Source organism: Lactuca serriola, chromosome 7, assembly GCF_051521515.1.
Source record: "Lactuca serriola cultivar US96UC23 chromosome 7, Lser_US96UC23_V15, whole genome shotgun sequence".
In the NCBI taxonomy this organism is placed as follows: Eukaryota; Viridiplantae; Streptophyta; class Magnoliopsida; order Asterales; family Asteraceae; genus Lactuca; species Lactuca serriola.
The window spans coordinates 89,785,808-89,857,896 of record NC_136414.1 but is presented as its reverse complement, the minus strand read 5'-3'; the positions used below and the strand labels follow the sequence as shown (position 1 = coordinate 89,857,896).

Sequence of the window (72,089 nt, the reverse complement as noted above, 5' to 3'; positions counted from 1 at the left end):
TTGTCAGGGTTTGATGTTCGAAAAGCAAATATCATGGTGATGGTGCAAGTGTCAGGCGGCGGGCCAGGCCACTAGAGTTTTCCTGATCCTGGGAATGTCACAAAGGGGGTATTATAGCGTCAAAGGGGTCGGTTTTGTTCCAAACTTGGAGTTACTGGACGGATCCAGGTATTCATGGAGAAAGATATCTTTTTGGTGTGAGAACCTCGCAGTGGTGCTTTTCGAGCGGTTGGTTTTTGTCTATATGGTTTGAGGAGCGATTTCGAGGGCAAAATCTAATTCAAGTGGGGGAGAATTCTAACACCTGGGAATTTGGGGTATATTTATTTAGCTCTTCTTCTTCTACTACTAGTTGTCAAGTTTGGCCTTAAATGAAATTGTGGCAGATGAGTACGTTGGGCGTATAAAGGAGTACGCTGCGCGTACTCATACGCTTAAGTTGGACACGGTTTACACACGGTACGCTGGCCGTACCTTAAACTACGCTGGGCGTAGTGAGCACAAACCCAAAACCCTAAATCTGACTAGTGCACTATAAAAGGAATATTAAGGCCTTTTCCCCAGCCACCATACTTCAGAGAGTGAACCCTAAGATAAGAAAACCCGTAGTAGGCTTGTGTGTGTGTTCTTAAGCTTGATGGTGCCATTTCAAGGTGAAGAAGGTGAAGAAGAGGCCTTTGGAAGAGCTTGAAGTTGGAGAGCAAGAGTAGATCCGAGTTCTACATAGGTTGGAGCTTCTTTCTAAGGTAAAAAGCTTCTAGCTTTCCTAGCCTTTCTTGTTTTATGCTTTATGGACCCATTTCTAGGGTTCTTGGTCCCAAGGTGGAGACTTAATGGGAAAATGGTCTCCATTGGCCTAGATCTTCCATATTTCAGAACTATGATAGTTGTATGTTCTTTAAAATGTGATCTTGGACGTGATTATTGAATCATGCATGAGATCTAGATCTTTTGAGGAAGGAGGAGAGGTGTTAAGGAGTGTAGGGACCTTTACAGCCATGCAAATGCTTAAAGGTTCCGACTTTATGGTATAAGGACTGTTAGGGAGCCCAGATCCAAGAGATGGGCTAAGGTCTTAACAAGTTAAGATCCAGAAAATGGATTAAGTGAAACGGAAGTTACACGCCGCGTAATTCCAGTACGCCCCGCGTTCTGGGTTGAGGTCCCCGATTAGTTCCTTGGGCGTTTGTGTACGCTGAGCGTACCAAGGAGGTACGCCCCGCGTAACCCCTCTGTGGGCTTTTGGACTACAATTGATATTTGGGCCTTAAGTGTTGGGCTTGAATCCTTGTGTAACGCCCGTAGATCCGGGCTAGTCAATTTAGAGGCAATAGGGGTCGAAAACGAATTTTTGACAAAAGATTATTTTGAATAAATAATCTTAACCAAGTTGTACAATATGTATCAAGGTTTCCGTACATATAAAGAACGCCGAAATCCGAGTTATAACGAAGAAGTTATGGCCCGTCGAAGTTTTACGGCAAAATCGGCACGGCACCGGGAATCATAAATAGTGAATTTACGATAGAGCGAGTTTTAGCCTTAACGATATAAACAAAAATCGTAGATTATGGTAAACTAAGAACATCGATAAAAAGAACTCCTAAATCTAACTTCGTATTAAGAAGTTATGATTTTTCGAAGTTTCGGATTAGCGGTGTACAGCCCGAAATTCGAATTTTAGTTCGAGCGGTTTTTGGCTTACGCGACCTAAATGAGAGTTGAAGATCTCATTAATAGGAACTCAACGGTAAAAAGACAGACGAAAACGGAGTCCGTATGAAGGAGTTACGAATTCTTCGCGGTCATTTAGCAGTCTAATCTCCTCCTACTGTTAAATTTAAGATCGGTCAAGAATTAGCCGACGGAGTCTAAATGAAAGTTGTAGATCTTGTTTTTACCTACGCGTGGAAAAAACAGAACGTCAAAAACGGAGCTCGTATGCGAGAGTTATGATTTTTCTAAGTCGGGAGGCTGTTGTGCGAAATCGGGTGACATGGCGCAATCCTGGCCGTTGCTTCCTCCCCAAGGCTAGCCACCAGATGGTGACACCTGGCCATAAAACTCGACGAGTTTGAGGTAAACTCAACGATTTTTGGTGATTTCCAGCCTATAAAAAGGGTTTCGGGGCATCCTCATTTCTCACACCTTCCAACTTCTCTTTCTCTCTCTAGAATCTCTCTCTAAGCCTCCTTAAGCCCCCTAAAGTCTAGGAAAACCCCCTAGTACCCGAAGGAAGCCCCGAGGCTCCCGGAGTCCCGAGAAAAGGGGTCTTTCGACTCGGGAACGCTGCTCCAGCGAAGTCCGGTTTTCGAGAAAACCCGCTGTAAGTGGGTTACGCCTAACCTATCTTTAGTTTAGCTTACGTTTTAATATAGTAATGTTATTAGGACCTTATAATAAGTACTTGGGCTATTATTATGGGTTATATAAGTATCGTTTAACGCTTATATAATAATAATAATAGCTAGACTATTAATTAATCGCGGTTATCGTTAGACTAAACCCTAGTGGCAATGATACTAGGTTTTGCCAAAGGAAAAGTGTGTTAAGAGTAACGAAGTGTTGTCCAAGCGCCGAGTCACCACCTACTCAGGTGAGTGCATAGTTACTTTTAGCTTACACATAGATATGAAGTATTTTATATAAATTACGTGCTATGTGTGCATATTATCTGAATACTTGCTATGTATGTTGGATGAACATTGTTATACATGTTTTCAATGATTTAAACTGTATATGTATTTTATATCTACAAAATGTGTTGGGTAAAACATGGGTAGATGTAATAGTTGCTGTGTGACGAAATAAAATAATGAGAGGCCTCATTATAGATGTTATTGATGAATCAGTCATCTAGTGGAGTATAGATGACGACCACGGACTATTCTAGACAGTCTAGTGGAACACTAGCAGGCTCGCAACCTGTAGGTGTTTATTCGAACTGTGTGTTTATTTGAACTGTGTGCTCACCAGATGTACTCCATCCCCCACATGGTTGCCTCAAGGACATTTATTGCTGAGGAATCCCCTTAGTAGTAGTGTCCGTCCCGATGATAATCCTTAGGGTAGGTCACTTATGATAGATGCTTAGGGACGTAATGTGAGGATAACGGGAACGGGTAATCGGGTTTGTTTAATTTAATGAAGTTAATAAACTTATTTATTGTGGGTTGAAAACCCTATATGCTCACCAGGCTCCCAAGCCTGACCCACTCAGTTTCTTGTATTACAGGTAGTGGCGCATGAGCATATATGTGATGTCTTGGGATGAGAGATTAATCGGATATAGGTCTGTAGATATGAAATAATGTAATAAGGCTTATATTGTACTGTTTATGCTTTTGATCTGTACGAACATGACATCCCAAGTCTTTTAATGAAATACATTTCTATGGAAATGCATTTGATAAATCTTTATCATATTTTGTTTTGGGACAAATCCGCAACACTTTTATTTAAAATGTTACTCTGATTTTTAAACAAAGCATAAACAAACCGGTCTTTTATCGCCGTGATTTTGGGGATGTCACAGTTGGTATCAGAGCATTAGTTTAAGCGAACTAGGAATATGGATTTATTTCTAGACTTAAACTTAGAATGCTAAGCGATGATTGTGAGGTGTGAGCTCTAGATTATTTTAGGAATTATGCCTAAAATGGTTTATGTGCTAAATGCTTTGTGCCTGATATGCTATTATTTGTTCGGATTTATGGTATGTTGCCGACCGGATCTGGAAACCTTATGTGTTTAGGATTCTAAACGTACGACTACGATATTAGAACTAGCATGTAAACGTTTTGGGGTGATAAGGACGATTTGAACATCAGTCCTAAATAAAGATCTAAATTCACCTTATTCGGTGTATAAATCAAGATGGCAAGGACCCGTAGCGGAAACGTGAATGCAAATGGGAATAGAAACCAACCCCCGGTGATTGAGCAAATACCGGTGATGGAAGCCGCTGCTGAGCCAGTCACAATGGCCGGAGTGCAAGCGATGATCCAAGCGATGTTGGATCGTCAAATGGAGGAAACTAGACGTTTGCTCCAGCAAAATCGAGAGGAAGCCACTATTCAAATCGAACAGCCCGAGTTGAACGAAGGGCAGACTGGGGAAGGAGACTACAGTGGAACTGTTGGTCAAGTCAACCCACCAATAGTTCAACAAATAACCAAGATGACGGGTTCGAGAGAAATGGATGCAAGTACAAGGATTTTCAGACTTGCAAGCCATCGACTTTCATAGGAAAGGAAGATCCAATCGGGGTCATGGATTGGATCTCGGAAATGGAGTTAGCTTTCATGACATGCGGTTGCAAAGGGAAGCTACAGACCACGTTTGCAGTGCGTCAGTTTCGAGGAGGCGCTGTACGTTGGTGGAACACCTTGGGGAAGACTTTGAGCCCCAACCAGCCCCTGCAACTGACATGGGCAGAATTTCTGGTGCAATTCAAACGAAAGTACTACTCAGCTCAAAACCTGCTCGAGCTAGAGAACCAGTTTCTAACCCTGAAGAAGGGGAGCATGTCAATCGATGAATACACGAACAACTTCACAAAAAAGATGGAATTTGCCTTGCGTCTTGTTCCGGATGAGCTGACGAAAATTGATAAGTACGCAAAGGGATTGCCATGGGAGTACGCGGTGCCAGTGCGTCAGGCACCTACCTTGGAGGCAGCTATCTGGGCTGCCAAGTATGTGGAGGATATGATCAAGGGAAGAGCCGCCAACAAGACCGAGGTTGGTGAAAAGAGGAAGTTTGAGGGGTCTGCAAAGCCCGATGAGTGGTGCTGTTTATGTTTCTTATGGAAACCTGGGAGGCGTGATATTTCAGTTTTTTGGGTTAGGAGTAAACCCTGCAGGTTGACATGGGTGACAATTTTCCACCAGAATATCAGGCAGCATGTCTGCCGTGAGGTAATGATTTGCCATAAGCAGGTAGTCAGTTGAAACTGAGATGGTCAAGGACCACGTTACACCCTATTTGAGTATAGTAGGGCGTATGGTAACAGTATCAGCGAGTATATCAGGGCGGTGGCTCTCTTATCTATAATATGGGAGTGGGTCCCTGTTATTGTGATGATTCATGTGTTGGAACGCAGATAGAGAAGTTGAGGTTGAGGAGCATGAAGATTTATTGTTCCAGTCTAAGAGACAGTGATATTACTAGACATATGAGATGTTCGGTATTGGGATGATATGAGACCTTGAACGACTGGAGACAGTCGTGATGAGAAGTTCCTGAAAATTTCGTCTGAGATTCAGGGTATTTGAGGTTGCATGATCTCTCTAAGGAGATTATCGGGCGTTGCATAGCACCTTCCAAGGGTCAGTGCGATGTTGCTAGTGGACATTCTCCAGGGGATAGTTTGTGCGTCAATTGGTGATGGTTCGAACCCTAAGTGGGGGAGAACCGGGTATCGTATTGAAAGAAGCAGAGATTGGTTCAAGAGCGGTTAAGAGGTGGGATTTAGAGATCGGCGGTAAATTCATGAGACCCGGGTTATTAGTGATTGAGACGAGGTGCAAAGCGAGATAATGCGTGTAATATGTTTGATAAGGATGAGTGCCTCCATGGAAAGTGACCGTTGATCGAAGATCTTGGGGTAAACGGGAATTCTTCAAGGTCATAATGGTAAATCCGTGATGGTTGGATCGTGTGGTGAGTTTAGTGATTGAGAAATTCTGGTTCAATGAAGGGGCTGTTATTCAGCTTGGAAAGGGTAGAAGTGGATTAGAAAACCAATTTCAGGTTGTGGAACAGGAAGATTAGTGGATGAGACGGGACGTTGTGAGGTTCTAGGTGGTGTATCGAGGTATCCGAATTTAATGCATTGGACTTCAGATAATTTTGAGTCTTGAGCGGAGACGGCAAGTGGTGGGCCAAGCCTCGATGATTCCAGTGGGAGCCCCTCTGGTTAATGACAGCAAGTGAGATTGTCCAAGAATATGGGTTGCAGCAGGAGAGGGTGTTTTGTTATGGCGATTGTCGCCAGATATAGTGATGTATAATTTGGGTAAGTGCATGCACCTATCTATGATTGACCCGCATAGTGTGAGTCAGTGAGAGGTTGTTGTGATGCTACGGGAAGCCGTAGTATTCACTAGTCAAAGGTTGTGGTGATGCTACGAGAAGCCGTAGTATTCACTAGTCAAAGGTTGTGGTGATGCTACGGGAAGCCGTAGTATTCACTAGTTAGAGGTTGTGGTGACGCTATGGGAAGCCATAGTATTCACTAGTCAGAGGTTGTGGTGAAGCTACGGGAAGCTATAGTATTCACTAGTTAGAGGTTGTTGAGATGCTACGGGAAGCCGTAGTACTCACTACTCAGCGAGAGGGTGTGGTGATACTGCGGGGAGCCGTAGTACTCACTGGTCAGTAGGAGGGTGTCAGGGTGCGGTAAGGAGCCATGTTATTTTTTGATCAGAGCATGATGCATGAGAGTTCGTAGGCTTGAGTAGCCTTTGTAGATTGAGTAACCCGGAGCCTGGGGGCCAGATCAGGAAAGAGACGGAGGTCTCTATATTTTCGAGAATCGTTATACTCTGATTTCAAGTTGTGGTTGTTGCAATCCGAAATAATGGGATAAGTGAGGTACGCATGGATTGCGGGAAATGAGTTCTAGTTGAGCGCTTCGTCGGGGCGAGCGGTCCCAACTCTGGGTCGGACCAAACTCTCGAGTTTAAGTTTGGCTCTGGTCGTGCGTTGGATAGGCGAGATGAGATTCTGGATTCAGAGGTGGGTTCCATTTTGAGGAGTAATGTTTTTCATTCGATGTCATAGACCGGTGTGGGTCAGTTCTAGGGTACGGGAAGTACCGCAAGTTGCATGAATAATGAGTAACAGATGGTAGAGGTCGGGGTTGAGTCGATCTCCAGTTGGGAAGGTAGCATTCGCTTAGGGTTAAGCGAATTTCGTTACTTGTGTAACACTTTGGGCCGATGTGGTTATGGTAAGGAGGAAACCATGAAGGACAGGATGACCCTGGAGGTGCAACTGTTGGGACGAGATCAGACTTGGTACTCAGTGTTAAAGAGGGACACGAGGATGCAGCTGAGGCTTACTATTTTAGATGTATGAGGACTTCTGAGCGGACATGATTTTCTTGTGTCAGAGAATAAAATGTTGAAAGTTTATTTTTCAGATGGATTCTGATAGTAGTTCAGTGATTGAGCCCTGGTGGGATGTGAACCCTTTCGTCCCTTGGGGCGTGATTCAGACTATTTTGGTACGTTTTTATGAGTGATCGGTAGCCGATTGTTGGATTTGTCTTGTGAGGATCAGAGGAGCAGTGGGTTGTCAGGGTTTGATGTTCGAAAAGCAAATATCATGGTGATGGTGCAAGTGTCAGGCGGCGGGCCAGGCCACTAGAGTTTTCCTGATCCTGGGAATGTCACAAAGGGGGTATTATAGCGTCAAAGGGGTCGGTTTTGTTCCAAACTTGGAGTTACTGGACGGATCCAGGTATTCATGGAGAAAGATATCGTTTTGGTGTAAGAACCTCGCAGTGGTGCTTTTCGAGCGATTGGTTTCTGTCTATATGGTTTGAGGAGCGATTTCGAGGGCGAAATCTAATTCAAGTGGGGGAGAATTCTAACATCCGGGAATTTGGGGTATATTTATTTAGCTCTTCTTCTTCTTCTTCTAGTTGTCAAGTTTGGCCTTAAATGCAATTGTGGCAAATGAGTATGTTGGGCGTACAAAGGAATACGTTGTGCGTACTCATACGCTTAAGTTGGACGCGGTTTACACACGATACGTTGGGCGTACCTTAAACTACGTTTGGCGTAGTGAACATAAACTCAAAACCCTAAATCTGACTTGTGCACCATAAAAGGAATATTAAGGCCTTTTCCCCAGCCACCATACTTCAGAGAGTGAACCCTAAGAGAGAAGAAAACCCATAGTAGGCTTGTGTGTGTGTTCTTAAGCTTGATGGTGGCATTTCAAGGTGAAGAAGGTGAAGAGGAGGCCTTTGGAAGAGCTTGAAGTTGGAGAGCAAGAGTAGATCCGAGTTCTACATAGGTTGGAGCTTCTTTCTAAGGTAAAAAGCTTCTGGCTTTCCAAGCCTTTCTTGTTTTATGCTTTATGGACCCATTTCTAGGGTTCTTGGTCCCAAGGTGGAGACTTAATGGGCAAATGGTCTCCATTGGCCTAGATCTTCCATATTTCAGAACTATGAGAGTTGTATGTTCATTAAAATGTGATCTTGGATGAGATTATTGAGCCATGCATGAGATCTATATCTTTTGAGGAAGGAGGAAAGGTGTTAGGGAGTGTAGGGACCTTTACAGCCATGCAAATGCTTAAAGGTTCTGACTTTATGGTATAAGGACTGTTAGGGAGCCCAGATCCAAGAGATGGGCTAAGGTCTTAATGGGTTAAGACCCAGAAAATGGATTAAGTGAAACGGAAGTTACGTGCCGCGTAATTCCAGTACGCCCCGCGTACTAGGTTGAGGTCCCCGATTAGTTCCTTAGGCGTTTGTGTACGCTGAGCGTAACAAGGAGGTACGCCCCGCGTAACCCCTTTGTGGGCTTTTGGACTAGAGTTGATATTTGGGCCTTAAGTGTTGGACTTGAATCCTTGGGCCTGTGTAGTTGAGCATATGAGCAGAGAATTAATTGTTGTCTTGGGCCTCATGTTGGGCTTGTCTTGTAAGGTGAGGTTGTGCCTTGGGGAAACCCATTTATTATTGGGCCTTGTAGGGCCCAATGGATTTAGAGCATTGATGGACTGGTAAGTGGTCTATCTTTAGACCTAATAAGTGAAAGATTGGTCCTAGTTTCTAATCGTGGCAATAATGGGATTTGACATAGAGTTAGAGGTCGGTGTTTAGTAGCAGCGTGAGTAGAGGATGATTCCTCGTGCCAGGTGAGTCTTCTCACTATACTATACCTGGAAGGGTACTTTTGTATGACCAGAAGGTCTTGTATGATAGAATATATGTGTTATATGCGGTTATGTGATATCTATGCGCTATTTATGTTATGCATGATAAGGACCGGAAGGTCAAGATGATGTTTATGTGTTATGTATGTTATGTATGCTAAGGACCGGAAGGTCAAGATGATATAGGCTGGAAGCTCAAGAGGGTACGGACCGGAAGGTCGATACGGGTAGGACCGGAAGGTCTACCGGAGTTCGGGACGGAAGTCCCCTAAGACACTTGGATCGGAAGATCCCATAGAGTATGGCCTGGAAAGGCGTATGTGTGGTGTGTGGTATTTTGGGGAACTCACTAAGCATTTATGCTTACAGTTGTTATGATATGTGTTTCAGGTACCAGTGATGATCGCGGGAAGGTGCCGGCATGATCAGTACACATACTAGGAGTTTTACATGTTATGATCTTGGGATGTAATGTTATGGGTTGTTATGTGATACAATGACATTTTTATAACTATTATGAATGAAAGGGTGTTTTTAAATGTGAAAAATTGTTTTGAAAATTTACGTCGTTACACAAGAACATGGTTATCTCCCTCCTTATGGTATGGAACGAGGTTTCTACAACCTCGATAGAGGGGGTTCAACAAACAGGGCTCTCCCCATCATGGTTCGTCGCATTGCTCACCATGGCGAACAAGCAAGGGTATCCGCCAACCAAATCATGGAGGTGGTGCTATCACCGAAGTTACCGCAGTTTGTCTTCATCGTCTGGACGAAGATCATGATCGAACACGGGATCATGTCGACGCCCTTCAAAAGTAAGTTACCGCGACTCAAGGTGAGATGAGAGATTATCGGGAATGTCAGGCCATAATGGAGAGGCGTGTTATTGAGGCTGAGCACCGAGTGAAGGAAATGTCGACCTTCATGACGACATTCCAAGGCTTACAGGATACCATGCACCACGAGTAGTTCCTATACTACTCATGTCTTGTTATAGATTAGGTGTTTTCGAGTAAGCTTCAGTGCTACTCTTTTCTATATGTAGGTTCAACCCTACGAATAAGTGATTACACTATTCAAAGGGGTCAATATGCTGTCAAAATTTTCCCTTACATTGATGTATTATAGACCTGCTTAAAGGGTCAAATTTTCCCAATACTATGTACTAAAATATATCAATGAATTTGACATGCATTTTATTTCATTGAAGTGTCACTATTAAATTCATAAATTGATTGTAATCATTTAATTAACTATGGTAGACTTCCATCATGAATTGCTTAAAAGATACACTAAATGTCAGAACATAAAACGCATAGAACTAAAACAATCTAGTCCGTTAACACCCGACTTGTAACCACTATTGTAAACTTATCATCGTTTCATATTTAAACTTTATGGCAGAAAAATGCCACCGTGCAAATCTAACAGGCGTTACAACAACACAACAACAGCGCCAACACCACCACCACTACCACCCCCACTGATAGATACTGATGTCTTTCAAGCTGCTGCAATAGTCGTTGTAACCTCTGTCATAGCACATAATAGCTCCAACGGTACCAATGGGGCTGGAATTGGTACTAATAGTTCTAACCAAGGCAACAACCATGGTCGATCAAGAGGATGCTCCTATAAGGACTTCTTGAACTGCAAACACAAAGCATTCTATGGCGACGAAGGCGTCATCGCCCTGACAAGGTGGTTCGAGAAGACTGATTCAGGGTTTGAAATATGTGCCTGTCTGGAAGAGAGTAAGTTCAAATTCACGACCTGCACATTTACCGACATAGCCCTCTCTTGGTGGAACAGTCAGGTCAAATAATTAACACTCCCCGTGGCCAACGCTCTGAGCTGGGAGGACCTAAAAATCATGATGCTAGCAGAGTATTGCCCAAGGGGCGAAGTACAAAAACTGTAGCAAGAACTCTGGAACCTCACAATGGAGGGTTCCGATATAACAACATATACCACCAGGTTCAGTGACTTGGCGGTGCTTTGTCCCGGGAAGGTCACCCTAGAAAGCAAAAAGGTGGAGCGTTACCTCTGGGGACTATCCCCCCAGATCCAAGGAAATGTGGTATCTCTAAACCCTTCTACCTTTGATAATGCCAAACGCTTGGCACGAACTCTTGTAGATCATGGAGTCTGCCACGGCTTTATGACGGCCATTCCCAAACAAGCAAAAGGGAGTGAAAACAAAAGAAGACCTTGGAACAAGAGGAAGGGAAAATCAATACATGAGCCCACCAAGAAACAACAAATAGTGGCAACCCACACTGTCACTGTACCGACCGCCCCAGCACCAACAAAGCAATATGTTGGAACCCTACCCAAATGCAACAAGTGCAACTTCCACCATGTTGGAGATTGTCGGGAAATGCATTGCACAAATTGCAACAAGAAAGGACACATTGTTCGTTTCTGTAAGGAGCCAGCCCAACAGGCCGTCCCAACCACAAATACCAGAGTGAGCCGAACATGCTACGGGTGCGGGGAAACGAGACATTTTAAGAGGGAATGCTGAAAAGCCAATAATAGGAATGTTGGGGGGTACAAGAATAGTTCTGACATTAGGGCACAAGGAAGCCCTGAACGATACCACGATGGTTACTGGTACATTCCTTCTCAATAACTCATATGCATGCATACTCTTTGATAGTGGTGCGGAGAGAAGTTTCGTGAGCCACAAGTTTAAACACACACTCAACCAAAAACAACAATCACTCAACAAAAATATTCATAGTAGAAATAGTAAATGGTAAAACTGAAAGCACTAAAGACGTGTACATAGGGTGCACTCTAACTCTAAACAATCATTCCTTTCAAATCGATTTAATGATGGTTACAATAAGGAGTTTCGACGTTATCATTGGTATGGATTGGTTAAGTCCTCATCACATGGATATCTTATGCTATGAAAAAGCCGTCCGAATCAACTTACCAAATAACGAAACCCTCGTCATCTACGGTGACAAACCTAGCACAAGTCTCAAAATCATCTCTTGCATCAAGGCTCAGACCTACCTGCACATGAAGTACCACGCATTTCTAGCACACGTTGTTGACAAGAAGAAGGAAGTAAAGGACATCAAGTCTAAATTATATTCCCTTGAAGCTCAAGACATCCGCATGATTGAAATACGACCCAAAATCCTGAAATAAGAAACATCTCGAAATTGGGTGTTACAAACATCATGATCGTTCCTAAAAATATCAAACCATTTATCTAGTAATGTGAATAAACTATTACAGAAAGGGTTAATGATTTATAAGGATAACATAGTTTAGGTTTTGTTCACATTTGGTCTCTTATGTTTTTTCCCCATATATTACCATTGAACTTGTTTGGAATGTGCTAAAACCTACACTAACCGGTCATAAAGATGTAATGTGAACAGTTCAAATAAGTTTAATGGTAGTATTTGATATAAGACATTTTAAATGTATAAGGACTTATAAATTTTTAATTTTCAAAGTAAAATACACAATTTTGATATGTCGACAAATTGTCTCGAACCAAATTGCAAATGTTAGCTGTAAATTAATTAAAGATAATATTAGATAAATCAACCCTAACAGACAAGATATTACTATCATGTTTTGATTGTTTTCAATCATTATAAAAATACGAAGTATCAAATTAAAAGATACTTTGGATACATTCCCTCACGAGAAATCCCCAAAAGAGGCAAAGACCATGACTTCAGATTTCCTAGTTATGGACTTAAAGGCCCACATTTTTTTTTCGGTTTCAATATTTGTATTTTATTTGTCGACATATTTTATAAGGAATTTTAGGGCTTCTGATAATTCTGAAACATCATCTCAACGTCTGTAGGAAGACTTAGTTGGTACCACACAGACTAAAAATGACCTGATGTTTTTTTTGGCTTCAATATTTGTATTTTATTTGTCGACATATTTTATAAGGAATTTGAGGGCTTTTGATAATTTTGAAACATCATCTCAACGTCGGTAGAAAGACATAGTACCACACAAATGAGGTGTCTTTAAAAAGTAAAAACCGGGCTAAAGAATAAATATGAACAAAACTTCTTAAATATTAGACATTAACATACAAAAAATAATAATAAAGACAAAACCGCCAAAACATACCGAACTCAAAGTTTTTATGTCAAATTTAAAGCACATATTTTTAATAACTATTAACTAATGATTTTAGATAAAAAGTAAGAACTATGAAATGCATTAGGGTTTGGTGACAAAATTGCCGAAGTGGTTTATGTGGTTTGCCGGTTTTTTCGGGTAAAGTCTAAAAAAAGTTTATTAGCAAACAAGATCCATATTTTATGGTTTTGTTGTGATTTTAGTTCTTATTTTGTTAAGTTTAATAGCTTGACTGTTAGCTGTTTGAAAATGACAGTATTACCCCTAGGTATCATATTTACAGTTGTATTTTTTTGCCAAACTATAATGATCATTTTTAAAAAAAGAAAATTTATTTTTTTGAATTATTGAACACTAATTTTTTTAATTATTTATTTTTAATTTATTTGTTATTGTATTATTATAATAAATAATATTTTTGATATATTATATTTATATACTAGTAAGTATTATTTTATTATATTATTAATTTTTTAAATTTTCTTCTTTATTTGATTAATTCTTTTTTATTGGATTATTATATATATATATATATATATATATATATATATATATATTAATTTTTTAAATTTTCTTCTTTATTTGATTAATTCTTTAACATGTAATATTCATCTATTAATAAATATTACTTTATCGAATTATTAATTTCTTTTAATTATCTCTTTAAATTTTTTTATTGCGTTAATTCTTCTTATTCGATTATTACTTTGAATTTATTATTTTTATATATAATAAATATTATTTTATTGGATTAATAATTTATAATATATAATATTAAAAAATTTTAATTTTATTGGTTCCACCACAAAATTGTTAAAATACGCAAAAGTGTTGCCTTACATCGTCAAATATCTGTGGGACAACCGCCAATCACCCTCATCGATGGTTCGATGGAAACCCCACCAACTTGTTATACCCAATGCCGCCAATAGCCACCTATGACAACCTCTTCACAAACTGTCAGATTCCTCCATATCTGCTACTAAGACGACCATATTCCGCTACAACCACCACCATTCGAACCATCAGGAGGTCTGATCCAAACACTCCTAGTCTGTTCCTCCATTCGTTGCCCTCTACCACCTTGCGTCGTCGTACCATCTCGCTGGAAATCGCCGATCATCACCTGCGGTCGGGCACTCTCGATGAAAAATACACTGGTTGTCACACCCCCAAACCAAGGATGGCGGAAACGTCCGGGGGTGGAGGACATCATGTATAGTATCACAACAAACGAGTATAATAGTGCTCAAAGTAAATACAACCATCATAAATATAATTGAAAAGGTTACACCATAGTATATGTTTACATGTTCAAAATCAATTACATTATGATGACAAAATGAACTGTTTGACGATTTAACGTCTCATCCTCAAAATGTTGTTGATTTTCTGTATCACTGATTTCCTGAGAATACAAGTAGTTTTGGAAAAGTGTCAACAATTAAGTTGATGAGTTCATAAGATTTTTATTTAAGAAAGAAATTGTTTTTCCTTTGTAAAAGAGAATGAGTGTGATTCCAGAAAATCTAATATTTTCTTTATAAGATGTGAATTGAAAGTTTCTATGTTAGGAAATAATGTACTCTAGAAGATCTATAGATTCCTTCTATAATCACCTAGTGTATATAAGTTATATAAAATTCAAGTTAAATAAACTGTCGAATGTAATGGGTCTGCCCTAGGCCCACAACCAAACAAGGAACAGGAAATTGGGTGGGCCAACCAATGCTAAGTCGATTTGTGACTGAACTCTTATATAACTCCAACTTATACACTCAGCAGTTATACCCGAAACCTACAACTCTAGTTAAGATGTAGTCTTAGCTATCCTAAGACTAGAACTGTATCCATGTTTTTCTGTACTTATGAAGACATGCACAAGTTTAGGTTGTCATAAATGTGATTTGGTGATAGAACACCGCGTAAATCTTATGTTTTGTGAATACCCTAAGTGAGTTATTATAACTGTGCTATGACCCAGTCGGCCTTGTATGCGATGTTCTTCAGGCGTCGGACGTTAATGACATTTGTCGCCCATAGACCTCGAGGTCCTACTGCAGCTAACAGCAAGGTGTGGGGTGTCAATCCCAATATAGATCTATACACAACTATCACGCTCTCCCTCTAAGACACTTTGGTTACAATTACAGGACTTTTGATGCGCTACTATAAAAGTAACGTGAAGCGAATGTCTCACAAAGTTATTCATTAACAGATTTACGTGAGGTGAACCGAAAACTATTTTGTGTAGAAATAAAACCTTTCGTAGGAAGTTTTCTCGTATAACATAAACTATCTTTGTCATAGTTTATCAAATTGTTTGTAATGTAAATGAACATAAACTATACCTATTATAGTTTATCAAAATGTTTGTATGCAATGGATATAAACTTTGTTTATTATAATTAATTACCATACTTATGGAGGTAAGAATCCATTTGTTTTCTGATGTATGTCTATTTACCAAGACAAAATGACATATAATATAACACATGTATGCGCATAATGATACACACCTTGCTCAACAAGTTACAAGGTGTAAATGAAATTGTTAACCATTTTCTAATTTTTAACCTTTTCGTTCCTGTTCTTAGAAAAATCACAGAAAAATCACTTGAAGTCGAAATCAGAATCCGTAAACTCTGGGAGTTTGGAAAATGTTTCTAGTTTGTTCCTAAATTTTATTATGATTTTTAAAGACATTTAACTTGTGTAAAAATGTCCATATTCACAGACTGGTCCGAATTTATTCTTGAAATGATAGGCTGTTTTGTAAAAATCACCATAAATTGTAGAAAAATCATATGGAGATGTGCAAGTAGCCATTTTAAAGGTATGGATATGAACTATTTGCACCTAGTATAGTTTTGAAAACTAAAATGTTTAAGTTATCTAAAACAGTCATTGAATGGAGTTCAACTTTTCTGATGAAAGTTGTTGGAAAAGTTTCGTTGTGTTCTTGGTATATTAACTTGTATCCCCCCTCCCCTTAAAACTTAAGAAAAAATGAAAAGATAGGGGTATGAACTCACCTTTTGTGATTTCAGTGGATGGATGTTGAGGAAAAGAAGTGTTCAACTCAAGAACACTTAGGAGATTGCTTGAAGATTCGAAGTTCTAACAAAAATATGATGAAGTTTGTGTATGAAACCTATGATTTGAGTAGAAAGAGGTGGAATAATCATAGGAAGGATAATATTACTTACCAAAAGTAGATGAAGAACTTGAAATTCAGCCTTGGAATCTTGAAACTTAGAGAGAGAAGTGAGAGAGAATGGAGTTTGTTCTTTGGTGGAGAATGAGAGAAATGAGAGGAGAAATAAAAGATTTTCCAGCCTTTGACTAAGAGTGTGGCTGGAAAATGGTGGGAAAAGGACAATTAAATGACTAGGTATGGTGGAAGGACAAGGACTGGTCATGGAGCGGGCATGGGTGGTTGCTTGTGTCATACACTAAAGTAAAGTCAACACTCCACCAATAATATCCCACCCACTCTTCTTGGATAAGGATTATACCCCAAAAACATGATTAATTATGAAGTATGGGGTTCTATATGTTAAAGTATGATTTTGGGTGAAAATTCCACGTTAAAATAATCAAAAACGGGCTTAAAACGCCAAATTAGTCGAAAACCGGGAAGAAAAGGCTTTACAGCGAAGTTGCTCGCATAGGGACCGAAGGTGCGAGGGTTCGGCCCTTAGAGGTTGGGACCGAAGTTCGGTTGTGAGGATAGGACCGAAGGTGGTCCGGAAGCGAAATGAACCGAAGGTGCATGAAGCGAAATAGCCCGAAGGCGAGATGACCCGAAGGCGAAATGGGGCGAAGGGTGGTTTCGGTCCGAAGGGACCTTCGGTCTTCCGAGATTCGGTTCGGTCTAAGTGGTTTCGGCCCAGCAGGTTACGGTTCCTTATGGGGGTTCGGTTCTAGAGGGAGGCTTCGGTTCTTAATAGGGGTTTCGGCCCTATATGGCTATTTTTCAAAGTATCTTCCCGTTTCGAGCGGTTTTTCACCAAGTTAAGGGTCAGGATGACTCGAATGATTATAAAAAGTTGAAACTTGATAAAGGAATCCTTGATCATAATTTCCAGTATGAATACTATGCCCAACCTGAAACTTGTGATTGGTAGTAAAACAACGATTCTCTCGCAGAAGTTCTGAGAGAGATTTGTGAGAGAATTTTGATAGAGAGAGATTTCTCATACTTAGAGAGATTTGGGAGAGATTTCACATACTTGGAGAGATTTGAGGTAGAGAGATAGAGTGAAAGAGGTTGAGAGAGACTATGTTTGTGACCTTTTTGAGTGTTTGGCTTCGTAACACAAGGTTCGTACACCCCGTTAAGCCTCGTTATGATTGTTATACGCTCCCGAGGGGTATGGAATAATATTTTATCAAGTAGATTCATCACTTACCCTGATTAGGGTTTAGAATTTCCGAACACGTGAAAACTCTAAGTGATACTTTGTATTAAGATTGCGAGTTGTACAATCAGAATCATAATGGAAACCCTAATATACAAGGGTTAGATGAGTTGACTGGTTTGACTTGTTGACTTTGGAAGACTTTGACTTGACCAAAAAAAATTAACGGTTGTCACACTGGTCAAATACCCACACAATAAACAACAAACCTCAAAAAACATACAACTTCCAACCAACTATTCGTTACCGATACCGCCATCGATGGCGACAATGTTATATCGAGGGTTTTCAAACCACCATAGTCAATGTAGGTGGTGACAAGGTTGTAGAACTTGTTATTCGGTACCCGTTTAGCCAACTACCTAGTATCAGTATTCGAGGGTACTCGGATTTTGTAATTCATGTAGAAATATTTTTAGAGAAATTATATATGTCAAAATCAAAAGTTAAATCATAAGTTTATTGAAAGGGAAATGATTTGTACACAACATTTTTTCTCCGTACAGAACAAATTGTGCTTTAAAGTGTTGTATTGTACAACTCTATAATGCATAAATTGTTGTGTGTAGCAAAAAATTGTTGTGTACGAATCACTTCCTTTATTGAAATATATAGCAAAATTAAATACATGTGAATTCACAAAAACTAAAAGAAATACGATAATCTCTCTACATGAATAATTACTAAAAATTTATGATATATATATATATATATATATATATATATATATCATAAATTTTCAGTAATTATTCATGACGAGAAATTATCGTATTTATTTTAGTTTTTGTGAATTCACATGTATATATATATATATATATATATATATATATATATATATATATATATATATATACACATATAGTAACAGGGGTTGGAGAAGGTCCGACTATGGTGGTGGTGCCTTAGTGATGGTGGTAGTGTTGTCCAAAATATGTTATCTCCAAATATTTAAAATAAAGACAAAACTTCAAAAATGGTCCCTGTGGTTTCCGAAAATATCAAGTTTAGTCCCTAAGTTCAAAAAACCTCACAGATGGTCCCTGTGGTTTCAAAACTTTTAACAAATGGTCCTTCCGCCTAACTCCGTCAGCTTTCTACCGTTAAGTGAGGGGCATTTTCGTCATTTCAATACACAGGGACCATTTATGAGGTTTTCTCTATTTAAATATATATATATATATATATATATATATATATATATATATATAATTATTTAATTAAAGGGCCCCTCTCTCTCTCTCGTTTAAGTAGTTAAAACATGGAATGGCTATATCTTGCAGCTTTTTAGTCAAAATACATTTCGTAAGTTAAAGCAGGGGGAAGCGGCTACAATTGCAGCAATATCGGTATCTAAAAGACCTAATGAATTCAAAGTCTGGAAACTAGGCAAAAGGGTCGTTTCAGGATCGAATAATAGGAGTTTGGGGCGCGTATAAATCACCCTTGAAACTTGCGATTTGGTGAACCCGTAGTTGTCGAGAAAGGCCATAACAGAGTATGCTGTGTTTGGGGATTTCGAAAGATCTAGATGTTTGGAGACTAGAATTGCAGATTCGGGAGAAATCTCACATGAACTGATGAGGTAAGTGACTGTAAATGAATGTTGATTTAAGGAACCTGATGTTTTTGTTGTAAATGGGGACGACTTGGACAAGGAAGAGGATAAGAAGCCATAGCAGCGCAGTTCGTGGTTGATATGAGGCCTGGCATGGACTAAAAATTTTCTACGTACGAAATTAAACACCATTGCAACTCAGGATTAAGAATTTCAAAATAGCACCTTATATGATTGATCATTGGTGTACCAGGATGCGATGATATACGAACCTTGAGCACTAAACCATATTATTTCTTCCAGAGAGAGCTCCTGAGGCTATGCTGAGAGAGAGAGAGAGAGGGTGGGGCCCTTTAATTAAATAATAATTATTTTTTTTCTTTTTTTTTTAATAGAGAAAACCTCATAAATGGTCCATGTGTATTGAAATGACGAAAATGCCCCTCACTTAACGGTAGAAAGCTGACGGAGTTAGGCGGAAGGACCATTTGTTAAAAGTTTTGAAACCACAGGGACCATCTGTGAGGTTTTTTGAACTTAGGGACTAAACTTGATATTTTCGGAAACCACAGGGATCATTTTTGAAGTTTTGTCTAAAATAAATTAGTAGAAGTAGGGTGTGCGAGATTTTTTGGTATTTTTATTTAAAATAATAAAGAAAAAATTAAAAGAAAATAAAAATAGTTAAAAAATAATACTTATGATAAATAAAAATAATAAATTTAACGTAATGATCCAATAAAAAATTAATATTCAAAGTAATATTTATTAATATATAAATATAATATATTAAGAATGATTTAAAATATAATAATATAATAAAAAATAATATAATAAAAAAGCAATTAAAAAATTTAATTAAAAGAATTAATGTACAGTAATTCAATAAAATATTTTTTTTTTCGGAAATGGTCCTTCTGGTTTGGTAAAAAGATAAAACTACAGAAATGATTATTGGGGATAAAACTGTCATTTTCAAAAAAATTAACAGTCAAACTACTAAACTTTAAGAGATAGGGACCAAAACTACAACAAAACCATCAAATAGAATTCTCTTTTGCTAATAAACTTTTTTTTGAATCTATCTAAAAAAGATTTACAAACTATAGAGAACATTTTTGAAATTTTGTCGTATTTTGGTTCTTAAATTACCATCTATTCTTACATGTTATAATAGGTTTTCTAACATGTTTGGGAATTAATTATTGCTTTATAAAAATATAATATAGTGATATTCAGAAATTAATAATAACTTTTTGTTAGCTCTTTAACTAATCGTCTTTCTATGAATAAATTGTGGTATATAGTCTTTGATTCCTCCATGCAGCCGTTTGCCTCCACCACGTGCCCACTTACATGAAAACCAAAACGATATTGTCTTTGATCGACAATAAATTGGTTTTGTACGTACTTCATAACACAGCCAACACAAATAACTATATCAAATTAATAAGTTTTATGTTTTTAATATATTTTTTATTTTCAAATGTACTTTCTCTATCAATCATTCAAACACCCTTGTTCCCTTCATCTGTGCCGAATTATTTCTGAACTAGGTGTGAGACCCATGTATTACATAGGTTTATTTAAAAAAAATTAAATATAAAATTTTAACAATTTGAAACCTTTAAATTTATAAGAAAAATAAGAAATTTTTTGAATTATTAAAATTAATGAGACTTTAATGCATTAGATACATTACATATATAAACCATTTCTAATAAATACCTTACATATATATTACCTTATATATTAAATGTGGATTTTAATTTAATAAAATCAAAAATACAATAAAATGACAAGTGGAAAATAGAAAATTTTAAAATTTCTAGAAAATGTCATGTGTCCAAATGAATGAGAAAAAGACATGTGGCAAAGTCATTTTCATTTATTAGAGTAGATGAGTCTATTTGTATATATTCTTTATTGCTACTAGTTGTATCTTTCTAATATGATAGTTTATCATTTGTTGCCTACATTTTTTGGTTTTTTTTTATATATATTTATTATTATTATTATTATTATTATTAGACAAATGGTCTATATGGTTTGTAGTAGTCTATTGGTTTGACCTCATTAGCGAGTGTACATATCACAAAGGTAGGTGTTGATCTACCTTTATTTTAACAAGAGGTATATGTAAAATAAAAATTGTGACTTACATTTATTATCTTTTAGTATATTACCTTCATGTTTTGGCAAAAATAAATGGATAAACGAAGATTTTTAAAGTTCGTATTGCCCAAATAAATAATCAATTCAAGGTATAGAGGTGCACAAATGTTAATTTTAACCGAAAAAGATTTTAAAAAAAAAATGAATAAATAAATAAAGAGGTCCAGTTTTTAACCAGTTTTTTGAGATCGGTTTCAGTTTTTAAAAGTATTAATAATAATATAGTTGTGAAAATATATCAATATATAAGACCTCGTCAAGTATTGTATGAATTTTCTTTTTCTACTTATATGACCCGACCTGACCCAAACCCACAACTAATATATCATTTAAATAGTAAACCACGTGGTTTTAGGTTCTAAACTCGTCAATATTTGACCTCCAATTATTATTATTATTATTATTATTATTATTATTATTATTACATGAATGGTCCATGTGGTTTGTGGTAGTCTAATTAATGACTATGTTGCATTATTTTAATTATAGAGCCACCTTATGCCCTTTATTAGTGCATTGTCAGAGAACCGACCAATCCATCATCTAGAACATATATTGTTGCCTATGTCTCTCATGTTACCAAACATTGTTAAATAGTGGTGAAAATTACAACTACAGACATCAAACATAATAATCATATAGGAAAAAAAGATTTACCTCTTGAAGACTCAGAGAGGGATATAAGTCTATATAATTATCTAAATCGTCTGAAGCATCCAACAACCGCCACTCTAGATCAATTTTGTGTTAGATTAGTTGTCTAAGCCAATAACTAAATTTGTATATAATTGAATTATTAACAAAGTCTTTTTTGGTTCTGATTTACGAATTTATTATATGATTAATAAATAACAATAAATAATTTATTAATATATTATAAGAATAATATATTAATTAGAAATAGTATTATTTAATTAAGAACTAATCAGAAATTCATTAGAATTAATTTTGTGATTAATTAGATTAATTAATAATTCAATGACATAAGCTGTAATTGTTCAATAGTTGACCAGAAGGCATTCCAGAACCTTCCTAGTGATGAAAGGCACCATCACGCCTCAACAAAACCTCATCATTGATATTACACCCTTCATCTATGAACCCTACATGTTGTACGTCGTCAAATGTCTCAGGTACTCACCTCTTGTTGATGCTCTTACAAAGGTAGAAGTCATTCCCATGACCTGCCTCTCTCACATTTATTCAACCACTTACTATGACAAGGTTGCTGAGAGTATTCACCTTGATATTCACAATGAGAAGACCTTTATCTCCACGAATCGCTTTTGTGCCCTAATTGGTCTTGCTCATGAACCCACTTTGGTAAACCCCGACTCGATTACTACTAGTCAACTGTTCTGCATGTTCTACCAAATGGGGTACACAGAAACCCTAACCACTGTCACCAAATTTAAGAAGTCTTGCCTTCCCCCACAATGGAACGGCCTCTTTACTCTTCTTTTCAAGGGTCTCTCTGAGCGTAGCACTGGTTCAGATGGAGCAAGCAAGTCATTTATGATTGTGCTTTATGGGTTGTATACTGGGGTTACTCTGGACTATGGGGCAGTCATATGGCAACAACTGGTTCAGAGTTTATATTCTTCATCTCGACATTCTGAGATTTCATGTGGTAGGTACTGGTCTATTATCACAAAGTGGGTGATGGATCGTCTTCACGTTCCAATCATGACAGACTCCCTTCTTTCACCTATCGCAACCTTTCACACAACGAAGATCATCGTCATAGATCCTTCCAAGTATTCCTTCACTGGATCGATCCCAACAGCTACGTATGCTTGCGTGACTGAGGCAAGCAAATTCATTCAAGAATACAATAAACTTCCTTCTTCGGTCCCAAGGGAACTCACTCCTGCCATGATTCGCTCTATCGAGGAAGCAGACAAGCCTGCGAAGAGAGGAAAGAAACCAGAAACACAAAAGGAAGTGAGAGACACTAAAACAACTATGGGACAAACTCCCAAGAAGCGAAAGTCTGACAAAAATGCTCCTTCCCAACCTAAGCAGAAGAACTTGAAAAGCCAGCCAGGAGACTCATTCTTCAATCCGCTAGCGATTCGGATTCTGAGTATGTTCCTCCTGGTAACAAACCAACTACTCCCACATAATCTGAGAGTGAAAGCTTTGACGAGGAGGCTTCGGCTCGTGGTGATACTCCGCCTAGATCACCAACACCTGAAGTACATGTTCGCTCCCCAGTTCCTTCTTCTCCACTTGCTACAATCCCCATTTCCTTACCACCAACCTTCCCAGTTACTTCATCTCAACCTACATCTACTATTCTCATTCCCACTCCTATCTTCTCAGATGCAACCAAAACCACCACCACTGGAGTTCCAACCAACATATATGATACGGGGGTTCGGTCTTGCGTCCCAGAAACAACCAGACCCTTATCTCCCACACCATCAACCGAAACCAACCCTGTCCTGGGAGGCGAAGACATGCAATTTGATTCCTTTTACTACAGCCCTTATCGTGTTCAAAGTAGCGAAGATGATGATGCTCCTCTTACCAAAAAGCATCTCAAGGAGTTGAATGCCAAACTCGATACACTCATGGCCTCTTCTTCCTCTCACAATCCCAATTCTGAATCTGCTATTTAGAAAATGTTTGACTCCTTTGTCACAGCACATGAGGCTTCCATCTCTCGTGCCACAGAAGCCATTCACAATTCCACCAAAGTGTGTACAGAGGTGACCGAAAAAGTCGATAAATTAATTCAAGACGCTAACATTTTTACCGAGTCCTTACAGGGAGCCGCTGCCTCAAATGCTTCCAAAGTGACCAACTCAACAACCAAGCTTGAAGAAGCCTTTGCTGCTGAGAAGAAAAATTTTGTCCATCTTCTTCAGGATATTCAAAAGGACAACGCCGCTCTTCTTTCCTCTCTCAACGAGCGTCTTACCAAGCTTCAAGATGACCTCGCTGTGAAAAACTCCTTAATGGATAAGCTTGCTCGCAAGACAACTCAACTTAAGACCAAAAGTCTTCATCTTTCTCAGGCGAACAGTGAGGTCACTCAGCATCGCTTTGAAAAAGCTGTTGTCAAGAGCTGTGTCTCCGATATTCACGCCATTCTCTTGGGAATTTTGGAGGCTCATGACCCTATTCTGACTATTACTATTCGACGCCATCTTGCTGACAAACTCCGTCCTATCCGTGGGATGTTGAGTCGCATTGAAGGTGTTTCCGAGGCAGTGGTACCTCCGAAATAAGGGGGAGAAGGACTCACATTGTCGTCTCAACCTCCTCCTAAGTCTCAACCTCCTCTCACTTCCCAGCCAGAAATACAGAAGCCTGAGCATGGTTCGGGTCCTAAGGGTAAAGGCAAGGATCCAATAGTGGATGACAGTGATGAGGAAGAGGAAACTATTGCTGATGCCTTGAAGCGAAAGGCAAGGGAAAGGGAAATCGATCTCAACGCCAAAATAATGAAAGAAGCTGAAGAAAGAGAAAGGAGATTAAAGGAGGCTCAAGATCTCCTAGAAAGCAAGGAAACTCTTTTTCCCTTTTGGACGTTGGAGAAGCTGATCAAAGAAGCCAATGACTCTCCTAGCACTCATTGGCTTGAGCCGGTAGTGTCTTTGGACTGTGAAAACACAAAGGATTCACAATTTGACATGCCTATCACCTGAAAGGCGTTTGTGTTTCACTGCTTTCTTCCCGTTGCAAAAGTCCCACAAGCAGACCCGAAGGTTGATCGTGAGCTCATCGATTACTACTTAGAGTTTGCTCAACCGCAATATGTCACTTGGAGCGCTTAGAAAATCATCACCGTTCGGCTCCTTAAGCCTCAAGCAGCAGGAAAATTTATCAACGTCAAGTTCAAAGTCACAAGAGGTTCGTATTTGTCTGAGCATACTTTCTCTCTTGCTGATCTGCGCAATCTTAATCCTCATGATTGGATTGTCCTGCACAACATTCTACTCTCCAACCTTGTAGAGTATGAGCCAATCATTGATCATCTTAAAAGATTGTTAGTGTGCTACGTTCTGGAGGTAGCTAAGATGGATCAAGAGGTTGCTTCGGTTCTCAGAAAGAAACCCACTATTCTGCCAGTTGGTCCTGCAAGTGACGTCAACAAGATGAAGATGGGAACGATTGATCCAGCCTTAAATTCTGTGATGCTCACCAAACAGGATGGCAAGAAGTGTCTGTTCGCCTTAACAGATAAGCATCTCTTCACTACTTCGTGCTTGGAGTGTGTTCTAGGGATTATTCACAAATACAAGCAGAACAGTGAAGGCGACAAGAAGTACTTCACTAATATGATAAGATGGTATATCCACTTTCGCCATGTTCTTCTTGCTATAATTCCTTGCTTATTCAAAGTGGTGAAGCGAAATTCAGCTAATCAACCGAAGTGAAGGTCTTGCCCCAATTGACGCAAAGGGGGAGATTGTTGGGCTTATAGTGTTGCGTCATGGGCTCGGTCCTTAGCCCAGTTTTGGTATCCGGTTTGGGCCTGTCCAACCGTGCATTGTTTTACTCTAGGGTTTTAGTATTTAAGGTGCATGCATGCATCCTTTGTAAGTAACGCTTTTATTATCTTTCCTATCAAAGTATTGTAAACCATAGCTCGCCTCTACAGTGGAAGTTCTTTATCGATCTTTGCTGAGGCGTGACTATATTTGAATCATAAGCTTCATATTGATTCCATACTATGTTCTTAATCGTATTGTGTTTGAATTGTTTGTTCTTTATCAATATACCTGTGAAAGATCTAAAAGATCAAGAGATTAATTCTCATCAAATTGTATTTCATATATAAATATAGGTTTTTAATCGAGTATTTATACTAACCTAAGTGTTTATATTTGCAGGAATTAGTGTGCAGTGCCAAGTGGTGTTAATACATATGAAATTAGGGATGGCTTTCAAAGTTATGGAGTTAACTTGGTACACCATTACTGCAGCTGCAGACTATAAGAGATATCAGGGATACCTTGTGTGCATGCATAGGTATCAATTTTACACACCAACCAGGATCCAAAGGAATTCATTAGCAGTTGGTTTAGCAAGAATAACTACATGGCTACATACCAGTCTAACATACTTCTAGTAAATGGAAGTAATTTGTGGGAAGTTAGTAACTTTACCAATCCCCTACCACCTACAACAAGGAGGATGCCAGGAAGACCCAGTGTTAAAAGAAGGAGACATGCCTCTAATCATGAGGACAAGTACGCCCAAGTGTCTTCCAAGGGAAGAACTATGCAATGAAGGAATTATCTTCAAATGGGACATAATAGAACATCTTGCAAAAATCCAAAGGATGTCCCTGAACCAAAACCCAAAAAGAAAATAGGTAGACCCAAGTTGGATCTTGATTTGGCTAACTTGATAGGATGTAGAAGAGGTGATAGAGGAGGAAGAGGTAATAGAGGTGGTGGTAGGGGATCTGGAAGAAGAGGCAATAGATGTGGTGGTAGGGGATCTGGTGGAAGAGGCAAGAGAGGTGGTGTTATGGGATGTGGTGGAAGAGTGAATAAAAATTTTGGTGAGGGAACTTCTAAGTTTCCAAATATTGAGAGTGAAAATGAAGTTACTCCTACTGTTGATAATGAAGTTAGTCCTTAAGTGGTGACTCCTGAAGTGGTGAGTCTTGAAGTTCACAATGAAGTTAGAGTAAATGTAAAGAGTAATATTCAATTCATGAAAGAGTCAAATTAAACTATAGAGGAGATTTTGGACTGTCTTGGAATCAATGAAGAAGAATTAAATGAATTTGATGGTTTAAAACAAGTACCTATGGAGCATGATATATCACAAGTATGTTTTATAATGTTTAATTTCCCTAAAAATATTTTGTTATGCTTGTTACAGGCTTTTGGGTTTCATAGTCAAATAACTGTAGACATAGGCTCTGAAGGTCAACCACCTGGAGTTGAAGTGATGGATCAAGAGGGTATGGGTGAGGAGGACATGGATCAACATGATATGGGGGAAGATGGCATGGATCAACATGATATGGGCGTAGAGGTGATGGATTAGGAGGGCAAGGATCAAGAGGACATGAATGAGGATGAAATCAATGTAGATGGAATGAGTATACAGGGGATGGCTCAGGATGGAATCAATGAAGATGACATGGGAATAGAGGGGATGGAGCAGGAGGATATGCATCAAGAGGATAATAGAAGGAGGAGGCCAAAAATGAGAATGAGGAAGCCTTCTGAGAGGAACAAAAATATAGTTGAAGAAAGTGGTGGTTGTCAAAAATGGGAAGGGGATGAGTTCATCCAACCCACTTAACATAGATTAGGGTGTTTCTAACCCATGCTTTTGTTAAGAACATGTAAAAAAAACTTTTAGCTTTGGGCAACTATAGATAGCCCCTTTTGTTAATAACTCCTTTTGTTTATGGTTTTGGGCATTTACACAACTAGCCATTCAAACATTTGGCTTTGATTAATATTACATGTTCTATGATAAAAATGGTTTATCTTTCTTTAAGATGATTATATTGTATATGTGTATGTTGTTAATTTCATTCCAGTGCTTTAATCATGATTACATTGTTTAGTTAAATGGACTTTCAACCATGTTTGATTCGAGCCATACTTGATTCCGGTCACAAATGATTCCGGTCATTACTGATTCCATTATTTATTCATTCAATTCATTACTGCTTCCCTTGTTTATTGATTTCATTCATTAAGCATAACATTTATGACTGATTCCATTCATTGTTAATTGATTCTATTCATTATTAATTGATTCCATTCATTCATGATTATATTGTATATGTGTATGTTGTTAATTCTATTACAGTGCTTTAATCATGATTACATTGTTTAGTTAAATGGAATCTCAACCATGTTTGATTCCAACCTTACTTGATTCCGGTCACAAATAATTCTTGTCACAAATGATTCCAGTCATTACTGATTCCATTGTTTATTCATTTAATTCATTACTACTTCTATTGTTTATTGATTCCATTCATTAAGCATTCCATCTATGATTGATTCCATTCATTGTTAATTTATTCTATTCATTGTTAATTGATTCCATTCATTAATGATTACACCGAAAACACTTATAAGTCCTATATAAACATAAACTTGTTAAGTCATTTCATTAAATAATGGGACACAACATAATACATATTCCAAAAGACATTGATAGTACCCTAACATAGATAACCCAAACACATTAATACTAGCCAAACAAACACAGCCAAAACACTAGTTCCCGTCCATCTTCTGTCTATCCTACCAATCCTTCAACATCATCAAAACAAACAAAAAAGAAACAATAAACACATAAAACAATGATTTCCATCTTCCACCTTCATTTCCATTAAGTTGATGAATGATCACTCCTTCCACGGGTTGTTGTGCTACTGGTTGTTTAACAATGCCTCCAAAAAAGTTCCCCTCAACTTGTTGTTGTCCAAACTCCCCGAATATTGTATTGTTCTCCAAGTTACCATTATTGTGAAATTCTAGTAAGAGATTTGCATACCACTGGTTTGGTAGAGGAGAATCCACCCATTGAAAGTATTTGTAGTCTTTGAGTGCATCCTGGTAATTTGGGCAGCCTATAAACCTTCTTCCTGGGTTTAATGGAGTCCATGAAGTCCATCTTCCAACAAGATCACCACAATATCATGTGTTTCTTAGACGATTCATCCCTCTCTGATTTGATCATTTGCTTCCTACTAAAGATGAAGACGACATTTGTGGATCCTCCTCCTGCTTTGATTTCTGCCTAGTTTGATTTTAGGGCACAATTGAATTAAACTCTTATGCATGTGTATGAGCTTTATATCTGACTCTCTTTAGTGACTCACATCCACCTCACCATGTCCAGTCGACATAGACATTTGTAACCGGTTAAATGAGGATTATCGGATGAAGATGAGAATTCTTATGTTTATCCGGTTTATTGGGGTTTTTTATTAAAAAAATTAGGATTTTTTTGAATTTTTCCCAAAATATTGAGAGTTTACTGTAGATATCCTTTTTTTAACGGCAAAAAAACATATAGGTAGAGAAGAAACTAACTAGATGCTAGCAAAAGATATAGCATATTAAGGCATTAAGGAATTTAGAAGCCATTTCGGCCAAATCCTATTAGCCTTGCTGTTTCTAAGGCACAATTATTGTTTCTAATAGGGGTGTGAACCAAACCGTATAAACCGACCGCATCGCATAATGCGGTTTAGAACTTTTGTGGTACGGTTTGTAGTTTGTTACATTGTTAAACCACACTATGCGGTGCGGTTTGCGGTTTTCAATAACAAAGTCGCGGTTTAAACCGCACCGCATATATATATATATATATATATATATATATATATATATATATATATATATATATATATATATATATATATATATATATATATATATATATATATATATATATATATATATATATATATGGAAATGATCAAATGAGAACACCTAAAAGGTTGAGAACGCGAGAACAAGTATATTTATTTATGATTCCATGTATTCATTTATGGAGAAATGATAAAGTTTTACGCACAATCAACATGAATATGCTTTTTCTCTTTAATTGAAATTAAAAACTTAAAAATTTATCATTTCTCCACAAATGAATACATGTGATCACAAATTAATATACTTTGTTCTCACGTTCTCAACCTTTTTGGTGTTCTCATTTGATCTTACTCCTATATATATATATATATATATATATATATATATATATATATATATATATATATATATATATATATATATATGAAAACATATTGTTTCATCACTAAGATTAATAAAATACTAATAATATATGATTATAAGTTTGTAACAGTTAAAATGCTGGTACGTATAAAAATGGGTATATATAATTAGCCTAAAATTAGTGAATATAATCATACAATAGGAATTAATTATCAAACGTATTACGGAAAGCAACTTGTTTTTGAGTTTTTTGCAAAACATTTTTAGTTTCTAGTTTTATATCTCAAAAGATCAAAAGGTTTTTTAGATTTTTCAAAAGTTATAAAATATAGCAACTCTTCAAACCGCACAAACTGCACTGCATAACGTGGTTTTGAACTTCTGTTGTGCGGTTTTAAAATAACTCAAACCGCATATGTGGTGCGGTTTGCGGTTTTGACTTTAAACCGCACCAAACCGCACCGCGCACACCCCTAGTTTCTAAGGCACAACCAACTAATAGAAAAAATTACAATATTGTCAACAATATTCTCTTCTTTATACTAAGGATCCCCAAAAAAGATTGCATTTCGGTAACACCATATATATAACACTAACATTTATTAAAAAAGTGGGTATTTAGTTGCCTTATAAGATATTAAAAAACTTCTAAATCTTGTGAGATGAATAAGGTTTTATATTTCTATTGGGTTTATAAATTTAAAAGACCAATTTAAATAAATTCACACACGAAACTTAGACCATGTAGTTACCAGTACATTAATAAAAAGAGAAAAAAAGAAAGACAATATTATTAAGGGATAATGACTTGAAAGGGTAACAAACTTTCGACTTTGTTTACATTTAGTCACTAAACTTTTTTCCGTTATCTATTTGTTAATGAACTATTGAAACTGTTCACATTTTACCCTTATGACCGGCTGTTACCGGTCATAAGGGTAAAATGTGAACAGTTTCAATAGTTTAGTGGCAAATAAATAACGAAAAAAAGTTTAGTGACTAAATGTGAACAAAATCGAAAGTTCGTTTCCCTCTAAAAAGTTTAATGGCTAAATGTGAACAAACTTCCTATTGTATTATGTTTTAGCAAATTATTTATTTTTGTTTAATTGTAGCAACATTTGTTGATGAAGAAATCTATGAAATAAAAAAACAAAATGTAACATCCGGATTTCCAGGTATCATAATTTAAGTATTTTTCTTTTGAGTTAAGAAGAGAGACTCGACGAGTTGACGCCTCAACTCGTCGAGTAAGGTCGTGACTGATGACTCGGATTAATGAATGGACTCGACGAGTCGGTGAGCGACTCGACAAGTCCGCGCTGTTGGCAGAAACCCTAAATCTTTGGGCCCGAGCCATATTTAAAGGCACTTATGGCCTTCAATTGCGACTACCTTTCCCATAAGTGAGAACCCTAGCGAGCTTGAGTGTGTAGAGTGAGAGGAAGAGTTATCTTGAGCTTTTTGGTGTGATAGATTTGGACCCTTCTAGGTCCAGAGAGCCGAGAATATGAAGCTTTAGTAGAGTAAACCTTGGGGTTCGAAGTTAGAAAGCATTTATGGGATTTTTATGGTATATATAGTTACTTTCATCTTACACATAGATATGAAGTATTTTATATAAATTACGTGCTATGTGTGCATATTATTTGAATACTTGTTGTCTATGTTGGATGAACGATTTTATACATGTTTTAAAAGATTTAAACGGTATATTTATTTTATATCTACAAATATGTTGCGGATGAAACATGGGTAGATGAAATAGTTGGTGTGTGATGAAATAAAATGATGAGAGATAGATGATGATAGAAAGGTGATGATAATTAGGCAAATAGATGATGATGAATATATGATGTAGGATGAAAGGAGATACCATAACCTTAACCGGCAATGTGGCGATGTAGTCATCTACCAGAATATAGATTACGACCACAGACTATTCTAGACAACCAGTGGAAACACCAGCAGGCCCATAACCTGTAGGTGATGAATTACGAGTTCAGGCGATGTTGTAACTACGTATTTATGCGATAATACTCTAACCCCTTAACCCCTTACTATGAATTACAAGTTCAGACGATGTTGTAACTACATATTCATGGGATGTCACAAATTCCGCATGCCAAACCAATGGTCATAATTCACATTAGTGAGAATGATTCATTTTTTTGTAAAACCAAAATCAGATTGGAAATTTTGATTTTTTATTTTGGAAAATGTCAAACCATTGGTTTTTTATTTCGGTTTTGGTTTTTTGTTTTTTTTTTTAAATATATTTTCAGGGTTTTGTTTTTTTTTTTTTTTATTTCATAGATTTCTTCATCAACAAATGTTGCTATAATTTAACAAAAATAAATAATTTGCTAAAACATAATACAATAGGAAGTTTGTTCACATTTAGTCATTGAACTTTTTAGAAGGAAACAAATTTTCGATTTTGTTCATATGTAGTCACTAAACTTTTTTGTCGTTATCTATTTGCCACTAAACTATTGAAACTGTTCACATTTTACCCTTATGACCGGTAACGGCCGGTCATAAGGGTAAAATGTGAACAATTTCAATAGTTCAATGGCAAATAGATAACGAAAAAAAATTTAGTGACTAAATATAACAAAAGGCGAAAGTTTGTTACCCTTTCAAGTCATTATCTCTATTATTAAATAGGAATGTACAGCTTAATTAGTTTGATGTACGGCATCCTTAATTTAAAATCATGGTTCCCTGTTACATGTTAGTATATAGTTTTTCAAACATGTTGTCCAATAATTATTCGTTGACAAAAATATAATATAGTGATTTCAGAAATTAGTAATAACTTTTTGTTAGCTTCTGATTAATCATCAAATCTATTTATGAAGCAATTCCTTAATTGCTCCATGCAGTCGTTTGTCCTCACCACGTGTCCACATGCATGGAATGCTATTGTCTTGTTTGACAATGATTTGGTTTTGTACGTACTTCATAACACAGCCAAACTTCATGACACTTCCATGGAACACTGTTCTTCTTAACATCCGAATTGAATTTTAAAAACTTCATATTGCTGTCATTTTCGTTCAAACTATTTTTATAATTTTAAAGGAATAAATTGGAATAAACATATTAAGCTAATTATCAAATAGTGACGAAGCTAGTGGCAAGAGATGGCGATTTCCATCTATAAATACCGTATGTGCTTTGCATATCTTTACACGAAACATACTACAACACTTTCCAACTATAACAAGCTAAAACATTAAAAATGGCTTCAAGAGCATTGGCAAACATAGCTTTTCTCCTTACCTTCAATCTTCTTTTCTTCACTCTTGTATCCTCCACTAATACCCCAAAAGACTGCCCACCTCCACCAAAACCTCCAACACCTCCAAAAGTTTGCCCACCTCCAACATCACCTCCACCATCACCAGAAGTTTGCCCACCTCCCACATCATCTCCAACATCACCTCCGACAACATCACCTCCCACAACATCTCCAACATCACCTCCTACATCATCTCCAACATCACCTCCCACAACATCACCTCCCACATCATCTCCAACATCACCTCCCACAACATCACCTCCCACATCATCTCCAACATCACCTCCCACAGCATCTCCACCATCATCTCCAACATCATCTCCAACATCACCTCCCACAGCATCTCCCCCATCATCTCCAACATCACCTCCCATAGCATCTCCCCCATCATCTCCAACATCACCTCCCACAGCATCTCCACCATCATCTCCAACATCACCTCCCACAGCATCTCCCCCATCATCTCCAACATCACCTCCCATAGCATCTCCCCCATCATCTCCAACATCACCTCCCACATCATCTCCCCCATCATCTCCAACATCACCTCCCACATCACCGGGGGGGCATTGCATATCGCCTCCAACTTCTTCAACACCTCCAACAGCTTCAACACCTCCAACACCTATAGAACCTTCAACGCCTCCAACACCTATAGAACCTTCAACACCTTCACCGACACCTTCAACCTCTCCTAAAGCCACTTGCCCGAAAGACATTCTCAAATTGGGTGTGTGTGCTAACTTGCTCAACAACCTTCTCCCAATAGTCATCGGAAACCCATCAGAGACACCATGTTGTTCCCTCCTTTCCGGCCTCGCAGATCTTGATGCTGCAGTTTGTCTTTGCACTGCCATTAAAGCTAATGTCTTAGGAATCAACCTCAATGTTCCTGTCTCATTGAGTGTGTTGCTTAACTACTGCGAAAAGAAGTCCCCATCTGGCTTCCAATGCACCTAGGTTTTGAAAGCTTAAAACTATAGATTGTTGTATTTTGGAATATCATTTCTTATGTTCAATTTAATGTAATGAAGCATGTACGACATGATTCAAGAATAAAGTTGTGTACTCTGTCTTTTGAAATTATAGTGGCTTTTACAATATAATTTTTAAATTAATGTCAATTTTAACGGTTTTTCTTAGTAGTAAATTTTTAAAGTGATATAAGTTTTAAATTAATGTTAATTTTGAACTATTTTTATTGTTATAAAATTTTAAAACTAATTCTTTAAAAAAATTATGATTATAGTACTTGTAAAACTACTTGAAAAGTACATTTGACAAATATATATATAGTGTCACAATTGATCTATTAATAATACCAAAAATCTCAAAAAAAAAAATTCAAATCCTCAAATTATAGATGAATTCTACTTGAGTTATCTTAAAATGTAAATAAATAGAACTACTAGGTGATCTTGGGCTTCGTCCAAAACAGTTTTTTTTTTTTAAAGAAAAAACCCAAAACCCGTGCATTTAAAACAACAACAATAACAATAGCAATAGCGACAACAAAAATAAATAAATAAAAAGCGGATGATTTCTTACTGTGTGATCTTTCCATACCTTTCATAAAAGAATACTTTACCACTTGCTTTAACAGCCAATGAAGAAGTAAGGCTTCCTACATTCGGAATGAAATATAAATGGTTAAGGTCTTGTAATGGTAGGTTACTTTGACTTCAATGCCCAAAAATAACCTTAAAATTTGGATTGTTTGATCATCAAACAATCAAAATATATACATCCACAATGGTTGGGTCATCAGGTGACCTCTTAGGTTTGCTATAATTATATTTTAATAATTTTTTTTATAAAACCTATATTTATAAATCATCTCCAATACTACAAACGTTATTGTAAAAAACTTACATATATAAACAAAATAAATTAATCGAACATAAGTTATTAGTTATTGAAACAACAGTTATATTGAATAAAACAAAATCATGTTAAACATATATTTTCATAAACATTACACCTGCATAATAAAAATGTTATAAAAAAGAACCTTAACCCATTAAGAGCTAAAATATACAAATGTAAGCATAAAAAATAAAAAAAAAAAAAAAAAAAAAAAAAAAAACCAACATGACACCATAAATATATGCCAAGGGCCAAAACTTGAAAGGGAAATGGTGTAAATACGTTGATTCAAAATCTTCTCCACAAGTGTTGCATGCAAGGCTAAAACTTTTTTTGACGTTCTCTGGGGTAAAAAAATGGTTAGAATAGTAGTAAAATACATATTTATGCAACTACGTTTCATCATTTTACCAATTTATACAACAAAATGGTGTTGAACATGAATCATGCAAATCCCATTTCAATTTGTCACTGAGGATTCAAGTTTATTGCATAAAGTGGTAAAAATTATTTGAAACATTTGTTGAAAAACTCATAAAGAGTCCGTAGCTGTAAAAATATGTGTTTAAACCTAAAAAAATAAAAAAAAATAAAATAAATTATCTTTCACTATTTTTTTTTTGTAAGTAACATGGTCTAGACTGACACCACCTTCTGTTTTCTTCCTTTAGATACCTTTTTTGATTTGGCAGCTGTCTCCTTTTTATTGGCAACCGTTTTTGCTGGAGTTTGTTTTGAAACATTAATAGTTTGAGAAGGGACATTATCACATTTACCATCTTTGTCCACATTTTCTGAATGATGATGATGATGATGATAATAATGATGATGACTGATCATGATAATCATTACCATTATTTTGGTGCTCTTTTTCTTCTTCTTCTGTTCTATCTTTTTCTTTCTGATTTCCTCTCTTTCTTCTACTACTCTTATTATCATACTCCATCAAACCTCAATATAAGCTTTCTTAAAAGAAGCCATTGGCTTCCTTCCTTTTCCACCATTATCAACATCAACATTTTCTTCATCTTCGGTCAGTTCACTTTCTTGATCGTAATCTTTATTTTTCATAGTCACCTACACAAATAGGTTCTTGAGGTTGTCAACCTCTTCATGGACCTCATCAGCTGATACAAACTCATCTTTATCACTTGCAACCCCCTCATCATACTTGTTTTCTCTATCGAAATAGCCGGAGAAAACAGAATTGGAGAAGAATCCAAAGAGATCAGGGACGATTGCGGGGGATGAATTATTAGAATTTGAACCGGAGAACATGATTTGAGAACGATGAGAATCATACCATGCATGCTCTTTCGCGTCGGAGAGAACTTCGTATGCGTTGATAAGCTCCTGAAAAGAGGCGGTCGCTTCGGATTCACAGACGCCGGACTTGACGAGTTTGTCACGGTGATGCTGGAGGGCGAGCTTTCGGTACGCCGATCGGATCTCGTCTGCGGTACAATCGCGTTGATAAACATAAATGGAAGACTGTCTATTATGTCTGTAACAGACCGAAACACATAAAAAATTCACAAACTATAAAGCACATACCGACAGGCAAAATACCGAAAATAGGAGACGCACATCCAGAGGAACAGCAGGCTTAGTCGATCGGAACGTAGACGACGAAACACGGAAGGGAAGGAGCGACGACCTAGCTGAGATGGAATCGAGAATAAGAAGATTCCCCAAAAGACGGAAGCAAACGAAAAAAGAAAATCGGATTCCAAACTAAAGTAAAAGAATTAAACATAGCTAAGTCAAACAATTAAACGTGGCCAACGGAGAGGTTTGGAAGGAATTTGAATTGGAATTGAAAAAAAAAATATTAAGAGGATTTTTTAATTTAATTTTATATATTATTTGGTTCGAAGGGAATAAAATTGGAATTAATACCAAATTCTTTTTTTTTTCACCGGAAATGGAATTAAAATTCATATAAAATAACGAAACTATATATTTTTTTTTTCTTTTTTGGTTACTTTTATCTTGTTTTCTAACTTATATGTAAAGATGCATTATATAAATTATAAAAACAGTAAAATTTTGGCGGTGGTGGTGGGGGCGGTGGCAGTGATGATGGTGGGTGGCGGTGATTGTGGCGGCTACCGTGGTGGTGATGGTGGCATTGGCGTTGATTGTGGTGGTGATGGTGGCAGTGGCGGTGACGATGACGGTGGTGGTGGTGGTGGCGGTAGCAGCAATTGTGGTGGTGGCGGTGGCGTTAGTGGTAGTAGCGGAGGTGGCGGTAGCAGCATTGGTGGTGGCCTAGAATGATGGTAGTGACGGCGTCGGTGGTGGTGGCGGCGGTAGTGTTGGGTTTGGTGATAGTGGTGACAGTGTAGGTAGTGGTGGTTGTTGCGGCGGCGGTGGTGAAGGCGATGGTGGTGGTGATGGTAGTGGCATCGGTGATGGTGGTGGTGGTGTTGGTAGTGGTGGTGGGTGATGGAAGAAGTGGTGGTGGCGACAACGACGGCGGTGGTGGTGGTTGGCGGTAGTGGCGGTGGTGATGATGGTGGTGGTCGGCGGCGATAGTGGTGCTGGAAGTGGTGGTGGCGGTGACGATGGTAATGGTAGTAGTGATGGCGGTGGCAGCGACGATGGTGGTGGGTAATGGTAGTGGTGGTGATGGTGGTGGGTTTTCAGATAAGTACAAAGGGTATTTTTGTAATCTGTCACTTTCCTTGATGAAAATGAATGTTTTCCATCAAACTTTGGAAGGAATCAACTTTCCTTCATATGGTGGAAAGTTTATCTCATTTAGGAATCCTCCCTACCCCCCCCCCCCCCCCCCTCTAAGTCCAACCAAATACATGAAACGAAACAATAAGTGAAACAAATGTGACAATTGGTTAAAAAAAAACAAGGAACAAAAAGTGACACTGGGTGAAACAAAAGTGGTAAAAACATGAAACACCAAAAAGGATTGTTTATAAACGTGATATCCTTTAAATATGTATATTAATAATGTATTGGGAGGAACTATCTAGTAGCCAGGGGTAGCCCGTGCTACCCCTCAGATTTGTTCAAGAAGTGTAACAAAATTTTGGATATTGTCATGCTACTTCTAGATAATGGATGTTGCTACTCCTTTACCAAGGATTCAATTTGGTCATCTTTATCGTATAAGAGATTCGATTAGGTCATCTTCATCATCTTCACAAATTGATCCCTTAAGGGAGTTTGGCAGCGTAATTTCATTTTATCAATCAGTGACATGCTATCAATTTTATCCCAATTCGCAGGATACTAGCAGCCACAACATCAAACCAAATATGTTTGCAAATTAGCAGTGAATACTCAATTTCTTAAAATAACAAGGTTAGAATATCTTTACTTGTAATTTTACATATCGAAAGTTTTGAATGTTCTTCTTGGTGCATGTTGTCACACAATTTTCGTTCATGTAATTTGAATTATCGGATTTTTACTTATTAATTATAAAGTTTTATTTCAATTGATGAATTGAATGTTCGAAAGTTTCACATATTAATTGATGAATTGCAATTATAAAGTTTTATTTCAATTTCACGATTAGCAATTGTCACTCTGTGCTCGGTTGTATTCATCCGACTCTCCATAATCATAATCTAATAGTATAGGGCCGTGATATAGGTACCCATAGCATTCGCCTCGATGCGACTAGCACTCATGCGGTGGTAAAGTGTATGGATGTCTTCTGAATAATCCTTTTCCTCCTCTTCGAGCTTTTTCGACTCGTCGCTCAATCACCTTACAGGTAGCGCCTGAAGTTCTAACAAACTCTTCCAGAGATTAGACTCCGTCTGCTAATCTGTCGTCCTGAGTCATTAGGTGAGGAATCGGGCCGTCCTTGGGGTGTAGCAACATCCAAAAGAAAGAATTAAGAAAATCTTATGAAAAGATTTGAAATTCATAGGCTTTCAAGTTACACTTGATACATTATGATTCAAAATATATGGTGTAATCAAAGAAATTGTGTTGAGATATCATAGGCTTTCAAGTTATACTTGATACATTGCCATTCAAAATATATGGTAAAGAAGAAATTCGATAGTTTTTTAAAGGATAATTAGATTTGTTTTTTTTTTTTTGTAAGAAAAAAAAAAGAATTAACAAAGTGGAGTTAAAACTATTAATGTAGTCAAAATCCATCCAAAAACGTATTTTACATTTTATAAATTCTTATATATATATATATATATATATATATATATATATATATATATATATATAGATATATTAATTATAATTAGATTTATTTAATAACTTATATGTATATTTCAAAAATATTTAAATAAATATCAAGGGACACCTGATCCAAGTTATTTAGATTCTTATTTCAAAATATTTGTCTTGAAACATTATGATTCAAAATATATGGTGTAATCAAAGAAATTGTGTTGAGATATCATAGGCTTTCAAGTTATACTTGATACATTGCCATTCAAAATATATGGTAAAGAAGAAATTCGATAGTCTTTTTAAAGGATAATTAGATTTGTTTTTTTTTTTGTAAGAAAAAAAAAAGAATTAACAAAGTGGAGTTAAAACTATTAATGTAGTCAAAATCCATCCAAAAATGTATTTTACATTTTATAAATTCTTTTATATATATATATATATATATATATATATATATATATATATATATATATATATATATATATATATATATATATATTAATTATAATTAGATTTATTTAATAACTTATATGTATATTTCAAAAATATTTAAATAAATATCAAGAGACACCTAATCCAAGTTATTTAGATTCTTATTTCAAAATATTTGTCTCACTACGTAAAATGTCAAAAGGAATTATACAACACAAACAATTTGTCAAACAGATTAAACAAACTATCTGACATGAAAAGAAAATAATTGTTGCATGAAAAATATCTGCTAAAAAAAACTAACCGGTGTCGCCGCATCGTACGGGTATTCTACTTGTGTGTGTGTATGTGTGTGTGTGTGTGTGTGTATATATATATATATATATATATATATATATATATATATATATATATATATATATATATATATAGAGAGAGAGAGAGAGAGAGAGAGAGATGTCAAGATAAAATAAAAAGGAAAACTTTGGTAGGAAGTTAAGAAGTTTTTTCTACATATTATTTTAGTGAAAAAACAAAATGAATCACTAAATGATTCATAAGTAAGATGATTCACAAGAAAAAATTCAAAAAAAGAAAATGTCTTCATGATTCATTTTTATGTAAATTAAAAAAAAATCATTTTTATGACAATTTTTGTGAATAACAACAAAATCATTGTATAAATGAATCATCGAGATGTTTTTTTAGGATTTTTTTGTGAATCATGTTATTTTTTATTCATCTGGTGATTCATTTGTTTTGTTCGCCAAAAAAATATGTAGAAAAAAAACTTCCTACCTTCTTACGAAAAAATATTTCTTACCAAATCTATACACACACACAATATATATATATATATATATATATATATATATATATATATCCTTATACTAATAAAAGAGTAGCTTTTTTGCCATGTGTCATCATATTAGACATTTTAATTAATGTGTTGTCACATGTCAATCTATTAGTTTTCCATTTTAAATTTATTACACCTCCTCATTAATGTGATTCCATTTTAAATTTTAAATTATTGTTTTCATTAATTCACAAATAAAAAATATCTAATATATATTAAAAATTAATTTTATATATTTATTTGAATCAATGATTATAATTTCACATAACTAATAAAAATATCTCTTAAATTAATAATTTATTTAAAATAACTTATTAATAATTTTGAGTTTTTACTATAAAAGTTTGATTAGTTTTATAACCGTGGTTCCCACGGGTTATAAACTAGTATATATATATATATATATATATATATATATATATATATATATATATATATATATATATATATATATCCTTATTCTAATAAATGAATAGTTTTAATCTCCATTTGACATGTGTCACTCTAATACAATTCTACATTAATATTATGGCACATATCAAAGAGATATATTAGGCAACACTTCAAAATTCAAATTTACTTTTTCTAATTATATGTTGAATTTGAAGTTATAACTGCTTTAAAAATTTGGTATATCTCATAATTAATGATTTATTTAAAATAACTGATAAATAATTTATGTATTTTTACTATGAAAATTTTATTTATTTTGCAACCGTGGTTTCAAAGAGTTATAAACTAGTATATATATATATATATATATATATATATATATATATATATATATATATATATATATATATATAATAACAGTTCTAATTAATAGATGCAAACAAAAAAGGGTATGAAAATAAAGCAGGTTTTTATGTATAATAACATGTGGATTTGTATTCTTTATGTATTTATACATTCAAATACGTTTATAAATATACAAATATGTTTATAAATATATAAATATGTTCATTTTAAAAACGTGTGTATACGTATTTATTCATTTTAAAAACTTATATAAATACGTACTTAAGTATATATATATATATATATATATATATAGAGAGAGAGAGAGAGAGAGAGAGAGAGCTAGGTTCAAATATTTTTAGCAACTATTGTCTGCATGAATGCACCAATAGGAATTGAGGAATAATTAAATAATTAAAAAATTGAATAAGGGTAATTATGTAACTTTAGAATGATAATTAAAATAAAATCCCTTAATTAATGGGAATTACCATAAAAATCTCTTTGACCAACTACTTAACCCTAGCCCTAAATCTAACTCATCATCGTTTCTAATCCACGACTTCTGCTTCTTCTTCTACAATCAATCATCAAGATTCAAAACTCATTACCAGGTAATTATCCTTCTCCAATCAATTATTAAGATATCAGTCGATCGTTGGGCTGAAGGCAGTCCGGTTTTTTTCTTAACTCATCTTCACGCCGATCATACCGCTGGCTTGTCTTCTCGTTGGAAGAAAGGTCCACTATTCTGTTCTTCCATCACTGCTAAGCTTTTCTCCCCCAAATTCCCCGGTTTCGATCTCTCATTGCTTCGAGTTCTCGAAATTGGACAATGGTACTCGTTATCTTTGGTTTCATTGTGGTCTGGCTTGGAAACTAGGGTTGAAGTTATAGCCATTGATGCCAATCATTGCCCCAGTTAGTCTTATTTGGATTTGATTCAATTCATTGCTCGTCACTTTTTTTATTTCAATTTCTCAATACATTCTGTTAATTATTGAATGAGTGCTTGATTTATACTTTGACTTCCAATTAAAAGTTATCAGTGGTGAACTATGCAACTGAATAACATGGTAATGTATTCTGGAGTCTGGACCATTTTGTTTGGGCAGGATGATTTACTAGTTGAGGTATAATTGATTTTGATTTTGGTTTTTTCGTCTCAAAGCTCTTGTTCAATATGCTTGAACTTTTGACAGTTTTCATTTTGATGTTTATTTGACAGATAAATTGAAAAGTTTTGCTTGGTGATAGATTGAAGTTTTTTTTGAATAAACTGTAACTAGAACTGCTTCAAGCACTACTTGAATCCAAAAATTTAGCAACTTTATCCTTTCCCTCCATATCTCCCTGCATATGTCAAATATGTAACTGATGCAAGTTCTTGAGTTTCTTGTATAGATTGATATGTAACATTTATATTCAAAAGTTTTGTTGTTTCTTTGATTCGAGTTATTCTTTTTGTATGTGGCAGGTGCAGTTATGTATGTATTCCGTGGTGATTTTGGGAACATGCTTTACACTGGTGATTTTCGTTAGGAAGTATCAAGTCAAATTTCAGAGATGGGAAAGAACATGCTTCTTAGTGCTCTCAACAATCATAAAGTGGATACCCTTTACATAGATAACACTTACTGCAACCCATCATATTCATTTCCATCTAGGGAAGTTGCTGCTCAGCAGGTGATGTTCTGTTATTATTAGAGTAAATCACAAAAGTGGTCCCTGAGTTTAGCTGATTTCTTGCAATTTTGATTCCAAAAAGTTTTTTCTTGCAATTTTGATCCTTACTTGAGTTTTCTATTAGCTTTTTTCCCCTTGTTCCAAGTAAAATGATTATATTTTATTCTGCAAGAATAGTTTATTCTGTAAGAATATTTTTGTTGTATTCTGAAAGAATTGCAATTAATTATTTGTATGCTTAAGGTGCAGTTGTTAGGATGATGCAGGAATGATGAGGAAACTTATGAAAAAAAGATATATGATACTTCATTCTCAAAGAATGAAGAAAAACAACAATATTCTTTTAGAATTTCAAGATTCAACATCCAAAAACAACAATATTCTTTCAAAATTCAAGAATTCAAGAAGAAAACATGGCACACGATAGTATTCTAGCGTATTGTTGTTATTTTTTTTAAATATTAAAGTGTATAAGACTTTTAGTCTGTAAGAATATGTATGAATTTGTATTTAAGTTCGGATGTATAAGAATATATTAGAATGTTTTTTATTTGAACATCTTATTCATGAATTTTGTTTTTCTTCAGTAATATTCTATTAGAATAAAATTCTGAAAGAGTATCATTCTAACAAAAAAATATTCTGATAGAATAAAATCTGTAAAAATTAAAATTGAATTAATTAAAAAATTCATATTTTTTTAAATTAGGAGAATTAATCATCCCTAAAAATCCGAAAATTTCCTTTTATAAATGTAGTTAATTGTCCAAAATACCCTTTTGATAAAAATTGTGTGATTATATGATACATGCTACCCTATTGTAATATCATAGACCTTCAGATCATGATTGTTGATTCTATTCATCCGATGGTCCAGATCTGTGCATTCTGGCACACAATAGTTATTAGAAACAATATAACATAACCCTATATATATATATATATATATATATATATATATATATATATATATACACGTTTTTAACGACATACATAGGCTTTCAAATGTATATAAATAATAAATACAAATAAATATATTCTGAAAAATATATTTATATATTTGAAAATATTTTTTACATTTAATAACGTATTTAAAATATATAATAATAATAATAATAATAATAATAATAATATTGACAATAATCAAAATAATAAAAGTAATAACTATAATAATATCAGTATTATACATTAATAAATGTTTCAGCGTAGTGGTAAGGAGTTTTTATTATTGCCTCGGAGGTCGGGTGTTTGAATTCTACCGTCCTCTTTTCCTTTCCAATCTGCTACGTTTTTAAGTATAATTTTGGCAAGACACCACCACGCCTATATGGCACTTCGTCAGCCCGATCTACACATATGAGGCTTGCCATGTGTATAGGTAATCAGTTACCCAACCGGCTAACATGTTAAAATGACAAAAATATAAAATTTTATGCAAACTTTCGGCTTTAGCGAACCCAAAAAATATCAAATGTTAAACCCGAACATTTCCCAAAAACTTAAGGGCTTTTATATCCTTTGCCCTAAAATATTGATACTTTAATATGAAACTTTAGTGAAGTAACTTTAGTGAAGTAAAAAATTTAGAAGTGAATAAATTTTAAATTAAAAAAACACTAAAGATAGGAGGATTACGGTATTTTAACTTTTATTAACATATAAACCCATTTACATTTGCTTCACTAATTTTTATAAAAATTATAAGCACTATTTTCAGCCATAAATTTAATAAGTAAATAAACAAGTATCTTATATTCACAATAACAAAAATGTTGGAAAGTTACAAACTGTATCCATAGAAAAAATTTCATTGGAGAGCCTATATTGAATAATTCAATTTCATTGTATCGATTCTTTTTTTTTTTTTTTTTTTTTTTTTTTTTTTTTTTGGGAAATGGATGTGGTAGTTTTCCAATGCAATAGAAGTCAAAACGAAATGAAGATCACAAACTCCGGCTCAACCATGCGGAGAAACTCACATAGGATTGGCAGAAATGTTAATGCTAAAAACAAAACCCCCTTTCATTACAACCTCCGCCCATTGCTGGCTTTTTGAAAGCACCTCTTTTGTCCAAATCTTCACATAAAATCACCACCTTATTACCCCTGTTTGCATTTCAACCAAAATCACCCCTCATGAGCCGACAACCACCCCAAAGCATCCCACTTGCCGCCAACATGTCCTCCCCCGGGCAACCAAACACCGCCGCTATTGCCGCCTTGAAAACCAGAAGTTCTCGAACAAAATTTTGTGGTGCATTTGGCGATTGCATGACAAAACCTACCATTGCTTCTTCGCCACCTCGTCAGTCTAACTCTAGACTCGAACTTCAGGTACACCCTTTGCCCCTATTTCTTATGCATGTCAGGGCAGAATAGAATATATTGTACTGTGTTTGGTATGCATTAGACTGAGACTGAAACTGATATCAATGGGACCAAAGTTGTAAGTTTTTTGTCCCGCTCAAAAAGGTGTAACAAATGCAACATCATTAACAATGTTGTGTTGATGCTCGTTAAAGGTAAATGTGTAGGGGACAAGATACGATGGTCGAATGCTATTTTCAATGATGGGAATAGGGCATTTATGTCTTTTTTTATAATTTTTTACAAATGAGAAAACGAGAGTGAGTCCCTGTCAAACTATTTTCCACCTTTTATATGGAAAAAAAAAGTTTTAATTCTTGCATCATTGACATTCTTGCATTTATCATTCCATTCCATACCAAATATATTGCAATTGTTATATCTTTGTCTAGTCGTGTATAATAATCAATATCTTATGGTTGTCGTAGATTTACCAATCCGTATCGTTTTTTTAAGAAAATTGTTAAAAGAAAGTAAAAGGAAAAAAATTGGTTTTACTTTAAAAATTTGGTGATTTTGGTTTTGGGGTTGTGAAATTATTTTAAAGGTGGAAGAGCTACACAAAGAAGTGAAGAAAGAGAAAGAATTAAAGTCTATGTACAAGATAAGGTTGGAAAGAACACAAGATTACCTAAAATACTGTCTACAAGTAGCACAAGACAACGGATTCTTGAACCATATTATTAACAAAAAAGACAACCCTCAAGAATCGTCTCCTACTTCCTCATCTGCCATTGTTCAAGCTTCTACAAATCCTCAAACACCACCAAATGTCCAACAAAATACCAATCTTTTAGCTCTCATCGAGCAAGCCAAGCTTAACGGATGGTACATTGATCCACATGAGGTACATACATCAACCCTTAATTTGTGTAAAAAGACATAAATACTCTCCTCGTCATCGAAAATAGTCTAGAGAGCTTCTTCGCTTATCAATGATACAAAAATTCCAATGTTTGTCTAACTACGTCATAACAATTTTTGCAATCTTCGTTTAAACAAGTCTATGTAAAACTTTTATTATTAAGACGAAGATTGAAATTTTTTTGTCCCATCCAAAACGGTGTAAAAGTGTGTCCTTCTTGACCTCTCGCTTGTGTAAAAGACTTAAATAACCTCATCATGATTGGAAATACCCTATAAAGTTTGTTTAGTAGACTCTAGTCATGTCCAGTGTAACAAACACAGTATTATTATAGTAATACATTAGAAAAAGCAAATATAATATTATGAGATTGATTTTATTGTTTTTGCATGGTTTAAGATTGAATTACACAAGAAAGTAGCTCAAGGGAGCACGGCGGAAATATACAAAGCAACATGGAGAGGCCTAGAAGTCGCAGTAAAGTGCATATTTCCCGACTTTTTCAGATTAAACGATTGTGGCGTTAGCTTCTTTGCTCAAGAGGTGGAAACCCTATCAAGACAACGACACACGTACGTACTCCGGCTAATGGGTGCGTGTCTTGACCCACCGAACCATGGGTGGGTGGTTACCGAATTCATGAACATGACTTTGAAGGATTGGCTACATGGTCCGGGTAAGAGGAGGAAAGAACGAGTCACCCCACTTCCTCCTTTTGAAGAGAGACTAGCCAAGGCACTAGAGATTGCTCAAGGGATGCAGTATTTACATGAGCATAAGCCTATGATTATACATAGGGATTTAAAACCAAGTAATATATTTATGGATGATGCGTTTCATGTGAGAGTTGCGGATTTTGGGCACGCGCGATTCTTGTTGGATGAAGAAAAAGCATTTACGGGTGAAACAGGTTAGACTTGCATCTTTCTTCCTTTGGATAACAAGATAAGACATAACAGTCTTATACTACGTTTGGTGTGCATTAGACTGGGACTATGACCGATGTCAATGAGACTAAAAAAATGCAAATTTTTGTCTCACCCAAAAAGGTGGGACATGGATTCGCGTTCGATTTCCCGTTTGTGCAAAAAGACGAAAATGCCCTCCTCATTCTCATCATCAAGAATAGCCTTAGAAAGTTTGTCTAGCACTGTCCAGTGTAACAAATGCAGCCGTGGGCTGCATTTGTCATAAAATACAAGACCGGACTAGACAAGCTGTCTAATGCTATTTTCGATGATGAGGATGAGAAGGACATTTTCGTCATTTGCACAAACGAGAAATCGAGAGCGTATCCATGTCTCACCATTTTAGGTAGGACAAAATTTTGCATTTTTTGTCCCATTGGCTTCGGTCACGGACGCAGTCACGGTCCACTGCATGCCAAATACAGTTCAAACAGTCTTACGAAACACAAAATACAATACTTATATTTTGTTTTCTTAGGGACATATGTATACATGGCCCCAGAGGTGATTCGAAGTGAGCCATACGATGAAAAATGTGATGTTTTCAGTTTCGGAATCATACTTAACGAGCTTCTAACTGGCAATTACCCATACATAGAGACAGACTATGGTCCCTCCAAGGTACTTAACTAAAACACACTACCATATCACCACAAGTTAATTCTTTCTTCATTTAGGACTTTCAACAAACAGTTGGTGTGCATTTGTGTTTAATGAGGAACAGATTGCATTACAAGTTGGGGAGGGCAAGATAAGGCCAGCACTTCCAGAGCATGAAGATAACATCGAAGATTTAATTCAACTGATTCAACTCTCATGGGATGAAGACCCTGAATATAGACCTTCTTTTGGTACAATTACCCGGGGTTTGACAATGATTTATGATAGATTTATTAATGCCCCATAGAATTTTCCTTTTAATACTTTTCCAACATTTTTATACTTGTATTTTATTGTACCTTGCTATTAGAAACACTCCACTGTAGACTTAGCATATAATTTTATATAAATGTTCCACTTACTTTTACCAATTCATGCAACAATGTTCCATTTTTTTTTTTAATAAAGGGGAAAAGACATAAAAGGACAGAAGAAACTTACTTGATATAATTTGATGACTGATGGAATAAAAGTCAAAAAGTCAAAACAATCCAATCCATTTCTTGAAAGTCAACGCAGCCTCCCTCCTACTTATCTGAGACTCTGTCTGAAACTTAGGAGTCTTCCCTTTACAAAACGTTTTATGATACTTCATAAAAAGCATTCGATACTTATACTTATCCACAAACATTTTCCCTTTTTCCATCATCTCAACAACTTCATTAGCCCGAATAAAAAATCCACCTCTTACAAAAGTATAAAGAACAGAATCCAAAAGTTCTTGATCAAACTTCATGCCATGATATAATCCAAGAACCTTCATCTCACCCCAAAGTTCAGTCACCTCAGTATACTTCCCTCCAACAGCAGCATATCCAGTCACTAAAGAATGAAAAGTTTGAGCATTTGGTGTATACCCTAAACTCCTCATCTTTTTCAGAGCCTTTTCAGCATCTTGCATCATCTTCTTCCTACAAAAGAAATGAATCACATTGTTCCAATCATGAACACCACAATCGACTTTTTGTCCTTCTTTGATTTCTTGTAGAAGCTTTGCCATTAGTTTAGCTTCTCCACTCCCTCCACATCCTTGAACTAACATATCAAATTCTTGTTGACTATGTTGACTAGTGTTGTCTAGTTTAGCTTCTTTCATTTCTTTAAACAGATTTAAAGCTCCTTGAGTGTCTTCATCAATCACATGGGATTCAATCAGTGCTTTGTAGCAACTAGCATCTAGCTGGACCCCACATTTACGTGAATCTCTAAGGAGTGATTTTACTTCTTGTGTTTTGTTTTCTTTACAGTATGCTTTTAAAAGAGATGAATAAACAGAAGATCCGGTTTTGAAACCACTCAGGCGCATTTCATCGAGCAGGTCATGTGCGTGATCTAACCATCCAAGAGAAATGCATGAATTCACAACTTGAATCAAAGGAGAAGAATCAAGAGAAACTGGGGAATCCTCTTTCTCTACCTTGATTAGAAATTGAACTAAATCTTTTACCTTGTTAGCTTCCAAGAAACCTTTGACTAGTTTCACAAAAACTGTGTCTGTTGGTTGGAGAATGCCATGTTTTGTTGTGATCAGTTGCTTTTTGTTCTGAAACTTCATTACTGAAATGTTAAGTAGTTCTTTAGCTTCTTCTTCAAGTTTTAGAAACTTTCTATCTCCACAAAAATCTTCATAATCCAAAGTCTGGGGTATCATTGTCTTTTCAGGAGTCAAAGTCAAACTCTCTTGAGACTCTATTTGAGGACATTTGTCCATTTTCTTGGCTTCAAATCTAAAAGTAGCAACACCAAGAGAATCTTGAGCTTTCTTTGCCTTCTTAAGCATTTCAAGAACCATTTGAGAAGCAGATTCTAAATCCCCAAATTTCAAATGGCAAGAAAGCAAGCAATTATAAAACTCTCTAAACTGAACATTACTCAAATCATGGGCTTCATCAATGTATCTTTTAAGTTTTTTAAGCTCTTCTTTTCTTCCATTCTGTTCATATACATGCCCCATCATGATCAACATGATGACATCAGTTTTCACACCAATTCGAGGTATCATATCCAAAAGCTGCTCTGCTTTTCTATTTGTCCCAAACAAAAGACAACCCCCTAAAGCAATGTTTACAGCAGCTGTATTCGGCTTCATTGCAATGAGTTCTTCATTGATCTTTTTACGTGGGTCCACTCTTCCATCTTGAAACAGAAAACCAATCTCAAGAACCAATTCAGCTGCCAGATAAGCACCAGAAGGAGTTAGTGACATGTGTGCTAATATAGCAGAACAAGCATTGACTGGAGGAAACTGTTGGGTTTCTACTAGCTTTCTTAAAACAGTTGCTGCATGAACAGGTAGATTGGCTTTTGCAAGACATAGTGATAGATATATGAGAGTTGTCTTTTCTAGCAAATTCTGTTTGTGTTCTTCAATGGCTTTTTCTACTAAATGATATGCCCTTTCGATGTACTGAAGTTGTAGACTTTGGGAAGAAGTTGTGAGAAGCTTGTTGACAACAGATTTTCTGGGAAACCCTTCCATGTTCATGTGTTGTTCGTGTAAGTTCCAAGCTTCATTAAGTTTATGTTCATCGAGTGCGTTTTGTATCTCCTCACTTAGCTTAGCAGGGTCTCTAGCTTGGACCAGGATTGTGCTGGCTATGGTTGAAAAAGATTGCCATGGATGGATATTTCCAGGCACTACTTCCAATGCGTTGTTAGCTGATTGATGAAATGTCATGTTGCGACAAGAATAACTTGTAATCTGGCATCTCAGTACTCTGTTAGGGTTAAGATTACTGCAAGAAAAGAAGCGTTGAATGGCATAAAGAGCTTTTGAGTTCCCATATCTCAACTTTCGTACCAACATCCCAGCAGTTTTGCTATAAGTGCTCTCAGGGGAATTTAATCAAACACTTGGTGGCAGAAAATAAAACACCTACTTAGTGATCAATAATCGACATACCCAATATGAAGGGATGACAAATTAGGTGAAATACCATAAAGTCTGCTTAGAGGTTAGAATTGAGAGGTCACAAACGGTTTTGGTTTGCTTAGTATACTTGAATAAGGAGCTTAAACCAGCGGTCGAATCATTTGAAGTTGCTGCTACTTAACCACCAATGTAGCCTGTGCCGGAGTAAATTCAGTAGCTTCGTAGACACAGAGATTGGATGCAATGAACGAGATGTAGTGATTCAGTTTTAGGCTTCTTGTTATCGTGCGTTATATCTGAACGATGATGGCAATAGTTCGATTATGGGATCAGGCGGTATTGTGGAATGTTATATGCACCCAAATGCGGGGTTAAATATAGTTAAAATATTTAGACAAGATTGCTAAAATGGCCATCGAGTTCTAAAGTTAGATGGTTTTAGTAAAAATGTTTTGTGATAAATTAATTGTTCCTATGGTAGACATATTTTTGTGTTTTTATGATGAATATGTTATGAAATAATTTTTTTTTAAAATTTTTTTAAACCTCTCTCTCTCTAGACATATTTTTGTGTTTTTACCATGAATTTGCTATGAAATAATTTTTTTTATTATTTTAATTAAACAAGTATCCTCTCTCTCTCTCTCTCTCTCTCTCTCTCTCTCTCTCTCTCTCTCTCTCTCTCTCTCTCTCTCTCTCTCTCTCTCTCTCTCTCTCTCTCTCTCTCTCTCTCTCTCTCTCTCTCTCTCTCTCTCTCTCTCTCTCTCTCTCAATATCAATCAATCAATAGAACCATGACCCCCTCCCTCTATAAATGTTTATAGGTAAGAACACCACCACCAACCAACATTCTCTTGTATCTCTCTTAACTCTTTGTTATGTCGGTGCTCAAAAATCACCACCATTATTGTACTACACTTCGCCATGTTCACTAGGGGTTTCAGATCTCGGTGTCCTAGCTCCAGCAAGAACCGTGTTACCGTATATCTTGCGAATACATGGGAGGCGACTACAGTGGTTTGAAAACTATAGCTTCAGTAAGAATCATGGTCCTCCTTCAGCTACAACAAGCTCTAAAAACTCTAGCTCTAACAAGAAACCCAACTCCCACTGTCTCCTAATTATCATCACCACCCACACCTTAGAAAACTCTGGTGACGGTGGCTTTCGACCCATATGCAACTCCAGTGAGGTGACCTACCTCCCACCACCGCCTTTGTTTGTTTATCATCGCCTCGCCTTGTTATTTCATCAATGTTGTCGTTGTTTGTTCATCACCATCATCTCTTTCACCTTTCTACTATTTAGGTTTCGGGTTTGTGCACTTGTGCATTTATGTTTCTAGGGTTTTGATTTCATCCATGATTTTTTATTTTAATTTATGGGTTTGTTTTGGGCATTCTATTTGGGTTTAATTTTTAGGTTTAAGCACCCCTTGCATAGATCTAGGCATTGAGTGTGATTTATGGGTAGTTGGTTTATATAGGGATGAGCATTTGGATCGAGGAACCGGACATAACCGGAATCGAAACCAGATAGAACTGATCGGGTCGGGACTGGGACGATATTCTTATGTATTTTTGGAGCCGGGAACCGGTAGAATCGGCAAAAATCAAAACCGTAACCGAAATATTTCTCAAAATATGTTGTTATTTCTCGAGGATCGGTTCTGACATTGAAGACCCGACAAGAACCGATAGAACCGGCAGTCCGGTTCGGTTCTTATTTTCCACCAAGTTCGGTTCCTGGGCCGGTTCCGGTTCGGGCCGGGCCGGTTTCGATGCTCATCCCTAAGTTTATATATTGGCAAGAAGTGAGTTGGCAATGGTGGTTGTCAGTGGTTTCAAACAAAGCAAGGGATCGAGAGGACGGTGGAGATGGGGTTTGTGGGGCTAATTAATAATTTAAGGATTATAAAAAATAAAAAATAAAATAAAATAAACTATAAGGGCATGAAAGTAATTTTAAGTGTATATGGACGAAAATCATTAGATCCAAAATTGGACAATTGATACATCATCAAACCTTTCGGACAAAAACCACATATTGACAACCATAGGGACATTTTTGCAATTTTGTCAAATATTATAACAACTTCAACTGTATATGTAAAAATTTTAATTAAAAAAATATTTCTAAAAAACATAATATCTATCTATATCTATATCTATCTATCTATATCATGCATACTTATAAAGCTATCATTTTTTCTTGAACCTCATGCATTTGAAACCCCCATAAAAATTTGCAAACACCTCATGCATTTGAAACCTCATATTTTAATGAATACCACTCAAAAGTCTCTTAATAATATAGTTGCTGCAACACTACAGTCACTCCCAAGCACATGTTGGTCATGTCTCGAGTAAATATAGTTGATCAGGCTATATTGACCCTAGACATGATTACATAACCGTCCAGGTTTAACCATAGTGTCCAACATCCAAATACTTTTTTTTTTGTTCTACCTATGACTCTGGTTCTGTTAAGTATGTATATTTATATAATTATATTTCTTATAAAATACTTATATTTTGAAAATATACTTTTAGTTTCAGAGCGCTTCAGCTCCTTAGTGTTTATAGTTGTATACCATGTAAGGTTCGGTATACTTAGTTCACTATAAACAAGGACTCTGATACCAATCTGTCACACCCCCAAACCGGAACGGCGGAAACGTTTGGGGGTGGACGACGTCATGTATAGTATCACAACCATTGTATCATAGCAATCATGGTAAACTCAACCAATTACATTGAATACATAAACTGTTGAGAGAAAAACTTTGAGACACACTTGAACAAGATGGTTAGATCAAGTATATAGCGGAATAGTTAATCTCGAAGGATCTGTTAGCTCAACAATAATATTAATAGTTAGAAGTTAGCGAGTTAGATGCGGAAAGTAAAGTAATGTAAATGACAACAGTTGTTATATCAAGAATACACATAAGTTGATTCATAACTTGGAATGCATTCAAACCAATGTTAGTAAATGAGATCAAACTTAGTGAATAAGTCACAAGGACTTGCTCCGACGAGTGATTATAATCAGATATGTTTAAGTAAGAAGTGGAGAGTGAAGAGCGATAGAATGATAACTTTAGAAGAAATGCATAAGTTATCAGTGAAATAAATAGGAGAGGTAAACATTACAGAAGAATGTGTCTCTATTTATAGAGACATAGAACTACACTAGATTACAACTCTATAAGCAGCCATGCAAGGAATACAGGATAATAGAGTGTATTACACAAAAGACAAATAAAGTAATCTAGCTAATGACCGCGGTAGCTGACTCCGGGTGCTGATGTGGTTGTAGTAGAGAGATGGTTGCGGTAGCTAAGTTCAATAGGGTCACTTCAATAATTCAACAATTTCCCCCTAAGTGACCTCTTTAACTTTGGTTTAGCTATCAAGTTTGAGGAACTTGATCAAAATCCACCAGAACTTCCTGACGTTTTCCAGCCATGTAATTCTTCTTGTAATCTCGAACTTGACTTCTACGGTAGTATACTTCGATCTTTCAACTGCGGTCCGGCAGATGTCAAGTTGTTTCTTGGGCAGACGGTTCATGGCACTTATGGGAATAAAATATTTGACATTGTCGATTTTCCTTTTGAAAATGATGCCAAGTTCTGGGAAGTTAGTTGCACCTAGTGATCTTTCAGCAAAGCCTTCGGTGGGCATAGGTGCGGGGTCGAGAGGTGGAAGATCAAATTTCTTGGAGATGATGGGATAGATGTCCGCATCAATTTTGGAAAAGTCGCACACCGTTTCTCTCAAGAAGTTGTTGACCCGATCAAGTGCAGTCTTCATTTTTGGATGCTTCTCAGCCTTGTTCCGAAACACGTTGGCTATGAGAAACACTTCTTCCGGATTCATGTGGGTAAAGTCTGCTTGAGTGCGGACATAGTCATGTCCCCTTCAGGTGAGGGTGTACTGGAAGAATTCAGCTTTCATGAATCTCCGAGGCTTGTAGTTCACAACTGCGGATGGCCTGTCATTGGACCATATGTGCTCTATGGGAGAGGAGTGTTTAGTAAAGAATTGAGCAAGTCTTTTAAACTCCATAGGCAGTCTCTTGGCATTAGGAAGACTTTGGTCAAACTTCTCAAATACTGTAAAGTATTTGGCATTAGGTGAAATGGGAACATCCCAGTAGCCATCCGAAGGAGGTTCTGCATAAGTGAGATGGGGAGTATGATCTTCATCTAGCAGCCTTCGGTGAGGATTGACCCAAGATTTGATAAGGGTTTCATCTATGAGAGTGTCAAAACCACTTAGCCTCCAGATTTCTTCAGCAAGTTTAGCTGACCTCCGGTCTCTTTTCTTTTGGGTTGTGGTAGGGGAATCAGTTGGGCTTGGTGAGGACATGTTTTCCTCAAGATTTTTGAAGTGAGGAGGAGTTACAGGCTTTTTGGGAGATGATTTTGGTGAGGGTTGCGGTGTGGGAATTTTGTTATTGATGATGGGGGGGACTTTGATGAAGGGCATTATCAGAGTGATGGACTTCTTCTTCTTCTTTACTTCCCCCTATTGAGGAATGCAGCGCAGGTGCTTCCTCAAGCCATTGCTGAAGTCCATCTACTTTGGCGAAAACGTCTTGGAATTGAGCTTTTAGGAGCTCTGCTAATTGGGAATTGGTGGGAGTGGAGGAGCTAAAGAGCAACTTGTGGATTTCTTTGGTAAGTTGGAGGATCTCAGGGCCATGGAAGTTGGAGGAAAGAGATTTCTGCAGTCTGTTGATTGTCGTTTGAAGAACATATATAGTGGACTCATAAGCATTATGAGTCTCATCTATAACTTTCTGAGACTGAGAAGCTTGATCCGCGATGGCAGCCTGGAAATCAGTTTTGATTACAGTCACCTCCGAGATGAGACGTTCTGCTACAACCAAGAATTCTTTGTGGTCAGCCTTACGGTTGTTGTCAAGGGACCGGATCCCCATCTTTACTTTAAGAGAGATACGTTCAGCAGCCATGCGTTCCCTAGTTTCTAGATGCTCTATTATTTCAATCAGAGACTGAGGTCCTGGAGTGTCTTCAGGTTGCGGTTGAGTTGACTGAACCGCAACCAAGATCCGATCGACTTTGGCTTGAAGAGATAGGAATTCTTTTCTGGTCACCGCATTCTTCTTTTTCTTCTTTTTGGGTTTGGAGGTGGAGTGATGGGAACCATTAGATTCTTCAGCTTCATCGAACATCATGAAGTCATCATCTGAAGGAGAGGGTCTGCTCACCTCCTGAATGTCATCATCATCCAGACCAAAAGTAGGAGCAGGGCTGATTGAGATTGCGGGTTCTTCATCTTGTGATGGATTGACTGGGATGGAAGTTGGAGTAGGAGGAACTTTGGAGGGACCTGCGGGTGCACCTGAAGCTTGTGCTTTGAGAAGTGTTTCTGCCATTTCATTCATCCAGTGTTGAACCTTTTGAATGGTTGCTACAGTATGGGCATTACTGATTGCATTTTCCCAATACTTAGCAACTGACTGGATCTCCTGTTCTTTTTGCTGCCGCTGCTTGATTTGTTGCTCCTTGCGGGCTTGGAAAGCTCGTCGGAAGGCTTCATACTTTTTGATTTCAGCTGCGGTTGTTGGCTGATAACTACTCCAAGAATCGCTAGAGTTACTTCCGTCAATTCCTTTATTTCGCACCAAAGTGTCCCTTGGATTCACGAATACTAGCACATTAGTGCTCACCGTGCCTAAACCACCTGTAAAAGATGAAAGCAGAGTAGGATTTCCTAAGTGTCCTCAGTCTCCTTGACCCGTGGTCAAGTCTGGCCTCAACTCAGTTCTGGCATGGGCTGAAGAATTGCCCTGCGGATGGGAATGTATTTGCAGTGTTTGGGTGACAGAATTAAGGATGGAGGGCAACTCCTCAAGAGAAAACAAATGCAGTCGGGAAGCCCTGGAGACCTTAGGGCGAGAACCAGTATCATCCCTTTGGGGTGATACCGGAGGGGTGTCTCCATGATGATTAGAATCAGAATCAGAATCACTTTCTAAGTCTGACTGAAAGATGATGGTGGTGATGAATGGGTCTGCGGCCACCCCAAGGACTAATGGAGCCTTTTGAGAGGCTTCAGCATCGGTCCGGTCACGCATATGGCTAGAGGTAGTGGTGGTTTCTTTTCTTGAGGACAGATATCGGTTGCTTGTCCTCTTCTGAATCACTGCTAGATACAGTGGTTGGTTTGGTTTTGCGTTTCTTGGTGGGTACAGTTGGTTTGGGAGCATCCTTCTTAGGTGTTCTTTGTTTCTTCTTGGACAATAGCTTTCTTCTTTGAGAAAGATTGGATAATGTAGTGGCAGAGGGGACTGCGGTACCCTTAGGGTTAACGGCTGCAAATGGAAGAGGTGGGGTTGAAGGGTATGGGGCAATACCCTCCGTAGCCTCAATGTGGTCTGAGACATCAGCAGTCTCAGGACCAAGAGAAGAAAGGATATGAATGGGAAGTCTGCGGATCGGTCCAAAAAGAGTTTAATCAGAAGAAGGGAGGTACCTTTTGAGATCCTTAGTGACAAAGAAGTTGATGTCACTACCCATATCTATCCCAACGTCAACATGTAGGTTTGATATGCAGAGAGACCAAAATCTTGCAAATGTGAGCTCGGTTGGGTTTTCCTTCAGGTGCTCCTTGGGAATATACTGAATGAAATCATCCCAAAGGATTTTCTCATAGTTGACGTTGTGTCCGGTGAAGATGCTCCATACCAATTCCAAGAGCTTGAGTCCCATGTTGTCAATGCCTCCGGTTTTGCCGGATAGGCAGCGGATGACAACGTGGCACACAAACTGCCAAACCGCAGGCAGCTGGTTCTTTTTGAATTCACCAACTCCTCGAATTGGTTTCTGATATCCCATCTGGTAGAGTGCGGATGTGATGTCAGCCATTGATGGTGAAAAGAATTTGATGGATGGATGAACTAGAAGATTAATGGCTGTGAGGAACTTTTCTTTGGACAAGATGACCAAAGAACCGTTAATGAGATTGAGATGAACTTCTTGAGGGTTTTCCAGTGGACGATAGGCAGAAAAGGCGCTCTTGAAGAGAGTAGAAAATGGGACAACGTCTGTAAATGCATCAAATGGACCAAACAGAGGGTGGTTCTTGAGAAACTTGATCATGAGCTTGATGAGAGCATTGTATGAAGGATGATCTTCAAACACTGCCCTGAAATTGCTTGATGCGATTGAAGGAGAATCTGAGCCTGTGGGATTCACCAAACCAGAAGCCTTGGATTGCTTCTTTGAAACTCCTAATTTCACCATTGTTGAAGTTGAAGAGTGTTTGAAGAAGAAGTAGAACACAAAATTCTTGATTGTTTTGAGAGGGAATAATCGATATTCAGAAAGCGAAAAGTGAATTTAGTGAAAAAGATGAGTTTATAAAAGGATGAGAAAAAGAAGTTACCCTAGGTAAATGGTAGAGTAGGGTAAAACGTCGATTGGGGTTTTTGGGGGGAATCAATGAATTTTGGATTGAATCTCAGCCATAGATATTAAAACGGATTGTAAAAGATTTTGAGAGTTTTCCAAAAGGGGTTTGCATTTAATGTAAAGTCAGACGCATGTTTATACGTCAGGTAATCGTGGGGGTGATGGGAGAGGAAGAGGTAATGGATGGGACGTGTTTGGGAGAGGAAAGGACAAATTAAGGATGACTTTATTGGAAATATGTTCTTTTTGTCATCATCCCTAAAATAGGTCTGATAAAAGAATTACTCAGAAAGAAAAGATGACAGTTTATGAGGAGAATGTTTTATTTTATTTAATGAAGGATCATTAAATAGCACACAAAGGTTTTCATGTTGATAAAGCAGTTGAGATATTATCACGAAAATTGCGGATGAAAACTTCATTGCGGTTGGAAATGTCATCGCGGATGACCAAGGTAAAGACTGCAGTGAGAAGCTGAGAGAAGCACTTATACAAAAATTAGTAAACACAAACAAGAAGGACCCATGAAAGATAGATATAATATATGGTTGCGGTACATCAACTGTAGAACAGGTGATGTTCCTAAAACATCTATTATAAATAATTTTCAGTAAGGACCGCAATGGGGACCAGGAAGGTCTACGGTACGAGTTAATTCAAAAAGAATTTTGGTTCTGGATTCATCATTCCCAACATTTGTAGGAATACATTGAGTTTTGTAGAGTCAAGTGCTTTTGTAAAAACATCAGCAATCTCTTCATGAGTAGGAACAAAGATGAGTTCAATATTACCTTTCAGAATATGGTCTTTGATGAAATGATACTGTAGCTCAATATGTTTAGTCTTGGAGTACTGAATAGGATTATGAGAGATCGTTATGGCACTTTCAGAGTCACAGTAAATTGGTATTCGCAGCATCCTGTATCCGTAGTCTAACAATTGTGTCTTCATCCAAAGGACTTGAGAACAACAGCTGGCTGCGGCCACGTATTCTGCTTCAGCGGTAGATAACGAAACACAACTTTGTTTTCTCGAGGACCAGCTGACAAGTCATCCTCCTAAAAATTGACATCCATCAGATGTACTTTTTCAATCAAGTTTGCATCCAGCATGATCCGCATCAGTAAATGCTTGAAGACTGAAGTCATTGCCTGCGGGGTACCATAGACCCAGAGATTTGCTTCCTTTTAGGTACCGAAGAATTTGTTTGGCTGCGATCATGTGTGACACTTTTGGGTCAGCCTGGTACCTTGCACACACACCGGTTGCGAAGACGATGTTAGGTCTGCTTGCGGTGAGATACATTAGCGAACCAATGATACCTCTATAAGTCTTGTGATCCACAGATTCACCAGAGGGATCAGCAGAGATCTTATATTCGAAGGCCATAGGAACCTTAGCCGAAGAGCAGTTGTCCATAGAGTATTTCTTCAGAAGTTCAGTGGTGTATTTCTCTTGATGAATGAATATTCCTTGCTGAATTTGTTTGACTTGAAGACCTAGAAAGAAGTTAATCTCTCTATTCATGCTCATTTGAAATTTGTTTGTCATGAGCTTAGCAAATTCATCCACCATTCCTTGATCAGATGACCCGAAGATGATATCATCCACATATATTTGTACAAGCATAAGGTGAGTCCCATGTACTTTTCTAAATAGTGTGGGATCAATCACTCCTCTTTTGTATCCTGAAGAGACTAAGAATTTAGAAAGAGTTTCATACCAAGCTCTATGGGCTTGTTTCAGACCGTAGACAGCTTTCTGAAGTTTGTAGCAGTGATCAGGGAACTCTATACTTTCAAATCCGGGAGGTTGTTGAAGATAACCCTCTTCTTTTAATTCCCCATTGAGAAAATCACTTTTGACGTCCATTTGGTGTACTTTGATGTTTTTGTGAGAGGCATATGCTAAGAAGATTCTGATTGCTTCCATTCTAGCTACCGGAGCGTATGTCTCATCATAGTCAACACCTTCCAGTTGGCTATAACCTTTAGCAACTAGCCTTGCCTTATTTCTGATAACCGCACCGGATTCATCTAGCTTGTTCTTGAAAACCCATCTTGTACCAACAATAGTATGACCTCGTGGAATGCGAACAAGTTGCCACACTTTGTTTCTTTCAAATTCTTCCAGTTCTTCTTGCATTGCAGAAATCCAATCTGGTTCCAATAAAGCTTCTTTGATAGATCGAGGCTCGACTGCGGACATAAATGCTGCATAGTGACAACGATCAGATAAATCTTTGGCAGATCGAGTTTGGATACCTGCGAACGGATTACCAAGAATTTGGCTTGGTGGGTGATCCTTCGTCCATACATGTAGACGAGGCATCGGATGATCAACAACTGGGGTTGAAGGAATGTTTTCAATATCAGAGGTTGTTTCGAAGTGGGGAGGAAGTTCCCCTTGAATTTGAGAACAGCCTGCTGAGTCATCCTGACTTGTTGGAGTGAGAGAGACATTTTCTTTGATGGGTTCCCCTGGATTGTTGAAGGGAGTCTATCTGGAACCTGAGAGGGTTCCCCCTGGATTGTGGGTGGGAGAGTGACAATTTGTGGATCGGTTCTAGTGTCAATATTCTCTATGAGTTCATCATCCGAATCCGAAGATACGTTTGATGGTAATGCTTCTCTTTGGACAGGAATTTGAACAACATCAAGTACTGGAACCTCAATGGTTGCGGCTAGATCTGGAGTAGAGTTTTCCCCCTCAACCGGAGAGGTTGAAGAATTGAAAGATACTGCTTCGGATGGAGATGGTCCAAAAATGTCAGCATGTTGTTGTTGAGCTGCTGGAGACACAAGAACTTCAGATAGTTTTTCCATTTCAACAGGTTCGAAGAGATCATCATAATTGACTTCTACTAGATTTAAAGGACCAGAAGAGGCAGGAATGTCACATTCCATGATTGCGGTGGTTTCAGTGGATGAAGGGGCATCGCGGATGTGAGAATCATCGAATTCACATCGAAGCTTTCAATGATTAGCCTTGTACGCCTGATAAGCACTCGATAAGCATCCTTGTTAGTGGAGTAACCAAGGAAGATGCCTTCATCAGACTTAGGTGAAAATTTATTAAGCTGATCTTTGTTGTTGATCACGAAGCATCTACACCCAAAAATATGAAAGAAACGAACATTCGGATTGCGGTTGTTAAGACCTTCGTATGGTGTTTTGTTGAGACGTTTGCATACAATGCTTCGGTTTTGGACAAAGCATGCAGTTGCTACAGCTTCAGCCCAGAAGTAGAGAGGAAGGTGGGCGAAGTTAAGCATGGATCTGGCTACTTCTACTAATGTGCGGTTTCTTCTTTCTACGACACCATTTTGTTGCGGAGTGTAGTGTGTTGAGAAGTTGTGAGAAATACCCTTGGACACCAAGAAACTGTTGAGAAGATGATTAGTGAACTCGGTTCCATTATCACTGCGGATGCGTTTGACTGGAAGCTTGATCTGAAGTTCTATTTCCTTGATGAAGTTTATGAGAATCTGCGGTGTTTCAGATTTGAGTCTGAGGAAGAAGACCCATGTGAAGCGAGTGAAGTCATCACCAATAAGCAGTATGTATTTCTTGTGGTGGAGGCTGGCTACAGTTGAAGGACCGCAGAGATCAATGTGCAATAATTCCAGTGGTTCTAAAATAGACGAATCCATTATCAGAGGGTGATTTTCTTTGACTTGGTTTCCACATTCACAAGCTGGATAGAGAGTATCGTTGCTGAATTTGAGAATAGGGAGACCGCGGACAAGCTCTCCAGTGACCAGATTGTTGATGTATATGAAGTTGAGATGAGCTAGCTTGCGATGCCATAGCCAGCTGACTTCGGATACAGCTTTAGAAAGAAAACACAGCTACGGTTTACCAATGATGAGAGAGATATCCAGAGGATACATTGTGCCTTCGGAGCGTGACTGGATTAAGCAAGTGCTTCTGTCACTTGTCATTATGTAACAAAATTGATCATCAAACTCCACTCGATGACCTGCTTTACATAGTTGGCCAACACTGATGAGATTGTGTTTAAGGCTTTCTACATAAGCAACCTTCTGAATGGAAAAGTTCCCAGTGGTGAGAACATCGTAGCATCATATGATGCCATTTGCATTGTTTCCAAAAGTGACACTTCCACCATTGCATATAGGCCTGAAATCCCGAAGGTACTCTAACCTTCCGGTCATGTGCAAGGAGCACGCACTGTCGAACAACCATTCTTCTTCTTGATCCTCCTTGCACAAAGCCTACAAAAACTAAGTGGTTAATTTGGGCACCTAAGTGAGTTTGGAGCCCGAGGTCACATACGATGTGTTAATCGATGCATGATGCGAGGTGGCAGGGACAGATTTCAAGTCAACTTTCAAGCCAAGTCCCGGGTGTTTGAAGTTCTTTGGAGTTTTGTGAGATTGTGAGTAATTACGAGTACTTTTGGAGAGATTAGGATTGACCCTGAAATCCTGGGTGTTGGAAGTTCTTTGAATTCTTTTACATCGACATTGACAAGAGAACTTTTTGTCATTTTCCCTGACATTTGACCTGGTCTGAGGTTTTGAAGAAAAAGTATGTTTTTGTCCATTTCGGGGATTGTCAGATTTGACCCTTTTGTTTGTGTATTTTGAAAAGATGTTTTGTGCCAGTCTGGCAGATGTGAAGGCACGTGCAGAGCTTTTGTGATGTGATTTCTTAAACATTTTAGATGACCTTTTGAGTGCCGGAGGTGGCAAAATTCCTTTCCATTTTTGAGATTTTGACATTGAAAAGGTTGGAGTAGGTAAGATACCTTTCCATTTTGGATCATTGATAGAATAGATTTGAAATCCATTTGAACGAAAAGACTTATCCTCATGTTTGGATATTTTTTGAGTATTGTCAGAAACAGTGAACTCCATTTTTTTGTTTTCTTGGAAACAGTTTTCTTGAAATGATAATTTGAAAAAGTAAACTTCTCAGGACTTTTTGACTTAGGACATTTCACAGATTTCTTAACTTTTGAGCAAATTTCTCGTTGCTTGCCTCGAGAGCGAAATTCTTCTTTAAAAACTCTTTTTGCTTTGGTCTTAGGAGAACCGCAGTCAGTGATATTTAATTGTGGTTTATTAGAATCTTTTGAGGATTTTGAAAAATAGTGACTCGATTCATCCAAACTTGAGAAGTTAGGACTTTGAGAACATTGACCAAATTCAAAATTTTCAATTGGTAAATCATGATTAATTGGCTCAATGGTCACAGAACTCTTGACTTCGATCAGTGGAGTAGTGCTTTGGACTACCGCATAGTAAGTCTTGGTGAATACTTCTTTGGGATAATTGATATTAGATAATGGGACAAATTGTGGTATGTGACTGCAGTCAGAGACACTGCAGTCAGATTGTAAGGATGGGAAGTCTAAAGAGACTTCAGGACTTTCAATAACAATTTCCTCATCGACTACGGATGATGTCTGAGAATCTGTGTTGTTAACATAAGTAGATGATTCAGGGAGAATTTCTTCTATGACACAATTATTACTCAGATCATGAAGTTTTCCAAAGTGGACTTGGATATCCTCAGGAGATGTTTTGCCATTGACTGGAAACAAGAAGTTGCGGTCTGGTGGGACATATGGACGTTCTGGTGTGAACCGAGGTGATGAGTCCGTTGCGGTTGGGTAACCGTTGGACCAACCCTAGTTAAAAGTGTTATCAACATTCCCATTATTAACAAGATTCTCAATGGCCTTAGTTTCATTAAATAGCTTTTCAATTAACAGATTTAAACTTACAATTTCATTTTGTGCAAGATCTCTCTGATTTAAGGCTATCTCTAATTGGGTTTCACTAAGCATTCTAGCATCTTTTTCTAGCATTAAATCCTTCTCTAACATTGCCATTTTGAGTCTCTTATTGTCCAAACGTCCTCTAACATGGAACATCTCCTGTGAAGCGATGTTCTTCTCATCTAGGGCTTTATTGTAGTCTGTAAGGACGGCAACACAAGTGTCATTGAGTGTGTCTATGAAAGGTTGACAATCATGCATGTTGTAATTTAAAGTTTGAATCATGAGTTTTACCTGTTCCACAATGCTGAGAGTTCCATCTTTATCCATATAACAATGGTTCCTCTTTAGATTGGTTGAGCTGTCTTCATCAACAGTTGCTACCATACAGATCTTGCCTTTCCCTTTACTAAGGACATCTTCATCTTCGTCCCCTGATGACCACACTTGATGATTCCTCTTCACTTGAGCAACGTAGGCTTTTCCCTTTTCTTTATCTTCCAGTTCTTGAGCCATTCGAAGATAGAAGGCTCTATCATTCACTACGTTTGCCTTGCAATCTTTGGCAAAATGGTTTTCCTTATTGCACTTGTGACATATGATGACTTCACTCTTGTCTTCTATAGAGGTACCGGAGTCAGTTGATTGGGACTGCGGTGGTACTTCTTTAGGCTGAGTTTGCTGAGACTGCGGTGGAGGGAGAGGGTTTTTGGTGGAATGAAAGTGATTGTTTTGAAAGTTGCGGTTGAAAGGTGGTCGGTTGAATTGTTGGTTTTTGCGAAATGAAGGTGGTAAGCGATTGAATTTCTGATTGACAAGAGCAATGGCATTCTGAAACTCTTCTTCATCGTCATATTCTGAGTCAGCTTCATATGACTGCGGTGGAGAGTCATACGAGGTGGGATAGGTTTGAGTGTGAGGTGATTGGGCTACTAATGCGAGTGGTCCTCCGAAGTCTGAACAGTCCTTGAGTACAGTGGACTCTTGAGCTTGCAGTTCTCTATTAAGCTTATAGAGAGATAAGGAGTGAATCTTCCTGTCACCTTGTACAATCATTTTGGCTGTTGTCCAGTGTCTTCCTAAGCCATTAAGAAACTGCAGATTTGTTTCATGATTGCTGCGGATGGTACCCGCATTGGACAGTTTTGTGACAATCAAGTTGAACCTTTTAAATGAGTCTTCCAAACTTTCACCGGAGTGAGCTTTGAAGTTATTAAATTCGTTGAGTGTTGTAGTGAGCTTTTTGTCTTGAGCTTGCTCTGAACCTTCGTACAAGTTTTTGAGAACATCCCAAATCTCCTTTGTTGATTTGCAATTTATGATGATGTCAAAGTTGTCAGGAGCAACTCCACAAGATATTTCATAAAAGGCAATAGCATCACTTTCCATCTTTTCTAGATCATCTTTTGTGGGACGATTCAAAGTTGGTTGACCTCCTCCAAGCCTTGCTGTGGCTCCATCAGTTTGGACAGGGGTAAGGACTGGAACGTGGGGTCCTTCTTCTATAGATCTCCAGACATCTCTACCAAGTCGTCTGAGATACCTTTCCATCCTTTGAGACCAGTCATGATACTCATTTGCAACCAGTATTGGGGCTCGATTGGAACCACCAACACTGTTGGAAAAATTTAGTGATAATGATTGTGCCATTTGAAATTTTGTTTAGAGATAAGCTTTAGTGGTATAGAGGGCTCTTTGAAAAATCAGAGTTCCGATTTTCAAAAAGCAACCACTCTGGCTCTGATACCAATTGTTGAGAGAAAAACTTTGAGACACACTTGAACAAGATGGTTAGATCAAGTATATAATGGAATAGTTAATCTCGAAGGATCTGTTAGCTCAACAATAATATTAATAGTTAGAAGTTAGCGAGTTAGATGCGGAAAGTAAAGTAATGTAAATGACAACAATTGTTATATCAAGAATACACGTAAGTTGATTCATAACTTGGAATGCATTCAAACCAATGTTAGTAAATGAGATCAAACTTAGTAAATAAGTCACAAGGACTTGCGCCGAATAGTGATTATAATCAGATATTTTTAAGTAAGAAGTGGAGAGTAAAGAGCGATAGAATGATAACTTTAGAATTTGTATTCAGATGAAATGCATAAGTTATCAGTGAAATAAATAGGAGAGGTAAACATTACAGAAGAATACGTCTCTATTTATAAAGACATAGAACTACACTAGATTACAACTCTATAAGCAGCCATGCAAGGCATACAGGATAATAGAGTGTATTACACAAAAGACAAATAAAGTAATCTAGCTAATGACTGCGGTAGCTGACTCCAGGTGCTGATGTGGTTGCGGTAGAGAGATGGTTGTGGTAGCTAAGTTCAAGAGGGTCACTTCCATGATTCAACATAAATGAAAAAGTTTACATCTGTTTGTGCCTTATTTAAATACATCAAAAATGAAAGTAAAATTTAAAGACATGACTTTAGTTGCTCCAACTTTTCAAAACCCCAGGAGGTACCTGTCTATAGATTACCTGAGAATACAAGCAGTTTTGAAAGAGTATCAGCATAAAGCCGGTGAGTTCATAAGCAAGGTTATGTAGCAAAAATCTTATTCATAAATTTGTAGAAAGGTTGTATGTTTCCAAGAAAATCCAAATTTTTTTTAAATAATGAAAATTAGCGTTAAACCCTAAGGCCCATGGTAAGTTCGTTATTGAATTCGGTTCTTATTTCTGAAAGTACTTGCATGAGATCCCTGGCTATCACCAGTAACGTAAGTATCATATAGTGTGAAAACCATGGTTAATACCAGTATATATATTAGGTTTATTACTTAAAATAAAACCATTGAAGAGTGAAATCCCGTAAGCAAATGATTAGTTTATACTTATTGTGAGTTGTATAACCATGCTTGATATGACCTAGAGACCTTTACAACATTCTCCAAGTGTTGGTTAAATGATATTTGTCACCCCAGACACGTCTGCTTAACTGTAGCTAGCAGTTCAAGTGTGGGATTGTCAATCCCGAATAGATCTATTCACAAATCCAATGCTCTCCCTCCATGAGACTCTGGTTATACTAGGATAGGATTTAATTCAATACCCAAAGGGTACAGTTTTAAAGTAGTGCCTCACAATGTTGTACAATCTAGTTTACATGCAATTCTAAAGTGTTTTCTTGTATTAGAATCTGTTGGATGCAGTATACGGTAATAATTATACTTTAAATAATTATTAAATGCCATTCCCTTGTATTAGAGAATACCATAAACTAAATATGCCATAGTTTATATGTTTAGTGGTGATTAACTCTGAATTCGTAAAAGTTATGATTTGAAACCCCCAAACTATACCTATTATAGTTTACATGTATATAATATGAACGTTGAATCTGGAAAACTATGTAATTTTGGTGGTAAGTTGAAAACGTCCCTTATGCTCAACATAGTACAAAAGGGATAAGATATCTAAATATATACAAATCGTTGTCTGAATCAATTGCATGAGTTTTATACTTGTTGAAAGTTCTTTTGTATTAGTTCACAACAACATTTGTGTTTGGCTTGTATTCCCCCCTAAAAACATTCAAAAGTCGTAAAAGCGTAGGGGTATGAACTCACCTCGAGTGAGTGGTTTGTATGAAGGATCGATAAGAGATGATGAGTGTCAAATGAAGCCTCGAACACAATTGGATCCTAATTATCATGTAATAACACATATATGATTCAAATTAGGGTATTTCATGACTAGACATGATAGAAAACCACCCTAAGGACTTGGAAACACTTGGACTAAGTGCTAAACTCACATATGATTGAGTGAGGGAGGTGTACGGCCACCCTAGGGGTGTGTACGACCATGGGTGTGCGGCCCATGAGTGTACGGTCGTACACTCATAAAAAGGGTGCATGTTGAGGTGTTTCAAGGTCCTAAGAAGCATCAAGGAAGTGTTCTAGGTCCCATACCTGGTTGTAGTGCAAGTTTGAGGCCTAAAATGTTCATCAAAGTGGGTGTACGGCCCTAAGGTGTGTGTGCGGTCATACAAAGGGGTGTGCGGCCGTAGACTCTTCATGTTTATGTCCAAGTTGTCGACTTTAAGGTGTATCAAAGCTAAGATCATGTCCCACTTGAAGTTAGGGGCCAAACTCTCACTTTGGAGAGCCTTTAAGGTGGTGTACGACCGTACAAAGGGGTGTGCGGCCGTACTCCTTCAAAGGGGTGAAGAACATGATGGAATTTGATGAACTAAGGCTTAAATCAAGAGGTCTTGCAAGTCTAACAAGCTAAAGGATGGAATACTCACGTTTTTGAAGCCTTGGAGAGTTCCCAGTTGAAGAAACTTGAGAGAGAAGAAGTAGTGTGCATCCAAGAGGAGAATGGAATGAAGGAAGGGGGTATACTCCTATATATAGGGGTGATTATGCGGCCATGAGGGGGTGTACGGCCGTACACCCATGTGTATGGTCGTACACTCCTCTTAAAGGAGTGTATGGCCCGATTTGCTACTTTTACGACTTGATAACTCATCCCTAATATCAACCTTGGTTGTACTCAAACTTAGAACACTTAAATGAACCCTTAAAGAGTGCTAAAAGGTAACAAAATCGAGTTTAACATTGATAAAATTGACTAATTGTACAAGATAGAAGTTCTGGGTTGTCACATATGTGAGGTAAATATGAGGTGGCAACCATTTTTCCCATTTCTTTTTCTCTTTTTTTTGTTTAACTCATGCTCTAGCCGAAATCCAAGGGGGTTTTCGGCCTTAGATGCTTCTCATAGTGTTTTCTGTTTTAGGGTGGCCGAAACACCCTAACTTCATAAAAGGGTTTGCGGTTTTGATGAGTATATAAGACTTTTGGGCTTAATTTGGCCCCATAAAGGTTTTCGGTCCAATTAAGGCCCAAAGGAAGGGTTTTCGGCCTAGGGTGTTGGGCCGAGAATTTTTGGGTCAAGGCCCAAAATTGTTTGGGCTCAGCTATTGGTTCGAGTTTTGGGCTTGCAAGAGACTATTTCAGCTTGATTGAAAATGTATGCACGTATGTTTTCAAATAACATTGTAGTTTGAGTCTTACTATTTTGATGTTGTAAGGTTACACAGAAGAAATTGTTTTGTACATGCATCACAATTTCAACCCTAAATTTGCTAGTTTTGATATAAAATGATGAGAGGACTCGATGTTGACGATATCCAGTCATCTAGCAGAGTATACATGACGACCACAGACTATTCTAGACAGTCCAATGGAACACTGGCAGGCTCGCAACCTGTAGGTGTTTATTTGAACTACGTGTTCACCAGGTGTACTCCCTCCCCCTCATGGTTGCCTTATTTGACATAAATTGCTATGGAATCCCCTGAGTAGTGTTGTCCACCCTGATGAGAATCCTTAGCCTAGGACCCTTATAATAGATGCTTTAGGGACGTAAAGTGAGGATAACGGGAACGGGTAATCGAGATGATTTATTTGATGAGATTAAACAATTTAATTATTGTGGGTTGAAAACCCTATGTGCTCACCAGGTTCCCAAGCCTGACCCACTCAGTTTTCTCGTATACAGGTAGTGACAAGAGAGCATAGGAGTCATGATCTGATGAGAGATCAATGGATTATAGGCCACTAGAATAAATAGATATTATAAGGACTATGTTGTTTATGTTTATGCTTTTGATCTTTATTAACAATGATATCCCGAGGTTTTTAATATAATACATTTCTTCGGAAATTCTTTGATAAATTCTTTATCATATTTTTGGGAACAAATTCCGCAATATATTTCTTTAAAAATATACTCTGATTTTCAAATAAAGCATAAACAAATCGGCCTTTTCTGGCCGTGAAATTGGGGATGTCACAAAATATGTATCAACATATTTTTCCCAACTAGGCTCCCTCGTGAAAGCAATAAAAGCAGCTACATGCACACATGGAAGGCCTGTAACTTACCATTTTCGACAACTACATTTTTTTCTCATCCAATACAACATCCCAACGATATCCTTTGAACTTCACTTTTGCTTTATTATCACTAATTCTACAAACTTGATATTCACCCAAGTTCTACATAAGAAAATAAAACAAGGACAAACTAATATCAGGAAAAATATATATGTTTAATGCAAAAACAATTATGTATGTATATAGTTCCTTTAACTTGCCTTAGTGATTGTTTTGAGATACTTCTTTTCTTTTGGAACTAATGGTCCTTTCCATTTTTTCACCTTTCATTTTCTTGTCAAATCGTTCCATAAGCTTTTCTCTGATTGCATCAACGAGATCAAGCACCGGTTTATAACGTATGTCACCTACCTAAGAGTTAAATGTTTTTGAAATATTGTTGGTAATGTAATCAGACTTAACAAGTGTGCCAAACTTACTTCTACTACATATCTTTTTATGGTTCTTATTCAAATATGAAATAGCATTTTCACATTTAGTAGCAATTTCATTTAACAATCTATCATGCTTACTAACACAAAAGGTATTTGCAGCTTCCCATAACTTGCTCATGAAAAAGTCACCTCAAAATTTTTTTTGAAGTTGCTACATAAATGTCTTATGCATTCTCGATGCTCAATATTAGGATAAACCTATGTAATAGCTAATTCCAACCCCTTTTGCATGTCAGAGGAGATAACAAGACCATTTGGTGTACCAATCGCCTTTTATAATGACATGAGAAACCAATTCCATGATTTTGTATTCTCTGCCTCAATCACACCATAGGCTACTGGAAACATACCATTGTTGCCCTCGATACTTGTGGCAACATCTAACACACCATTAAATTCCCCTTTCAAATGACAAGCAACAAGCCCAATGTAAGGACGACAACTAGCAAGAAACCCCTTAGAGCATGTTGTTAATGATATAAAAAAGCATAGGAAATGTTTCTTTTCACCCACTGTCTACAAATCAATCGCCATATATGGTATTTCTCATTTGAAATTATATATATTTACATAAGAGTCATCCCACTTTCCATACATACTGGTATAAGCTTGCTCTCTTCCTCTAAAAACTCTCATATATGGTATTTCAACATTGTAGGTATGCATAAGCCACTTATTTAGGTCGGCATGAGAGACATCGCCTTCAAATTTCAACTTGTCGGTGACAACATCAGCAATCTATCCTTGAGTGGCATGTTTGTTACCACTCTTTTTTCTTCGAGTACAAGAATGAGTTTCTACAAATTGCTTTACTAAAAAATTGCAAAAAAAACATATAATTATGTTAACATAATAACAATGTCGAAGAATTTAGTATTACTCAAATTTCATACTTACTTCAAAAGTAACCCCATCTTGTGTAATAGAAGCATGAATTCTCCACTTGCACTTTTTATCTCCACAATATGCTGCAATTCTTGTCAAATCACTTTTCTCAATGACATACTCAAATTCATTTGTTAGTGCATAATGGTTTAATGCTCTTCTAAAAGCAATTACACTTGGGAATTTAGAATTCACTTTCATAAATGGATTCATCATACTATATGCATAAGTTTCACCATAATTTAGAAGCTCATATTCATTATAAGATCTATGAAGACTGTGATAGCTTTCTTGACTTGGACAAACTGATTCCATCTCATTTTCATCATCAGACTCATCAATAACTTTATCTTGACAACTTAATGGTTTAGGGTTATAACTTAATTTTTCAGTTGTCGTATAAATTATTACTTCTTTATCCTCATTATACATGTTTAGCATCACAGTGAAGCTCTTATCATTATCATGTTCAATAAAGCATTACTCTTTTGCATATTTGTCAACAAATACTATTGACAAAACAATATCGCTTTGTGACGGATAGTGTTTTTTCACCTCTTCAACTAGATGATTTAAGTCATATGAAAATGTGTCTATATAGAGACATTTTGTAGATCCAAAGAAATACACTTGCCTACATGAGTTCCTAGCTAACCAAAAGAAGCCTTCATATTTCAATTTAAACTTGAATTCTGATATTACTTGTCTGATAACCACAATGAAAAAAACAGTTAATAAAATTGAAGGGAAACATAAAGTATCATCCATTGTTGATAAAAAAAACTTACTCAGTTATGGACGAGTGAGCACTTATGTCCCATCTTGGTGCATCAACCTCCTTATCCATCAAAGAGGAGGATAATAAACTGTCTATTACAAACCAAACATAAGTAAATGCAGAACCAAAAATTAATCAAATGCAAAAAGTTAATCAAAACCAAAATTAATCGAAGGAAGAATAAGATTAACCTGTTGTGAAGAAATAACATGATTTACTAC

At 37.0% G+C, this 72,089-nt stretch overlaps 2 protein-coding genes and 1 pseudogene across 2 annotated transcripts; 2 read left to right on the top strand and 1 right to left on the bottom strand.

Annotated features, from left to right (window-relative positions):
- Nucleotides 1–37,601: 37,601 nt before the first annotated feature.
- LOC145064201 (uncharacterized) lies at nucleotides 37,602–42,937 on the top strand (annotated as a pseudogene).
- A 1,830-nt stretch (nucleotides 42,938–44,767) lies between these two features.
- Nucleotides 44,768–51,006, bottom strand: LOC145061542 (Pentatricopeptide repeat (PPR) superfamily protein). The gene is made up of 2 exons (XM_079009054.1): nucleotides 48,218–51,006; nucleotides 44,768–46,420 (listed from the first exon to the last, which is right to left on the bottom strand). Exon 1 carries the CDS (start codon nucleotides 50,580–50,582, stop codon nucleotides 48,258–48,260), a length of 2,325 nt encoding a protein of 774 aa, XP_078865180.1. The 5' UTR covers nucleotides 50,583–51,006; the 3' UTR covers nucleotides 44,768–46,420; nucleotides 48,218–48,257.
- On the top strand, nucleotides 45,806–48,147 carry LOC145061543 (serine/threonine-protein kinase STY17-like). Its single transcript, XM_079009055.1, has 4 exons — nucleotides 45,806–46,130; nucleotides 46,548–47,058; nucleotides 47,595–47,737; nucleotides 47,841–48,147. Exons 1-4 carry the CDS (start codon nucleotides 45,879–45,881, stop codon nucleotides 48,021–48,023), a joined length of 1,089 nt encoding a protein of 362 aa, XP_078865181.1. The 5' UTR covers nucleotides 45,806–45,878; the 3' UTR covers nucleotides 48,024–48,147.
- Nucleotides 51,007–72,089: the final 21,083 nt, after the last annotated feature.

Excerpts from the sequence above, each read along its gene's own strand:
- LOC145061542 (XM_079009054.1), bottom strand. The coding sequence starts at position 50,582 with ATGTTGGTACGAAAGTTGAGATATGGGAACTCAAAAGCTCTTTATGCC.
- LOC145061543 (XM_079009055.1), top strand. The coding sequence starts at position 45,879 with ATGTACAAGATAAGGTTGGAAAGAACACAAGATTACCTAAAATACTGT. Across the intron at positions 47,059-47,594 it reads AGCATTTACGGGTGAAACAG|GGACATATGTATACATGGCC; the intron begins GTTAGACTTGCA and ends TTGTTTTCTTAG. Across the intron at positions 47,738-47,840 it reads CAGACTATGGTCCCTCCAAG|ATTGCATTACAAGTTGGGGA; the intron begins GTACTTAACTAA and ends AATGAGGAACAG.